Below are 72089 nucleotides of genomic sequence, written 5' to 3'. Positions count from 1 at the left end.
CTCTCACCACTTCTACCCGACATAGTACTGAAAGTTCTAGTCAGAGCAATTAAGCAATAAGAATAAGTAAAAGGCATCTAAATCAGAAGGGTGAAGTAAAATAATCCCTGTTTGTAGATGACATGATCTTAAATGTAGAAAACCCTAAAGATTCCACACAAAAAAACTGTTAGAAATAATAAACTATTTCAGCAAAGTTGTTGGATACAAAATCAACATGCAAAAATATGTTGCATTTTTATACACTAACAAACAATCCATAAATGAAACTAAGAAAACAATTCCATTTACAATAGCATCAAAAATAATAAAATACTTAAGAATAAACCTAACCATGGAGTTGAAAGACTTACACACTGAAAACTACAAAACAGTGGTGAAAGAAATTTTAAAAGGCAAAAATAAATGGAAAGACAGCCATATTCATGGATTGTAAGACTTAATATTGTTAAGATGTCCACATTACCCACAGCAATCTACAGATTCAATGCAATTTTTATCAAAATCCCCATAGCAATTTTGTAGAAAAGGAATCGAAGAAGTTCATTATGTATTGTAGTTATTAACCTTTTATCAGATGTATGATGTGCAAATATTTTTCCCCTTCCATAGGTAGCATTTTCACCCTGTTTGTGTCCTTTGATGTACAAAAGTTGCTAAGTTTGATGTATTCCCATTTGTCTATTTTTGCAGAAAAAATTATCCTAAAATTCATATGGAATTTCAAGGGATCCCAAATAGCAAAACAATTTTGAAAAAGTACAAAGTTGGAGGCCTCACACTTCCTGATTTTAAAACATAATACAAGGCCACAGCAATCAAAACAGTGTGTTACTGACATAAAGACAGGCATATAGACAGATGGAATAGAATATAGAGCCTAGAAATAAACCCTCATGTGTATGGTGAAATGATCTTTGACAAGGGTCCCAACGCCACTCAATGGGGACAGGATAGTCTCTTCAACAACTGTATTTGGAAAACTGAGTATCCACATGAAAAAGAATGAAGTTATACACTTATCTACACTATATACAAAAATTAATTAAAAACGGATTAAAGACCTAAGCATAAGACCCCAAACTATAAAACTGCTAGAATAAAACATAGGGGAAATCTTCATGACATTGGATTTGGTGATGATTTATTATATATGACACTAAGAGCAAAACAGTCAAATGGGACTACACCAAACTTAACAACTTTTGTACATTGAAGGACACAATCAAAACAGAGTGAAAAATCAAACTTTAGAATGGGAGAAAATATTTGCAAATCATATGTCTGCTAAGGGGTTAATATCAATAATATATAATTAACTCCTAAAACTCAAAAATGTCAAATAACCCAATTTTAAAAATGAGCAAAGTACCTGAATAGACACTCTTCCAATGATGACATACAAGTGGCCAACAAGCATATAAAAAGTTGCTAAACATTTCTAATTATCAGAGAAATGCAAATCAAAACCATAATGAGATATTACCTCACACTCATTAGGATGGCTACTATTAAAAAAATCAAACAGAAAGTAACAAGTGTTGGTAAGGATGTGAAGAAATCCGGACCATTGTGCATCATTGGTGGGACTGTAAAATGTTACAACCACTATAAAAAACATTATGGAGCTTCCTCAAAAAATTAAAAATAGAATTACTATATGATTTAACAATCTTCTAGGAATATATCCAGAAGAATTGAAAGCAGGGTCTTGAAGAGATATTTTCATACCTGTGTTCATAGCACTATTCACAATAGCCAGGAGGTGCAAGCAGCCCAAATGTCCTTCAACAGATAAATGGATAAGCAAAATGTGGTATATACATTGCTATAGACTGAATGTTTGTGTCCCCACCCTCCAAATTCTTATGCTAAATCCTAACTCCCAATGTGATGGTATTTGGAGGTGGAGGCTTTGGGGGGTGATTAGGTCATGGGTGGAACTCTTATGAATGGGATTAGTGCCCTTATATAAGAGACCCTAAAGAGCTTCATTGCCCTTTCTTTCAAGTGAAGACACAGCGAGAAGATGGCCATCTATGAACCAGGAAGTGGGCCCTCACCAGAGACTAAATCTGCTAGCACCTTGATCTTGGACTTCCTAGCCTCCAGAACTGTGAGAAATAAATATCTGTTGTTTAAGCCACCCAGTTTATGGTACTGTATTTTGTTATAGCAGCTTTAACAGACTAAGACGTACATATAGTGGAATATTATTCAGCCTTAAAAAGGAAGGAAATCTTGTCACATGATACAACATGAATGAACCTTGAAAGCAGCATGCTCAGTGAAATAAGCCAGTAACAAAAACAGACATATTGTAGAAATACACTTACATAAGCTATCTAAACTAATCAAATTTATAGAAATAGAAAGTAGAGTGATGATTAATAGGGGCTTTGGGGAAGAGAAAGGGAAGTTTTTGTTTAACTGGTATAGAGCTTCAGTTTTGCAAAATGAAAAAGTTCTGGAGATCTTTTGCACAGCAATGTGAAAATACTTAACACTGTTAAACTGTACACTTGAAAATGGTTAAGATGGAAATTGTTACTTATGTGTTTTTACTATAATTTTTTTAAAAAACCTTTAAAAAGTCAAGGGCTCTGAGATCTGACTGACTGAAAGTGGATATTGGCTTCAGTATTTTCACGAGCTGAGAGATCTAGGACAAGTCTGTTCTAGCTATGTTTCAGTACTTCCAATTATAAAAAAGAGGATAACACAGTATCTCCTACACAAGGTTGCTGTTAGGATCTAATGAGATAAACTATGTAAAAGCACTTACCACAGTGCTTACTAGATAGTAAGTGCTTAGTATTTTTAGCAATGATTGCTATCTAAGGACACCTTTAAGCTACAGTTCTAGAGTAAAGTTGTTTATGTGATGAGGGAAACAATGCCTGAACTCTGATGACCAACATACTCTTCTCTTTTCTCACAGACCTTAAAGGGTCAGAGAAGCAGCACCATGAATGTGTACAGACAGGTCGTTTCTAATAACTCTGCCTATCTCCTTTAAAGCAGCCAGCTACACCTCTGGTTGACCAAAATGTTGTCTATTTAGCCCACTAAATTTACCAGAGAAAGAATAAAAGGTGTTAGGAGCATACCCCTAACTTCTAGAAGGATCTCAATGCTCCCTCTTCTAACACCACAAAGAGTAGCACTCCTGGGCGTCAGAGGAGGCAGAGTAGTATGATGTGGAGCTTAGAGCAAGTTTAGATTGACAGAACTTTGGTACTCTTTCTTATCTATGAAATCTTAGGCAAGGATTTCACCCAGCTATGCCTCAGTTTCCTCAGTTGTCAAATTGGGGATACAAATGTGTAAAATCCTCACTGGATTGTTGTGTGGATCAAATGAGATAACCTATACGAATTTATCTAACATAATGCCTGGCACAGAGTAAGGATTTAATAAAATGTAGCTGTTAATGTTAGCAAGGGGATCCTTGAGCCACAGTTCCAGACAGTAGAGCTTTTGATGTTATGCAGTTGGAACGATTAAACTTCCATGTCCTTGGAACAAGCATACTGTATCCTCTCTCCATTACTTTCAATTAGGGAAAGTATTCTCTTTCCCCAAGTTAGAGGGTTCTCTGATCTTTGATTTTAGAGACCTTGGGTCTAGCACAGAGAGGCCAAAGAAGCTGCTCAGCATATATTTATCATTATAAGCCTTAGATCTGCATGAAGCCTTAGGAGGATGGTATCCTCAGGTAATTTACATCTCTGCCCCTTCTATCACTTTCCCTCACTATTGTCCTATAACAGCCTGCTTTTTTGTGATTACAGCTTTTTGGTGTATAATTCACATACCATTCAATTCACTCATTTAAAATGGTTTTCACTATAAACACAGAGCTGTGACACTGACACCTTCACCATTATCTAGTCTTGGAATATTTCATCATTCCTAAAAGAAACAATGCATATTGAGTAATCACTCCTCCATCCCCTCCCCCCAGCCCCTAGCAAACAATAATCTTCTTTCTGTCTCTATAAATTTGCCTATTCTGGACATTTCATATAAATGAAATCATATTATATATGATCTTTTGTGTCTGGCTTATTTCATTTAGCATAATGTTTTCAGGGTTCATCCATGTGTCAGAATTTCATTCCTTTTATAGGTGATTAATATTCCATTGATGGCTATACCACAATTTGCTTATCTATTCATCAACTGGTGGATAGTTGGGTTGTTTAAACCTTTTGGCAACTATGAAAAGTGCTGCTGTGAATATTCATGCACAATTTTTTAATACTTGTTTTTATTTTTTTGGGGGGGCATATAGGTAGGAGTAGAATTGCTGGATTATATGGTGACTATGTGTTTAACTTTTCTGAGGAATTGCCAAGCTCTTTTCCACGGCAGCTGCATGATTTTACATTCACACCAGCTTATTGACCATTTACATATTTTCTTTGGAGAAATATTTACTCAAGTCCTTTGCCCATTTTAAATCTTTTCGTTGTTGAGTTGTAAGTGTTCTTTATATATTCTGGATACTAGGCCCTTACCAGATATATGATTTGTAAACATTTCCCTCCATTCCATGGATTGTCTTCTCACTTTCTTTTTCTTTCTTTCTTTTTTTTTTTGGCAGCACTGCATGGCTTGTGGGATCTTAGTTCCCTGGCCAGATATCAAACCCAGGCCCCCTGCAGTGGAAGCACAGAGTCCTAACCACTGCACAGCCAGGGAATTCCCTCTTCTCACTAACTTGATAGTATCCTTTGATGCACAAAAGTTTTTAATTCTGATGAAGTCCAGTTTATTTCTTCCTTTGTTGCTTGTGTTTTTGGTGTCATATCTAAGACACAGTGCATAATCCAAGGTCAAGAAGGTTTATGTTTAAGTATTCTTCTATGAATTTTATGTTCTTTGCTCTTATATTTAGATATTTAATCCATTTTGGGTTCATTTTTGTTTATGGTGTGAAGTGAAGTAGGGGTTCAACTTCTCTCTTTTGCATATGGACATCCAGTTGTCCTTAACCTGCTTTCAATTCCTTAAACACTCCGAGCATTTTTATGACTTAAAGCCTCTTAATTTTCTGTGTCCTCTGCCTCTACTTTCCCTCTGGGGAAGATTTTTACCTTGGCTCTTTGCATGCCTGGCTCCTTTTGATCTTTCATGTCTTGTCAAATACCAGCTCGGAGCCTCTCCCAACTACTTCATCTAAACTAAAGTTGCCCTTATTCCCACCCCAACACCCTATCTTATGACCAAATTTTATTTTTGCTTTAGACCTTATCATTCTACTTCATTAATTGTTCACTTTTTAAAAAATTTCTTCCTCACTAGAATGTGAGCTTGGTGAGAGCAAGGGCCTTCTCTGTCTGATACAATTTATCACTGTATTTACAGTGCCTGATACATAACAAATGGTCAACAGTTCATTGTAGAATGAACAGAATGGTTCCATCAGTAGTATAATACTGACAACAATGTCCTCCAAGTCATTTTGGAACTTAATAAATGATCTGTTCCCACTGTGGATGAGGCTGGTTTTTAATTTTCTAAAATCTTTCCCTAGGTAGGAAAATTAAGTTCTGGGAAGGATATAAGTGACTCCCCAAGATCAAACAGAGAGTCTTTGATTTGTGGAGTGATTCCCACAGCATTAATTTAGCTTGTGGTATCCCACAAGAGTAGAGGAGAAAAGCACAGGAGACTGTTCAAGGTCAAATCCAAGGTGCTTGAACCTGCTTTCAGCCTCCCTGCCATTCCTCGAAATTTCTCTAAACTCAAGAAAGAAAACCAGGTGGTACCAGAGTTGATGGCTCTTTGCCAAGCCCAGCAAGCATCAGCTACTGAGTGGCCCCTTAAAACTCATTAAAAATGAAAGAGACTTGTTAAACAAGCTGGAAATACTGTCGCATTTTAGTGAGACTGGCTTCTCACAGCTCATCCCTGGTTACCTCCAGACAATGGTTGGTCGATAAAGCACTTAACACTGAAGGATTTTTAACCACTGTCCGCCTCAACCTCCATATCCCCACGTCCTTCCTGAGCCAGTTCTTCCTGAGCCAGCTCTTGTTCTTGAGAGGTTGTGGTGTGTGGGAAACAGGATGGTAAGGGAAGGACTGAGCAATTTGTGTCTCCTTCATAGGTCCTTGTCTCTTTACCCATCCTTTAAATGTGGGGATAACCTTTATCAGGGTTATTCATGTCCTTGGCCATAATGTTTGACAAACACCTTGGTCTTGTAATCTACTCTTAGGGCTTGTGTCTTCCACACTTGAACTCTCGGTCCAGAACTTCCCTCTGAGCTCCAGACTCATATAACTATTTACTATGTACTAGGATGTTCCAGAGATGCTTCTAACCTCATAGCGAAGCTGAACTCAATTATTCCCTGCTCTTCACTGCCCATCACCAAAGAGAAGGGGTGTAGGGAGGTCACACTGCAATTTGCCTTTATTCTTATTTTAATAAAGGATATCTGCATGTACCCGGTTTCTCAAAGCAGAAATGTAGGGTTCATGCCATATTTCTTCCTTTCCCTCATACCCTTTTTGGCCCCTCCCCTCTTTTCCCATGCAACCTGTCTTCTGTCTCCAAGTGTTTTCCTGAATATGTCATCTAAGAGCTCTGTGGCTTTGGGGAAATCGTTTAACTTTTCTAAGCCCTAGTTTTCTGCCCTGAAAATGGAGGTAATGTCTACTTCATAAGGCTGTTGTGAGGATCAACTTTACTATTCAAATTTAAGGGTCAGTTACTAAGTAAAAGGCAAGTCCTGCTTGCAAATATTAGGCAATGTTTGCTCCAAATGCCCAGCAAATATCCATGACGACAGCCTTGTGGGCAGTTCTTCTAGATAGAAGTCATTTTAGAATCACAGATGTGCCTATGATGTCCCCAGAAAGCAGAATTACATCCCAGGAAGAGAATGAACAAAGTTTTTTTGGCTGCCAATTGTATTTTACCCACAGCTGACAAGAAAACATGGTATATACTGCAGGTCACTAGGCAAATGCTCAGATATGCCCTAGGGTGGTTTTACCCCAGTACCCAAATACTTACCCAGAGAATAAAGCCGAGGTTCATAGAGAAGGGCCTTTCTTATTGTGTGGTCCTTCCTTCCTGCAGCTGTTGCTTCATGGGATTTTGTGGGCAAGTAGTCTGGCTCGTAGCACTGTCTCCACTGGCCAGCCACTAGCCCTATCAGATTACCCCTGTGGAAAAGGCTGTTGTGTATTTCCTGAGCTCTACATCTCATTTCCTGAGCATTTTTTGGTTATCCTGTAACCCTCAGTTTTCCTTCAGCCTCTAAGCCAGCACTGAACTGGCAGGAGGTACACTCATCCTTTCAGCTCTTTTAATGTCCTTCTGCAGTGTGATTGCTCAGGTGTTTTGGAGCAGCCTGGCTGGCTACACCATTCAGCAAAGCCAGGAAAGTGTAGTAATGCTGTGATAACCAATTGGATGCCCAGAAACAAATCTTTGTGAGTGAGGTCCCCAAACTGACAAAACTCTGTGACTTGCTTCAGGAATCAGAGGCAAGGATAACAAGGATTTCTTGGTTCTGGAATGCTGCTTCTTGTTTCACTGAAACTCATAACCCAGTTAGATTATCCTTTGGAAAATGAATCAGGGTGGTTTAGAAAATCAGTTATGCTACCAGAGGCCACTCTCCCACATGGTTTGGCCAACTGTGAAGATAGGGGTCTTAGTGCTAGGAAGGCTTCAAAAGACACTGATGGCTTTGTGGTAAGAAAGGTGAGGTGGAGAAGGACAGAGGAAATACTGTTGAGAGACTTGGGAGGAGACTGTTTGTTCTTTCAGCGGTGTGGACCATCATTTAGGACACTGCCCTAGGAATAGAATTCTAGTCAAACTTTGATTAACTGGAGCATGAGAGAGTGGACCTTCTGTTCCTAGGCAAATCAATCTCATAATTAGTCAGCACTGGGGTACCTTGAATGCAGGGGCCAAAAGGGAAATGAGAAGTGAAGTTTGGCTGTTGTAAATGCAAGATGATCTCTGAGAGAAGATGAAAGCTTTGAGGAAGACCTGGGGCCTGGAAATGCTAATATTACAAATTTTTATACTTTAAAAGAAGACAGTTTTCAAATATAAATCAGATAATCCTTTAAACCACGCAGTGTCTTCCCATTGCTCTGAGCTGGGCAGATCAGAAAGGCGGGTCAAGGGTCAAAGACTGGTGAGGATAATGACTTAGACTAGGTCAAGGCAGCTTAAGTGATAAAGTAGTAAATCTCAGGCCTAAGTAATAAACCTCAGTTTACTACTAACAAATCTGTGAACAAGAGTACGTCAGAAACCCTGAGATAAAAATAGGAGATGATGGTCACTGTTCCCTTGTAGCTGCTCCTGTTTTCATAGAAGTACGTATGAAGTTGTGTGGTCTTAGCCATGGTACTTAAAAGGAAATCCTATAAATCCCTGCATGATCTGCCCTCTGCTTACCTCTCCAGCCTTACCTGGTACCACTCCTGCTTGGCTCACCATGTTCCAGCCCCACTGGCCTTTCTGTTCCTTAACATGCCAAGATCCTCCCCTCCTCAGAGCCTTTGAATTTACAATCTTCACCCAACTTCTTCCAGCTCTTCTCTTGCTTCTCATCCTTCAGCGTTTAAGCTCCAAGCCTCACCAGAGAAGCTTTCCCTAATGCCTCTATTTAAGGTAGGTCTCCCTCAACCTCATTACTCTATCAATATCACTCTTTTTTAAATTACTCAGTATTCATCACTGTCCATTATTATCATGTTTGTTTGTTTGTTTAATCTTTTGCATCTCTTTGAGTAGAATGTAAAAGTCATAAGGGATCCTGTCTATCTTCTTAACTCTTGTGTTTCCAGCACCTAACACAGAGCCTGGCACATGTTAGCAATTAATAAGTAATTGTTGGCAGGTTGCCCTTCTCCAAGAGGGAAACAATCAGCATGGGTGATGGATCCTCCCCACCTAATATATAGGACTTTTGAAAATAAAAGTAAGACTCAAAAGAATTTCATTTAATATGTTGACAAATTTTCTCCATATTTTTTCTTTTTGAAAGTTAATTTCAATATAAATATGCTTACAGAAAGATGCTCATAGTGGTTAATATAATGCAATTTAGTTTAATTTACACTGTACAATTTGGACTAAAAATATGGTACATTTTTAAGTTTTTTTTAAAAAAGGGATTGCGACCTTTTTTTTTTAATCTATTATAAATATAATAAAGATACTATCTCAAAAGTTGTTAAAGCAGGCAGCAAGGTCTATGAACAATTTATCTTTGGTTTACTTCTTAATTATACACACATTGCGCTCTAAAGGCTGTAAGTTGGGGCAGCAAAATATTTTTGAAATGTTTCAGTGCCAGCTAATATAGTGTATAGAGAGTGGGGAGAAGTCTGTGTGCAACACATAAACAACTATGATAGCTATAGTATTTTGGTTAGTATTGTTTATAGCTTATAAATCTACACAAACCAAGACTGAAGTAATTCCTTGAATCTGAGTTCCAGTAGTGTGCTGGAATTGGATTGTACCAGCTCACGAGAGTAGACTGTGTGTATGTCTTCCCAACTCCACTTTCATTGACTTCAAGTTGGTAGCTTGAAATTGGCCATGGTGGGAGTATTTACAACACAGCAATCAGCAAATGCCACCAATCAGGGCTCTCTTGCTCCCCTTCCATGTGAAGCCAGTTATTAAATATTTACCTGCACACCACATCACAACACTAATAAGGTCATCCTCTGAGCTGAATAAGGACATTCACCAAAAGAGTTGTCAGTTCCAAGTTTTATACAAAAAAGAAATATATAAGTTTCATCTCTAGGTTTTCAGTCTAGAACTGAAACTATAGTGTAAGCAAGGTGTACCTTCCGTATTCAACCTGCATGGGTGACAGGTCATGGAGTCTATGTGGTTTTAAATTTGTAAGCACATAGTGCAAATTCTCCAAAGTTCAAGGGCAATGGGACTCCTCTGGAAATAAATGGTCCCTTCCTGTAAGACTAGAACAAAACATAGAGCCATATTAATAAGAAAGTTTTTTAAAAAAAAAAAAACAAGTAGCCCCCAAAGAAGAAGCAGCTCTGACAAAAGAGGAATAAATAAATTAAGTTATATGCTAATAAGTATGAGGTTTGTTTTTGGGGTAATGAGAATGTTCTGGAATTAGATAGTGGTGATGGAGTGTACAACTTTGTGAATATATTAAGAAAACCATATTCTATACTTTAAAAGGGTGAACCTCATGGTATGTGACTTATATCTCAATAAAATGGTCAGTTAAAAAAACTTAAGGCATATTGGAGAACCACATAAACACAGGTTCAAAGGATAGCCAGTTAACAGAGAAATACATTTTCACAAGCTTACCGAATATTTGGCTTATACTGATCTCTAGTGCGTTGTTAACTTCACAGATTCTAAAGGACTGGCAAGGGTTGACTGGCACCTTAACAAAGCTGAAAGCAAGCAGCACTTCTCTTTATTTCACTTTCCCTTCCTCCTTTTTCAATGCCTTTCTCATAACAATTAACTTAATGTCTCTACTATAATCTATCGGTGTGGGTCTAAACCAGTGGTCAGCATTTTTTTTTTTTTGTAAATAGCTAAAGAGTAAATATTTTAGGCTTTGTGGAGCATAAGATCTTTGTCACAACTATTCAACTTTGCAGTTGTAGCATGAAAACGGCCATAGATGATACATAAATGAATAAGTTGTGGCTCTGTGCCAATAAAACTATAAAAACAGGCAGCCTATTGGATTTGGTGCATAACACAGGCTCTGGCTTGCTGACCCCTTGTCTAGACTGCAAAATGTCGTGGGAGTGTTGATTTTGTTTGGGAAATTCTATTGTATAGAGCAGTGTTTTGCAAACTTGGAATGGGGGATGGGAATATGTATCGGAATCACCTATCACCATATCTTGTCTTTGCAGGATCTCTTATTCCATACTGATCAAAGACAGAATGTAGGTATTCCTTGGGTCCCTGACCAATGCCCATTTTAGCATTATTAAAATATTATATGTCATCCTATCCCCTAAATAAATAACAGGAAGTGTTCCCTTCTCAGTCCTTCCCATATGATCTTCTGGAAGCAGGGCTGAAAAGCATTTTTAGATGAAAATATATCAAGAGCCACAAGATACCAGCAATTTTTTTTCTGAGACCACTATCAACTGTTAAATTAACAACAGAAAGCAAAACTTTACCCAATAAATTTGATCATTATTTAGCATACATTTAAGTTTCCATAGTATTTACTTAAGGAAACTGGAGGCACAGGGAAAAGAAGATAAAAAGAGGTAAGTAAAAATGAGCTCTTAGAGTTGCAAATAGGGATCAGTTACCCAAATGTCAGGTGTAGCCACTAAGCAAAAGGCAATATTTATCAGTGCATAGAGTGGAATCACTATCTTTCTGATGTCAAAGTTTTCATCCATGTCTCACACACAGTTATAATGTGTCTGTTAATACTGACTTATTTTTAATGGGAGAGGGTCTAGCATTTCTTTTTATATAGCCCTATATCTGAAGCCGTCGTTCTTAAGGGGACACGATCAGGGAGATTATAAAACTTATCTCGGGAGCTTATATTGCTGAAAGTCTGACATTCCACCTATGGGGTCATCTCTTCCTCCCCCAGAAACTGACATAGTAAGCCATTATTACAGATGGGAATGTGGTTTATCAGTGTGTTGGGGCAGAAAAAAATGGTTAGAAACTACTGATGGAAAGTGGCAAGATAGACAAAAGCAGGCATAGAAGAATATAAGGCTTTATCACTGATAAAAGAGAGAATGCCCGCAGGAAAAACTTCAGCAACTACATTAAATTATCAGGGTACAACGAATGTGCTAAACTGCTGGTTCATTTACTCTCATATTTTGAATTGTTACCACAAAATGCTAGATAACAAACCAGATAACCTTCATTGCGTTCTGAGAAGGCAAGTGGACCATTATGGAAGCAAAGATGTTTTGGATCAGTCTAGTATGCTCTATTAAGTTAAGCCAGCTACCATTCCTTCTTCTAACTCATTTTGTTCAGCAAAGTTCCCTGTTCACAAGGCAACTCAGAGGCGAAATGAGACATATATGCAAAAAACTAATACAAGGTAGAAGGTAATAAGTTTACCAAAATAAATATGGAGGGCCAGGGACATTACAGGTGGGAGAGATGACATCAGGTTGGAGCAGAGTGTTAGGCAAAGCTCCATTAATCTCCAGTCTTCTCAGCTCTTTTCTCAAACACAAAAACAGTTATTGGTGCTTTGGGATAAGTTAGACACTGACTTTTGGTAGTACTGTTACTTTTTAAAAGGTATTATTAAGCTTTTTCAATGTGTGATTTTAAGTTTCTGAAATGTAAACTTGTCATATCCTTGAGCCATAGGTTGCTCTGTGGGAGCACCTTCCCTATCACATAGTGGAAATCAGTTTGGGAAAAAGAGGTTATTCTGTCTTACTCCCTTCAGGCATGTGTCTTCTGAGTCGTTTCCAGCCACATTAGGTGCTACCTAATATACATGGTGAGATTATTTAGGGCTTTGGAAGTTAGGGAGAACCTAATATACCTAATATACATGGTGAGATTATTTAGGGCTTTGGAAGTTAGGGAGAACCTAATATACCTAATATACATGGTGAGATTATTTAGGGCTTTGGAAGTTAGGGAGAACCTAATATACCTAATATACATGGTGAGATTATTTAGGGCTTTGGAAGTTAGGGAGAACCTAATATACCTAATATACATGGTGAGATTATTTAGGGCTTTGGAAGTTAGGGAGAACCTAATATACCTAATATACATGGTGAGATTATTTAGGGCTTTGGAAGTTAGGGAGAACCTAATATACCTAATATACATGGTGAGATTATTTAGGGCTTTGGAAGTTAGGGAGAACCTAATATACCTCATATACATGGTGAGATTATTTAGGGCTTTGGAAGTTAGGGAGAACCTCTATTCCTCAGCAGGCATTTGGGTAACAGGTGAGGAAGTGAGATAGATACGCAGTTCAAGTGTGGGCAGGCACACACACACACACACTCACACACTCACACACAGCTGACTTGGCAGCTGTGAGGATGGAGGTGGGGGACTCAGTGCCCACTAAGCTACTTCAAGTGCCTGCATGTCTGAGGCTGACTTTGAAGCCTCCAGCGTGTTTGGAGTTAATTCCCATTAGGTTGGACTCCGCCCCTCTCTCCCAAAGGTAAAGCAAGATTTTCAGGCTTCATTGCAAAGAGCAGCTGGGATTCCCATCCCCTTCTGACAAGCTGGAAGGAGAAGTTGTTTCTCAGATCTGAGTCCGAAGAGAGGAAACAAGTCAATCAGCCTTCGTGGTCAGAAGGTAAATTTGCAACTTGGGCCAAATGCAATTGAAACAGCTGGATAAGAAACTGTTTGCTCTCCCCTTGCTCAACCCCCCCTTCTCCCCTTCCTTTCTCAGGCTTCCTGTCCTTTCATCTCACAGCTCAGAGAATCTGTTTTCTTCTCAAAGGCAGCCTGGTGCATTTTTACTTCCTCAAGTCTGTTGTTTGCACAGAGGCTAAGAGGAATCAGGGCTGAATTCCTATTTCATATTGACATGGTATGAAGACCTAAGGGTTAAATGCTAGTTGGTTTCCCCAGGATAGTTGGTAATTTGAGTAGAGGAAGTCCATGTCTCTGGGAGTGGAGGGAAGGATTTTGTTCTGACCTGTCTATTGAAATAAAAGTGGATTGGGTTTGCTGATATGCTGGGTTGATCTCTTAGACTTGCCTAAATTGGGGTTACGGTACTGAGATGGGGTGCTGGGGTTAAACTGAAATGCAGATGTTAAAGTGAGTTGGGCTGGAAATAAAAGATTGCATTCGCTCAGTAAATATTTGAGTTCCTACTGTGTGCCAAAGCATGATGATTTCCAGAAAAACCTGAAATAGTTTAACTATAAATCCATTCTTGAAAGGAACACTGGGCCAGATAATTCTATTTTGTGGTGGGAAACAGAAAACAGAAAGAAGTCTAGGGATGAGGAGAAATCACTGAAAGACTGGTTAGCAGAGAAAGGGGAGAGGAATGATATTCTACTTCTTGGGTGACTTTGAGTCTTCTCTATTACTTATGGGAGAATGGAGTCTTCTCTGATAGGTGGGGGAATGAACACCTATCCTGGTATTAGGTATACATAGCACAGATGTTACTTCACTTGAACTTTATGTTCCATCATCTCCATTTTATAGATGAAACTAAAACTCAGAGGTTTTCATTGATCCTTTCAAGTTCATATAACCTGTAAGGGGCAGACCTTAGGACCCTATCCCAGATCTGGATTCTAAAATCTGGACTCTTGTCTATTAAAAGAGTATTTCTCAATCATTAATTTCCATCAGAATCAATTGAGGATTTTTGAAAAATGCAAATCCCATAAAATTTAATTCAGTGAATCCTAAAAGGATGTCATAGTCTGCATTTTGGACAAGCATTGAAGGTGATTCTGATGCAGAGGGGTTAGGGACCCCATTTTGAAAAACACCCTTCATATGCCAGGCTGCCTCTCATGTCTGCTGAAGTGAGAGGAGAAGCATTCAGCCCACCTTCTTCCTACACTGGCCAGATTCACTGAATGGGGGAGGTTGGCTATGGTGGCATTTTGTTCACTATTGAGGCCATGGGTAGAGGGACTACGGGGCAACAATAGCAGGCCTGGGGCTATGAACCTAAGGGTGTGAGGAAATACTTTACCAGTTAGTCCATTGTTGATAGGACTTAACAGTGTCTTGCCAGAGCAGGCTGGTTGGAGTAGTGAGATAGGACTCCTAGCCAATCAATTGATCACTAAAGGTGGTGGCATCGTTCCAGCCAGAATAAGAACTGGGGTGAAGGTCTGTAATTGATATGCCACTTTCCAAAGCAGAAGACAGACAGAGAACTCAGTAAGCAGTAGTTTTTTTTTTTTTTTTACAAAGAAGGGAGAAGCTCATATGAAATTTAGGGAAATCATTCCAATTCCCACCTTTCTAACCTCAGACCCGGGAGAAAGGGAATAGCCCAGGACTTGACATGGAGGTTCTTTTTATGGGCTCTCTCTGTCTCTGCCTGGCCAACTTGATTATTTCGAATTAGCCTTCTAGGTTGTTGATGACTTGGTTGGGCCTCTCTCTGCACTCACTCCCTGGCTTCCTGCCTTCTAGTGCCTTACCTGCTTGTGAACATCTTCACCTCAGGATGGGGCAATGCAAATAAATAAATAAACAAACCCCACACAGCTAGTTTTGCTAGTCTTTCTACCCCAGACTAAAAGAGGATGGAAGGAGGGAGAAGGCTTAGAAAGACAATCAGCAAGCAAGAAAGCTGAGGATTTGAAAGACAAGACTTAGACTGAAAGCAAGGTCTTCTTAAGCATAGAGTAGAATGGTGGGCGCCGGGGGCTGGAGGGAGGGGGAATGAGGATTTGTTTCTCAATAGGTTTACATTTCAATTACGCTAGATGAATAGCTTCTAGAGATCTTCTGCACAACTTTGTACCTATAGTTAACACTATGCACTTCAAAATTCATTATGAGGATAGATCTCATGTTAAGTGTTCTTAGCACACACGCAAACCCACAAAACACTACAAGGAACTTTTGTAAGTTTATGAATATATTTAGTACCTTGACTGTGGTGATGGTGTTACAGATGTAGGCATATGTCCAAACTCAGAGAGATGTATACATTGAATATGTACAAGTTTTCATATATCAATTATACCTCAATAAAGCTTACAAAAAGTGAGGTCTTCTTCAAGTCACCGGGATGCAAATGGGAAACAAAGTTCTGGGAGTAGATAAATCATGAGATGATTTCAGGCACAGGAGAACCTGGAGACACTCCCATTGTGGAGATGTACAGAGGAGGAGAAACTTCTGGGGAACTCAGGTGGCAGAAAATAAAGAGAGAAATGTTTGGGAAGTGGTCGTAGATTCTTTTTGAGGCTACGTCTGAAGGAGAAAGATCTAGAATGGTCAGGTTGCTTATATATCCAATTTGATACAATGGCAAGCCATTTCTCTGGAGTAGGACTCTATTTACCCACTGGAACCATATGCCTGTGCATATTGCTTATTTCCTAAAGTCTCAACACTAAGCATGATGTATCTGTAAAAGGGTTGGCAGGTAGGCTATGCGCACAGTCTAGGGGCGTGAGGAGAAAGTCCGTTCATATTCCTTTGCCAACACCAGTGCCAACAAAGCTGCTCCTCACAAAGCAGTCCAAAACTGGTAGTGTTGCAGTCACATTTTCCTCAGCAGATGCAAGTCAGAGACTCCCTTTCTGACCACTTCATATTCTGGTCATTAACTCGTTGGCTTCTTTGCCTGGACGCTGTTAGCCAAGATAGCACTGTCCTTAACCCAGAAGTTGTACGACAAGCTTGAGTGAGAACAAAAGGATTTGAGTCTTTTTCTGTGGGGACTGGGGTGGAGGTAAGGTATTGGAAGAATTTGGGTTGTTTTTCTCCACCAAGAAAAATATAAGAGCAATGTTTCCAGTTTCACTGATACTAAGTAAGTGCCCACATATGAGTAGGTACACATGGGAGAGAAAAGGTGAGAACAAATGATTACAGGCTTGGCAATGAGACACCACAGGGAGAGGTGGAGTGCTCATTTGGGGAGAAAAAGTCTAAAGGTAAGCTACCAGCAATCTGAATTCATCTGTGTTGATGAAGGGCTCTGGTCTGGAGGACAGTGGCCAAGCTGTTCTCCATTCCCTCTGAGGCCCCGACCAAAGGAATTGGCCTTAAGTTGCACCAGAAAACGGTTTAAAATGAGACATAACAAATGATTTATTGACAGTGAGAGTTGTCAAGCTACTGAGAAAAATTGTAGAGTTCTCTTCTCTAGAGTTCTTTGAAAGCAATATAGATAACTGTTTGACACGTATGGCTTAGGTGGGTTTCCTGCATCTTACAGGTTGAAATGACCTCTATCCATGAGTCTGTGTTAGAATGACCACTGTATCTTTACCACTAGTCTTTAGTAAGAACAACAAATTTAGAACAGACCTCATACTTCCACCCTGGTCGTTATAACTTTCTAGCCACACTCACTGCATCTCATACAACTGCTCTCAGAAACAGGCATGTGACCGATTTAGGAGATAGAGCAACTAAGGGTGAGGGACCATGTAACCAAAGAGAGGGGGTCAATAGCAATCCTATCAATACCTGGTTACTGGACCACTTAGCAGGAGCACCAGGGTGAGTTCTTGGTTTCTGAAATCCAGTGTGGCTCTGTGGCTAAGCATTCCAGGACAGGGAAACAAAGCGATTGCTACATGAAATACGCAAGAGGAATAAAGATAGAGTGAAGTATAGCACTGTGTGTGACTTTTATTAATGTGAATGTAAAGAGACTTGGAGAGCCCCTGGGAATGAACTTGGATTGCTTTGGAGGGCTGTCTTGAAGGGAGGTTACTCCATTGCAGGTGGTGCAGTAACTCAAAGCATTTGCTTGAATGCACTTCCCTGTCCTGTACATGTGAACATGTAGCAATGTACATGAAGACTCCACATGGCCTATTGCCTCCTTATCTGGCCACAGGAGAAGCTGGGCTGGGGCTTATTTTGCGAACAGAAAATATTGAGCAACTGGACCCCTGACCTCTCTTTCTTGACTACATGAAGTCAAGCCTATGATTCAGAAAGGTTTACCTTCAAAATATAAAGATTTCATCTCTCCATTATTTAATTCCATGGTCACTTTTAACTTTATATCGTATAGGTCCTGGAGAGAAAACATGAGAAAATGATCTGTGGCAGTGATTCTCAACCTGCTGTCCATGGATAGTGCTGACTCACCACCCTTCTAGTCCTAAACAGAATGACTAACCCATCCAAGTTTGGGACTTTCCTAGTTTCATCCTTGACAGCCCCACATCCTTCAGTCCCAAGTGAACTAGCATGGTTGGACATCCTCATTCTAAATGAAAACAGGACAATGAGTTTTTCCTGAAGTTGAAAGTATTTAAATTCTGAAGGCCAATGAGTTTTTCTTAAGCTACACCTATTTTGTTTAAAAGGAATTTTGTAATTCTGCCTTCCTACCTCTTGGCTTCAAAATGCCATTTTTTAAAAATGAAATTATGGTAACAGTGGTTGGCAGTCTTGTAGTTTTTTAAACATCCTGCTTTGTCACAGATGATGATAACCTTATGTCAGAAGCCCTCCTCCTATTTTAGTGTAGTGTAGGTACCACTCACTGATATGGTCCCTTTCTCTGCCTTAAGCTCTCTGCCCTTCTCCTGGCTGTCATACTGGTACTTCTGATCTCAAGGTGATGACATTTGCGGGGGACATATGGGGTTAGTTCTGACTACAAACTTGAAACAGTGAATACCCTGGTCCTGACGGTTACATGCTGCTTAGAGAAAGTGGCCTTCCTCCTACCTTCCCTGTCCTTCCCCTCTAATTCTTTTGCCATCCTTAAACAGTTTTGGCATCATGGGTGGGAAACCACGGAGGCTTTTCATTGAAACAGTTTTGGGGTGATGAGGAAGAATATGGGCGAAAATTGCAGGTGAAGGAGAAGTGGGAAATGATGGCTCTGCCATTGAATCACTGTGTAACCTTGGGCAAGTCACTTAGCTTTCTGACCCTCAATTTGCTCATTTGTAAACTGGGGGTACTATTGATACCTTTCTTAGCAACCTAAAAAGATTGTTGGGCAGAGCACATGAAATAATGGACTTGGAAGGGAATATGATGCTACAGCCAGCAGCTGTTTATCAGCTTGTTTCCTTTCATCCTCTGGCCTGGGCTTCTTCACCAAGAAGTAAGTTCATAAAAGAGGGCTGCTTGCATTTTCCATAATCTTACATGCTCTAATATAGCAAGCAGAGGCATTACCTCATTGCATCCAAGCGTACCTGCTTTCTAACAGCAATTACTCAAAACTGGTTTCACTTCTCCTGTTGGCTTTCAATCCCTCATCACATCTTTCTCTCATTCCCTCCACTCTCAGGCACAAAGCCTCATTCCCTGGGGCCCAGCTCAGGGCACTCTCTTCCCAAGCCCTAACATTCCAAAGTAAGCACCTGCAATTTATGATCTCTGCTCCCTTCCTGCGCAAAACACACAGCACACAATACATATGTATCAGGAGGGGAATTGTGGTGGAGTGAAAAAAGAGCATTATACTAAGAATCAAATAACTGGGCTCTAGTCCGGCCAGTGTACTTCACTAGTTCTTTACCCTTGGGTAAATCATTTCCTCTCTGTATTTCCATCTGTAAAGTGATAGGGCAGGGGGGTGATTAGCACTGTGTAGTACAAAAGTACTGACCTAGGAATCTGAAGATTGGGTTTCATATTCCAGTGTGGCTGCTTGCTAACTTACTCTGTGACTTGGGGAAAATTATTTCCCCCTTTACAAGGCTGTATTCCCCCATATGTAAAACAAGAAGGTTGAATTAGGTGATTCATTAAGATCCCTGCCAGCCTGGAAATTGGATGCTTCTATAAAATGGGTTTCATTAAACAAATATGGATTGCAGTGCCCGCTCTGTGCCAGGTACTGTTTGATGATGGTTATGACAGAGCTCATGGCTGGGCAAGGTCCTTGAGACCCTGAGTACAACTGCTGCTTGCTCCTGACAATGTCCCAAACTGGCAATATAGCCAGTTCCTGTAATGCCCGTGCATTCAGTCCCCCACCCCTGAACCCCTCTCCCACCACCTGTAACTTTAAGCCGTGGTGATGAATCATGGAGAAGTTTCTGAAACAACCCCCACCGTCTGCTTGCTGGAGATGTTCACAGTGCTGTCAGCAAGCTTCAGTGTGGTCTCTGGCTGCCCTCATTGAGAAACAGGCCAGAAAGCAATGGCAGATTAATGGAGTTGGGAGGGAAGTGGTTGATTTTTGACAGAGGGGTCTGTGAAAACCATTTGTGAGCTGGGCTGAGGAGATTAGATCTAAAAAGACTCTCACTGTCTTGAATCTGAGATGACTTGTTCCAAAAGGCACCCTGAAAGGCCCTTACAGCTATAGATCTATGTTCCTGCTGCCAGGCAGGGGGTACCTGATCCATTTCAGAGAGATGAGACGCTTTCTTAACTTTATTCGGCAAAGGACCAGGCAGGTTTTCTTAGTAGACAGCCTAGTGTTAGACAACCCTCACTGGTTGGAAAGGTGCCTCCCATTTTGATTTTGGGAAAAAGTGACTGAACAGTGCTCACTCAGTGATAAGCAAAGGGTATGAGACTAGGCACCCCTTATTTTATTTACCCATTTTAACCTAGCTGATATAGTACTGTGAAAGGCCACATTAATGCTTTCCTGGACATCCTACCAAGGTCAAATGGGCACATCCTCTAACTCCATGATGAGCTCTCCTTCCCTCTTCTCCCTTAGACTAGAGGCAGGCCATGTGAGGTATCTTCCTTCTTTCTTAACTCTCTGAAAACAACTTGGTTCCTGGCCCTCTTGAGATATTGCCTCCTTCCAGGCCTTCAGGTCAAACAAGGCCATTCCACCAGAAGTTGGGGGCTCTCCAGAGAGCCTTGGTTTGATTCAGACTTCCCTTGGAGTGGGCAGAACAGTCACTAATTCCGTTCTACGCTTCTTCCATGGCAGCCTAGAGACCATAGAACTCTGAATCAGGCGGAAGGAAGGGAAGATGGGAAAAGTGCTGGAGAGCAGAATCCCATAGGGACCCAAATGGTCCTTGAGACAATAATCTTATCCAGAAGTAAGGGCCAAGAAGCACATGACTGATCACCTAGACTGGCCAGGCAGATGAAAAGTAGGCCAATGGAGCCTACATGATAAGTTTCTACATTTGGTGCTGTGACCCAACTCATCTCCCCATCCCCGCAGAGAAACCTGGGACCATGAGGAGCAGCCTGACCCTGCTGGGGACCCTCTGGGCCTTTCTGTCCCTTGTTACCGCTGTGGCCAGTTCTACCAGTTACTTCCTGCCTTACTGGCTCTTTGGATCCCAGCTGGGGAAGCCAGTGTCATTCAGCACATTCCGGAGGTGCAACTACCCTGTGAGGGGAGAGGGGCAGAGTCTGATCATGGTGGAAGAGTGTGGGCGCTATGCCAGCTTCAGTGCCATCCCAAGCCTGGCCTGGCAGATGTGCACAGTGGTGACAGGTGCCGGCTGTGCTCTGCTGCTCCTGGTGGCACTGGCTGCTGTCCTAGGCTGCTGCATGGAGGAACTCATCTCCAGAATGATGGGACGTTGCATGGGAGCCGCACAGTTCGTGGGAGGTAAGACGGTGTTGCTGGGATTGGGTAGGTTGGGGAGCTTTGCAGGGGTGTGGGTAGTGGGGATGTTGTCTTACGGGGAAATCCACTCTCAGCTTCTCCCCTTTGTCCATCACTAGGACTATGAATGGGGACTCGTTTGAAACACCTAGTCTGGGACTCCCCGAAGTGCAATCTACATCAGGGTTTTATTCACAGCAAGATTGGCTAGTAGGCAGAGTTGATATCTGGTTTTTTTAGCCCTGATTTTCATCACCTTCTTCTCCCTGCAGAGTGCCCATTGAAGAATACTATCCAGGTCTGCTTTCCTGGGGCAGCAACTTATACTCTAGTATTACTGCTCCAAAATAAACTTGACCTCTAAGATCCCTGATCTCTGGTAGTTATCTCAGAGGACAGTGATCTGATAAACACATACACACAGGTGTTAATTACTAATGCGAGTTTAATGTACAGTCCTCACCAAAAAATACATCTCTAATAGTGAAATGCTAGGTACCAGGCAGACTGCAGGTGACTGCTTATTTGGCAACATCTAAGGCTAGCCCTGTCTAGTAGCCATTAACAGACTATCCAGGTTTCCTATGGCCCTGACTCACCCTACTTAGCTTTTCCCTCATTCAGCCTCCCTCTAAATTTAGTGCAGGAGACCTGGATGCTGGAAGTGTGTGGATGGGCTAGGAAAGAGCAAAATGCAAAACTGGCAGACTGTAGGAAAGCAATGGGAGCAGTTTAATCTGAACAGAGAAGAAAAAGCAAGTTTAGACAGACAGGCAAATGTGTGTGTGAATATGTGAGCTATTTTTTACACCTGGTTGGGGCAGTGGAAAAAAGTGCTGGTAGAACCTATTGCTGAAGTTTGTTGCTGTTGTTCCTAAAGTTTTAGAATCATTATTCATTATCACTGTCATCTCCATTAGCAGCACAGTGTGGGTGCCTGGAGCCAGGAAACTTGGATCCCACTTCTGGCTCTTTCACTAAGTTGCCCTGTGGCTGTAAGCAAATGACAGTGACCTCTCTCTTGTTCACTTCCCTTCTTTCCTTGAATTTGTTCATGGGCAAGATAGCCCAGATCCTAATTTTCTTTCTTCTCTCCAATGACTGCATTCATGTGGCCTTGGGGTGAGATGGTAGTGATGAGCTAAGACAGTGCTTCTCAACAGGGGCTGATTTCTTACATACCTCATCCCCCACCAGGGGACATTTGGTAATGTCTTTGAGATGTTTTTGGTTATCACAAATTGGGGAGGGTGCTACTGACAATCAGTGGATAAAGGTGAGGGATGCTGTTAAGTATCCCACAATGCACAAGAACAAGACAGCTGCACACTCCCCAAAACAAAGAAGTATCTGGTCCCAAATGTCAGTAGCGCCAAGGTTGAGAAACACTGAGCTAAGGTATCATGATTTCCTGGCCTTCTTACGAAAAGCACCAGATTCTCTTTGTTGTGCCAGTTAAGGTGATGTTTTCTGTTTCCCTCTTTCCTTAGACTCATTGTACAAAGTTTTAAGTTTGAATTCACATTCTAACCTCCCTTATCTCTGAATTTTCCCACTCTTTAGCTACTAATGATTTTCTGGCCACATTGGAAAGTCGTTGGATTAATTTCTCTCTTCCGCTTCAAAACCATGGTACAGAACCAGTTATTAAGGCTGGTTTAAGCCTATGACTTTATCCCCCTTTGGGGGCTCCACAGATATTACAAATGAACCTTAAGTAGGCTCACCTTTCACCTGCATTCTTGGGCTTACTATGGCTAGCTCGGTACTTCTATGGGCACATTATTTCAGGAAGTGACACTTAGCTGGCAGGTGAAAGGGGTGCTCCTTGCAACTCGTATTTATAGCCCCAGAGCCCAGTTCAGTGCCTGGCACAGAGCAGGTATTCAGTAATGGTAGAAAGAATGAACGTATGGTTAAGGCAATGTTAGTGTATTTTGGGATAACTTGGTCATGTGAAAGCTGGGTTCGTTCACATCCTTTGCTTTTTTTCCAGGCTTCCATTCAAGGGTATTAGCACCCTGAGTTCTATTCTCTTCTGACTTGAGAGTGATAACTTAGCTTCACTTGCTTTTCTAAGAATTTCCAGCAGAGGGTGAGGAGGGACTAACTGTTAGGAATCAGAACGTCAGTAGCAACAGCCTCTATCTGACCCCAAGCATTAACACTGACTCCTACACCCACCTCGCCTCCTATCTTAGGCTTGAGCGGGACTTTCACAAAACGTTTATGGTTCTCCGTATAATACATTTTGGTTGATCTCACCTTCTAGGTCCAGAAACTCAAAGGAAATTGTTGAAGGGAGATGTGGGTAGGTAATGGAGATTTAGACACTCACGGACTGAGTGGGGGAGAGCTTTAACTGAGCAGCAGATATCGTACAGGGGCAATAGAAACATCAGTATCGTGTTAATCTCATATGATTCTGCTGTTTATATTCCCCATCGACCATTGCTCATAGGAACATAGTCACAGTGTTTACACTTAGATGGGGGTCTTTAAAGTTCAAGAATAAAATGCCATTTGACAGTACTCATGGAAAGAATCAAGATCCAAGGTGTGCTACAAGGGTTATCCCTGGGGATATTGGACAGATTGCTAAATTTCTACAGCTTCCCCACCTGTAATACCAGCCAACTAAGTGTCATTCTCATTTCCTTTTTAGCAACTGGTGCCTGTCAAGGTTGCATCAGATGTGAAGGAATGGTGAAGGCTGCTTGAATGTATCATATTTTCTAGGCACCCCTTGGCATACAATCATTATCCAAGGTTCTTCAGAGATCTTGGTGTCTCACTCCTCAGAGATGGGCTTTGCTTGTGGCAGAAAGCCAAGCCTGAACAGCATTTTGAGCTCCGTGGATAGAAGACATAAGAGAAAGAGCTGTGAGGGTTAAGTTTAAGCTTGTTGTTCAGCGGAGGGAAATTGATTTTGTTGCTCCAGGCCTGGCTGCTTCTCGGCAGCTAGTGCATTAACCAAAATACATCAGGGGGAGGAGCCAATTTTTTTCAGGTCTGGTTTATCTCTGCCAGACCCCAAACCGCTGAAGAGATGGAGGATCCATTAAGAACGACTCCCTCCCCCTGCCTGACGTTTGTTCCCCAGTTTGGCGGCTGCCCACAGAGATGAGCGTTGGGAAGTGGGAGAGACAGGAAGAAATAAAGAGCTGCTGGCCTGAGTCATACTCAGCAAGGTGACCTGATGGGACCCTTGGGTCCCATTTGCTCCACCTGCAGCTGATCCAGCTGGACAAGTGTAGGGTCCAGAGAGCCTTCCACTGGGACCTTCATGCCCTCCTCTAACCGGTGAAGGAAACATCTGGCCAGGAGATTATTTCAACCCTGGGGATGCTGAGGTTTCTAACCAGCTGGCCCCCAGTCCCTGAGAACAAGGTCATTATTTACATTCCCCTGTGTACACATATGCAAGATGCTTGTGAATTATCCTCTACCTTCAGTGAGAGCTAACCAAAGAAGAAATAGGTGAGAAGTAAATATAAGGCACTCTTGGCAAGAACAAGTGTAAGATCTTGGATCAGGTTCCTTGAGGGAGGCCAAGAATCTTTCTAGAGCAGGGAATGTATCAGAATCACATGGAGTGCTTAAAAAATGTGGACCCAACTCTCCAATCCTCTTTTCCATACTGATATACACAGCAACAGGTGGAAGGCTGCATGTTTTGGAAAATCTCTCCAGTGACTCTGATGTGTTCCCTTTCCCCAACCCAAGTGAGAACTACCACTCTGGACTTTTTTTTTTTTTTTTTGGTTAAGCAGATAGAATTCAACACACCCAGACAGGCACTAATGATTTTCTCCATGGAAGGTCCTAATGCTACATGCTTCAAGCTGAATGAAAATTGCCACTGGAGACAGATCACTGAGAACTTGATTCAAGGAAAGAGTGCTGTTTTCTAAAAACCATTATCTTCTCTGGAAACCAAGCATTTCCTGGAAAGTCTTCCAAAGTTTCATCAGGCGTAATTAACTTATCCTTACCATGCTGAACAAGAATTATAAAAGTGGCTTTCTGTTTGGGAAATGGTATTTAAAGAAGTTAACCTACTAACAAAAACTCATGTAGCAAATTTGAAGCAGAGCAGAGACTGTGGTCCAGGGTTTCTGACTCTCAGCCCTGGGCTTTATGCACTGATGTCATTGATTTTTCTTTTTCCGTTTGGAGAAGAAATTCTATCACAGTGTTTTTCAGAGTGGTCCATGAAGCACTTGTATAAGAAATTTCCTGGGGTGCTTGTTAAATGCAGATACCTTAGTGCCTTTCTAAGCCTACCCAATCGGAACTGATGCCTGGCACTCTGCATTTTACACGGCCTCTCATGCTGATTTATTTTTGAAAGTATAGTATGAAATATTTCAGATATGTGCACCATACAGCTTAAGAAATAGACTATTACCAATGTTGTTGAAATCTCCTTCATACCCTGATAGTATTCCCTTGTTCCCACAGCAAAGTTAACTACTGTCTTGGATTTGTTATTTATCATTTCCCAGCATGATTCCAGTACACACTAACATTTGAAAACCTCTGCTCAGTTTTGTTCATAGTGTTGCTTTTTTCTGAAATTCTCTTTTCTTCCATCTCTGCATGTAAATATCGCTCTCTCAAAGGCCAGGTCAAATGCAGCTTCTCCTGATGTACTTTAGAAATCTCTAGCAGAGGCGAACTGTCTTATAACTCTGAGAGAGAATATGCAGTGAAATGAATAGGAGAGTTGAGTGGGAGTGTTCCCTGGGAAGGGAAAGCTGAGATACAGCTGGATGGCGGACATAAATTTTCCACTATGTTTGAGCTGAAGTTGCTACAAGAGCAATAAATTGAACAAGTTAATAACAAATTAACCCATACTAGACTTCTGCTCAGGGTAGTAAATTCAAACTACCAAATAGCCATATTTGGACAGATATTTGAGAGTGGGGTGTGGAGTGTAACAAGATGGCTGCCCACCCAACAGTTGCACTTGTAATGGGAGGTTGTGGTGGACAAAAGGGGGTTGATAACACCCAGTTGAGGAGGCTTTCCCTGCCCGGAGACAAAGACTAGGCATCTACCTAATTGAGAATGTACAGTTGGGAGGGGGTTATACAGCTGTTGCGATATGGGGAAGTAGTAATTCGGGCAGCAGGGGGAGATTGAGGGCAGCTGGGATGTAGCAGCAGGGAGGGTTCTGAGGTCTGTCCGAGATTGTGCGCCCAAAGGTTTGTATTGGCGTTGAGGTTGCCACAAGGGCTGAAGCCGAGCAAAGTGTCTAACTCTAGGCCTCTGTTTGGTCAGAGCAATGAATGAAAACTATCGCAACCGTGTTTCAGGAGGACACTTGGTACGTTTTGTGATAGGGGATTCTTGTGGAAGGAGCAGTTAAGGAAGGGAAGGAAGATGGCAGCCCACTGGTCACCTGCACATGTTCAGTGGGGGAGTAAGGGTGGTACCACACTCTAAAGGGCTTTCCCTTTCTAGAGGCAGGTGCAGTTGGGACAGACTTCTCCAAGGGACATGTGTGTCTGAAGGGGCAGTAAAACCTGTAGTTAGGAATGGCATGTAGAAAAGTAGGAGCCAGGGCTACAGCTCATACATGGCAGGGCTGGGATTTAAACTAGTTTTCTCTGCCACCAGAGCTCCTGCTTTTAATATTTTTAGTGGTGTTTTTCTTAAGTGTTGGTACCAGAACCTGATGCATCAGCATCACTAGGGTGCTTTTGAAAGGCATATTCCTGGGCTACAATTACTGAATCAAATATCTGTGGGTGAAGTTCAAGAATCTACATTTTAAATAAGCCCCCAGTCTTCCAGAAGGTGGCAGAGCCTGTCACTGGAAAATGACTTCTATGTTGCTATTTGAAGCACATCTTCATATCCCAAATTCATTAGAACTGTTGGGGACAAATATAATTGAGGATAAATTATCCTGTGACTTCATTTTAAAATAATACGTCTTCTAGGACATCTGTCTCCATCTATGATCAAATGTAATGAATCTCCTGTCAGTTACAGGTCCAATGTCTCCATGAAGTATGTTTACAACCTACTGTGCTCACCTGTCTAAAAGGCAGGAGGGAGGATAGGGGATGGGAGGTGTGGTAGGGCAGGTTGGGCAGAGCACGGAGCCACATGCACTGGGGCAAAACACACACCTGGGCAGAGATTCCTGGTCTCTGGCCTGGTGCCTGTGAAAAATTGCAAGATAACAACTCCAAGCAGGCAGCTTTTAAATCAAGCCCTGTCTTCAGTGGGGCTGAAAAAGGTGAAAGGTTCCTCCTGCCATGTCAGGAAAGGCACTTAGCCAGCATAAGCTCCTGCTTGAGAAGTCAGAGCTCATGCCCGTCCCAGGGATCTGAATGTGGAGGTTGGAATATAGAACTGCTGTTCTTTTATAAACTTGTGTTCTTTTCTTCCTAGTCTGTGTGGGAAAGCTCACTTTTTATTAACTCTTCTCTCAAAGGGTACACACTGAAAGCAGGAAAAGGCTGAGGTTTTGTTTCCAATTTTGTCCTTAACCCATTGTACATACTCTGGGCTTACATACTCTGGCTCATACCTCCTCATATCATATGATTTCAGTTTATCTGTGGTGAGAAAAAATAGGAGTGTTGTTCCATTGCCACTGGATAAATTCCAGAGCCCAGAAAAGTCTTTTGAGTGACCAGTTTCATTTCCTTTAAGACTATCAGACGGATAAGAGTGTCTTCTAATTTTAAGCATTCCACTGAAGGGAATTTCTAACCTTAATTGGTCATTCTTTTAGTTTCTAAACCCTCTCTCACCGTCAGAAAGTTCTCTCTGTTTTCCTATTTAAACTTTTCTTGATTTTTCTTTAGGTCCCTGTCTTTTTCTCTGGCCTCACTGAGTATTGAGAACAGCTGGTTGCCATGTTGCTGACAAGCTTAGTGAGTACTTTGAGATCTTCCAAAAGGCTGCAGCTGAAGGCAAAGTGGGCTTATTAGCTTCTCAGAGTGTATATGGAGTCTTCCTCGGTGAGGAAAGAGAAACGAAGGTGAGGCTGGCAGTCCCGGGAGCAGCTTGCTTTTCACTGTCTGGAACCTTTCTGGAACCTCTAAATATGCCACCCAGTCATCATTAATCAAATACCTGCTTTGTGGAGGCTCTGTGTTATGTGTTAGGTTCTGCATCCACACTCATGGCGGGTGGCCATCCTATGAACTTTGGTGTAGTAGTCAAGTATAACGTTCTTGTAGTTAGGCTCTCTTGGCTGTAAGCAGCAGAGACTTGCTTGAGTTCTCCAATGAAAAGGGGACTTATTGTAACGTAAGAAGAATGGAACTGGAAAGCCATTGGGAAGGACTAGATTCTCTAGCTCTTTCAGGAGCAGTATGGAGTTTTCCCTCATGATGTATCTGCTTCCTGCCACTGCATTCTCTTCTTTTACCAATCAGTTTCCTCAGCTTACCCAGAATTGATGTCTATTCATAACTTTGGACTGAACTTGGCTTTAGCTTGACACACACTTGATTTTACCTCGTGGTGTTTTTTCCTAACTTCTGCTCCATCTGCTAAGTAGCTCAGCTTCTCTATGTTTCTTTTCTTTTTAAAAAATATTTATTATTTATTTGGTTGCACTGGGTCTTAGTTGCAGCAGGCTGACTCCTTAGTTGCAGCAGGCAGGCTCCTTAGTTGCAGCTCACGGGCTCCTTAGTTGTGGCGTGCCGACTCTTAGTTGCGGCATGCATGTGGGATATAGTTCCCTGATCAGGGATCGAACCTGAGCCCCCTGCATTGGGAGTGTGGAGTCTTAACCACTGCGCCACCAGGGAAGTCCAGCATCTGTGTTTCTTGATTAAAATTATTTCAAGAAACAAAAATCTGGCCCAGCTATTCTCTTCAGAGCATGATATGATGTCATCCATTACTGGCCAACCAATGAATTTGGTTGCTTTTGTGTCAGATGCCAATGCTTAGTTCAATCCATGGTCGCCAAAGGCATGGGAGAGGTGGTCATAGGTTATAAAATGTAAACCTAGGCAGTAAACAAGAGCTGCGGATGAGGCAGTTGTCCTTAAAAACAGTGTCAGCAAGCAGACCCAGATTTGTACCTCTGGTCAGAAGAGTAAGGTTATCACTAAGATCACATAGATTTTCCCTGTAGTAACCAAATGACCTAAACAAAATGGAGGTGAAGGCAAGGGGCACAGTGGAAGGTTTTGGAAGCCAAAGAAAGTAGGAATGCTTAGCATGAAGCTGGAATGGTTTCTCAGAAGAAGGAAGTGTTTCTGGAAGAGGGAGTCTGGTGCCCTGCTCACCGGGAGAAGCCTAGATAACGTGGATGCTTTCTGTAGATCCCAGTCTGGCAGCTGAATTCAAGCTACAGAAATCATGACCTAGCTTCGACTAGTAAGGACTGACTTGACTCTTAGAAAAGGCTGAATTGTAGGAAAGAGTAGCAGCCCCTACCTTTTTATTCTTTGTACATGAGACCAAGATAGAAGAGGAGTCTGGCTGGAGAGGCCAATTCAGCTTTGTAAGTCATTGGCAGAAACATTTCGGCTGTGAAAAGCATACTGGCCTGTCTCAATCCCCAATACTGTCCTTTCTTTGTGAGTTGTCCCCTCTACTATCTACTGCAACTCACCACCTATGGCACAGCAAAGAAATCCTGTTGAGTTGGTAGTGTCATAGACATTTAGGGTAAAAGGGGAAAGGTAAGCTCTGAGTGGAGGAGGGAGAATTTGAGCTGAGCTAATCCAGAGGGAATGTTGGGATGATAGAAGACCTGTTATATTTTTTCTACCTGTGTGTATCCTTTTTTTTTTTTTTTCCCAGGACTGCTGATAAGCTCAGGCTGTGCATTATACCCCTTAGGATGGAATAGCCCGGAGATAATGCAAACATGTGGGAATGTCTCCAATCAATTTCAGTTAGGTAAGGTGGCCTGTGCAGGATGGCGGTGATGGCTCAGTGGGAATCTGTTTTTCAAAGCGCCCTTGGAGGGGCCTGTGCTTGCTCGTGGTGCTTGCCTGAGTCTCTCACTATCTTAGCTTGTGGGAAGTGGTGGCTTGGTCAGACTTACGTGGCCTTGCTAATTTACAAGGGTTGAACGTAAATTCTACTTCTTTAACTATGTCTCTCTACACCCTTTATGTAATTTTACCCAGAGTCCTGCGACCGATTTGGGACAACCCTACCTATAGAGGGATTCCAAATGCTTGGAGACTGCTAATCCGTCATCCTCTGAATAAATCCTATTCCCTGTTGTATATCCTTCTAGGCACTATTTTCCAAATACAAATCAATAGTATCTCTTCTCGCTCTCCACTGAGGTTATAACAAGAGGTAATTTGTTTTACATCACGCATTAGGAACCTAGGTTAAACAATGGGAACTGTTACTGGCATTTTTACATTGTTACTAGCATGTTAAGACAAGAGGTGTTAAATATTAAAATGGGTAACAGAAGTAGCTCTGGGCTCTTCTATGGTTACCAACTTCACTGAGAATGGCTTAAGTTCATTATTGTGAATTGGGAATAGATTGGACTCTCCCTGGAAGATTTCAAAATACTTGTCCAACCTACCATGATGGAAGAGAATAGGAGGAGAAATGTCTAGGATTCCTTGAGCATTCTCAGTTGTAGGAGAGGATTTTGGAAGAATGAGGCCACCCATTCCCTATAGCTTATGCTCCAATACTTCCCTTTTTTCTCTGTGGCCTTAGATTGTTTTTTGAGTCTCACCCGACTCATTTTTGGAGGAAGGAGCTGTCTACTGTACAAACATAACATAACGGAAGGGCTATATAGAAGACATGACAAATGTAGACCCCGGCATGTTCAGTGTTCCTGGCTCAGGGCAGGGCTGACTGGTAAATATAATAATTCTGCCATAGGTGAAGGAATGAATAAATACTTGGGGGCAGGTGCTGGGTTGTTAGTCCTATAATTCTACTTTTCTAAAATAACAGCTTTATTGATATATAATTCACATGCCATAAAATTTGTCCTTTTAAAGTGTACAATTAGTGGGTTTGAGTATATTCACAAGGTTGTGCAATCATCACCACTATCCAATTCCAGAATGTTTTCATCACCCCAAAATGAAACCCCTTACCCGTTAGCAGCCACTCCTCATTCCTCCCTGTACCCAGCCCCCAGCAACCACCATCAATTTAGATTTGCCTGTTCTGGACATTTCAGATAAATGCAATCATATTATAATATGTGGCTTTTTGTGTCTGCCTCCTTTTACTTAGCATGATGTTTTCAAAGTTCATCCATGTTGTAGCTTGTATCAGTACTTCTGCCTTTCATGGCTGAATAATTCTCCATTTTATAGATATAACATATTTTATCCACTCATCAGTTGATGGATACTTGGGTTTTTCTACTTTGGGGATATTATGAATAATACTGCTATAAGAATTTGTGTACACATTTTTGTATGAAAATATATTTTTATTTCTCTTAGGTATGTATCTAGGTAGGCGTGGAGTTGCTGGGACAAATGGTGACTCTATATTTAAGACTTCTGAGGACCCTCCAGGCTGTTTTCCAAAGTGAAAACATCACTTTGGAAACTGCATCATTTTACATTTCCATCAGCAATGTATAAGGGTTCCAATTTTCCAACATCTTCAACAATACTTATTTTACACTTATTAAATTATAGCCATCCTAATGTGTGTGAAATGATATCTCATTGTGATTTTAATTTGTGTTTCCCTGATGATAGATTTTGTTGAGCATCTTTTCATTTACTTATTGGCCATTTCTATATATTCTTTGAAGAAATATCTATTCAAATCTTTTGCTGATTTTTAACTGGGTTATTGCCCCTTTTTTGTTGAGTTGTAAGAGTTCTTAATGTATTCTGGACACTAGACCCCTTTCAGTTATATGATTTGCAAGTACTTTTTCTCATTCTTTGGGTTGTATTTTCACTTTCTTGATGACATCCTTTGAAATACAAAATGATTTAGTTTTGATGAAATCCACTTTTATCTAATTTTTCTCTTGTTGCTTGTGCTTTTGGTATCAGATCTAGGAATACAGTATTGCCAAATTTAAGTCATGAAGACTGTTTTGGCTACTCTGGGTCCCTTGCATTTCCATGTGGATTTTAGGTTCAGCTTGTCAATTTCTGCAAAAAATCAGCTGGGATTTTGATAGAGATTGGATCAGTTTGGAGTGTATTGCCTCTTTAGCAATATTAAGCTTTCCAACCAATGAACACAAGATGACGTTCCAGTGAGTTAGGTTATCTTTAACCTCGTTTGATGATATTTTGTAGTTTTCATTATATAAGCCTTGTAATTTGTTGGGTGACATATATCCCTAAGTATTTTATTGTTTTGATTATATTGTAAATGGAATTGCTTTCTTAATTTTATTTTTGGATCACTCATTGTTAGTGTATAGAAATACAAATAATTTTTCTGTATTGACCTTATATCCTGCAACCTTGCTGAACTCCTTTACTAATTCTAATGAACTTTTAGTAGATTACTTAGGATTTATTATATACAAGATCACATGATCTGAGAAGAGAGATAGTTTTACGTCTTCCTTTCCAATCTTTTCCTTGTGTAATTGCCCCGGCTAGAACCTCTAGGACAATGTTGAATAGAACTCATCAGAGTTCTATTCAACATCCTTGTCTTATCCCTGATCTTAGGGGTAAAGCATCCAGTTTTTCACCACTAAGTAAGAAGTTGGCTAGGCTATTTTCATAGATGGCTTTTATTAGGTTTGAGAAAGTTCCTTTCTATCTATTCCTAGTGTAAGCGTATTCATCATGAAAAGGTGCTGGATTTTGTCAAATGCTTTTTCTACACCTACTGAGATGATCATATGTATTTTATTGATTTTCATATGTTAAGCCAACCTTGAATTTTTGGGATAAATCACAGTTGGTCATGGTGTATAATCCATTTTATATGTTGCTGGATTCGGTTTGCCATATTTTGTTGAAGATTTTTGCATCTATATTTATTAGGAATATTAGTCTATAGATTTCTTTCTTGTGATGTGTTGGTTGGATTTTGGTATGAGGATAATATTTTTCTAATAAAATGAGTTGCTACTTTGACTAATGTAAAATGCCAGAGTGAAAAACTGGAGATGTCATTTGCATGTAGTCGTTTGGCAGTTTTCTGCACCAATCACCACCTCCAAGGACCTAGTTCCCAAATGGGCAATTTTGTGTTTGGCTGCCTCTGTCCCAAGTTGATGGGCTTCAATCGTGTTTACCACAGGATCATTACTTTTCTCTTCCTTCATTTACTCAGGTTTTTTTTTTTTCCCCCTTTGGTTACCGTTTCCCTCTCCACTGCATTCTTCTCCTTTATTTACCCTTCTCTCCTACACCATATATTTGCCTAAGGGCTCTAGCTCCCCTCTCCTTAGTGCACTGGACACTGTGTTGTTCTGTGAATCTGTAGAGGCGAAGGAATTGAAGAACGCTGCTTGAGTGAAGCCCTCCTAGTTCCTTTTTTGAATCACTGTCACATCCTTCCAACTCCCTGTGTCTCTTATTCCTCTGAAGCCCACATTTGCTGCCCGTATTCTCCAATTGCATGCCTGTATATTAGCACCTTTCTGGTTAGTACTGAAAAAAATGAGATAACCTGTGCCATTCCTGACCCATTTCTAGTCAGCTGCCCAAACATACATGACAATGACAACTCTATTAACAGTTGTTCCCTTGCAATATAGAGGTGCTAGGAGCAGCAGTAAAACTTGTAGTAGAATTAAAAAGAAATCTTTTATGATGTGATGGGAATGCCAAGCTTGTGAATACCAAGATTTGGGAATGCAAATGCTAGAAGTACAGCCTTTCTCCTTAGACCTTTCTTTAATACCCTGGAGATTCTGGCAGTGTGGAAGCATCCTCACACGCCTTAGATATTAAGAGGATAGATGAATGAAATAGGAGAAAAGTACCTAGTGTCCAGTGTATAGGCCTTTGTTCCCTTTTCCTTGAGAGGCAGCATGGTATACTGAAAGATCATAGAGTTTGGAGTCAAAGATCTCTGTTGGTATCCAGGCTCTGTCATCTTTGTAGTTGTATGGGGTGAAGTCACTTGACATCTATGTCTCAGTTTCCTTCTCTGTAAAATGGGGGATACTAATAATACCCACATCAGTGTTGCTGTTATGGTGAAATAAGAAAAAGTATATTGAAGTAGCTAACACAGTGTTTGACTTAAAATAGATGATGGGCTTCCTTAATAGACAGCAGAGTAGAATGTGCTGGGGGGTAGACTGTCAAATGATGGCATTACTTTAATTCTGCTGTAGGGTCTGTACCCTCCTATGTGCTCTGTATTTTGGGAAGGGAGAGACACAGAGCCAAGAAAAACATGGACCCTACCTGAGGAACAAAGCTTCTTACCCTGAGTGGCTTGAGAGAGATGAAGGGGATAGGGAGGACAATAGAAGCAGGCATTGCCAGTCAGGGAAGTTGATTCTTAGAGTAAGTAGATTTCTCACTCTGATACTTTGAATGGCCTCCTGCAGCCTCCAGTATGAAAGGGTTACACTCATGTCTTCAACTCCTCTTTCCCTAGGTTTCCCAGTCAAGTTATCCTAAACCATCCACAGTTATGATTATTAGTCCTAGCCTGAATTATCAAAGATATGACTTGTATTAAGACAGCAATCTTGATATCTGTGTTGCATTAGAGATAGCCACAAATGCTTTGATACTCTTCCCATATAGAGGCCAAGTCAATCTCTACCCTCTATCCTCCGAATCTGGGCTGGCCTACCTACAACTGCTTTAATCAATACAGTATGGCAGAAGTAACATCAAGTTTATTCTAGGCCTAACCTCTAAAGAACCTGTAGTTTCCATGTTGGTTTCTTGGAGCTCTGAGCCATCATATAAAAAAATCTGACTACTCTGCTGGAGACCACATGGAAAGTCCTGGAGATACTTGGAGACAGAGAGGCCCAGTTGAGTCCAAACTTCCAGCCAAGGCACCAGACATGTGAGTGAAGCAGTCCTGGACCCTCCACACTAGCCATATGAATACCACTGAATGACCCTTGTTGATGCCAGTTGCACTAGAAGTATTGCTCAGCTGAGCCCTGACCAAATTGTGACTGACAGATTTATGAAATATAATAAAATGATTGTTGTTTTAATCTGCTATGTTATGGGAGTGGTTTGTTATACAATAATAGACAACCAGCAAAATGCCAATTCATATACATACAAATTTAAGATTATTATTTTTAATCAAAAGTAGTTTATGTATGTGACAAAATAAAATAGTACATAAAGGTTGAACATGCAAAGTCAGTCTTTTTCCTGACACCAATACCATTCCCCAAAGAGACCATTACATTCCTTTTGTATCTCTCCAGAATTTTTCATAAATGTAAAAATTTGTGTTTCTATGCATATCTTTATTTTGTCCAACCAAAATCATATTATGTACCTATCTAACTATCTAGCCATCCATACTGTTCTGCACTTTGCATTTTCCACTAACCAATATCTCTTGAAGAGCTATTAACATTTATAGATCTCCAGCCTATGTTTTAGACACACCCTAATTTTTCCATTGTAGGAATAGCATAAATTCCACGAGGGCAGGGATATTTGTCTGTGAGATTAAGTAACTTGCCTAAGGTCACTCAGCTGTTAGAGTGGCAGAGCTGGGATTCAAATTCTAGAAACCTGGTCTAGGTAATACCATCCAATAGAAGTTTCTGCAATGATGGAAATATTCTGTGTCTTGCTGTCCAATGTGTTAGCCACAAGCCACGTGTTGTTGGTGAGCGGTTGAAATGTTAGGTTTGTGGGACTGAATTTTTAATTTAATTTTATTAATCTAAATTTTAATAAATATTAATGTATTTAATTTTATGAATGTAATTTATTTTATTTTATTAATTTAAATGTCATAGTCACAATGTGACCAGTGGCTACCATTTTGGACAGGAGGGCTTGAGAGTCTGTGCTCTTAGCCGCTATGCTCCTCTGTAGAGAAGAAAGAGCCTATTGAGGAGACTCAGAAGAAGTAGCCAGAGAGATGTAAAGAAAATGAAGAGTGTGGTGTCACAAAAGCCAAGAGAAAGAGAGTATGTCAAAAAAAAAAAAAGGGGGCATGGTCAATTGTGTTTAATGCTGCTGCAAGTTGCTAGATGAGGATAGAGAAATGGCCATTGGAGTCAGCCAGATGAAGGGACCCAGAGGAGCAGTTTTGGACTTACAGATATTAGAGGTATTGTGAGATGAGGAAATGAATGCAGTACGTGCTGACAATTCTTTCAAACAGTTTTGCTATGAAAGAGAGCAGAGAAACTGTGTAGTAACTGAAGTAGAATGTGGGATGAAGAGAGGCTTTTACTAAGATGACCAAATAGTTGAATGATGATGGTAATGATCCTATAGTGGAGAGAGATTGATGCAGAATAGCAAGGTCCTTGACAAAGTGAAGGTGCAATGAGCAGGACCTGTGAACAGAGATTTCAGTTGTTTTCAACTGATTTCCTATACACATATTTCAGCTTTGCTGTGATTTTCAAAATTCTCTTAGATCTATAAAACTGTTAGGGCATTCCTTCATATCCAAAGGCCTATAAGCATCGGACACACAAATGAGCCCCACTGAGAATTTAGAGAAGCTAAATACTTCTAATGGCACATAGCTGTTTTCAAGCAAGCTTATAAAAACCATTGCGTTATCAGGAGCACATAATTCTAAGGTAAGGTCTCTACCTTATCAATGGATCACATTAGCAACATGTTCTCATGAATATGATCTAATCTGATCCTTGAAAGTGCACACATAGCAGATGGTAGTATGCCCATTTTATAATGAGGAAACCCTGAAATATGGAGAGGTACAGCGATTTGTGTAAGGTCACACAGCAAGTTAAAGGCAGAACTGCAAGTAGAGCCTTATCTCCTAATTCACTGTCCTGTGTGTGCTACAATGACTTTTTTCCTCTCTATTGGTGAGGGTGTATCTTGAGTCATTTGAGAATTTTTTTCCTTAAGATATGCTTTAGCTCTATTGTTTTCAGAAACAAATGTCTGAAACATCATGGAAAGTACCCAGTATTGCATCCTGTCTCCCCCCACCCTCACCACCTGTGCTCAGCCTGAGTTCCCTGTCAATCTTTTAGTATAATCAGAGTACAAATAAATAAGGCAGTGGCTGGACGTGATGGGATTCTCATAGAGTTCCTCAGTGGAATGGATATGTGTGGGAAATTTTAAAGTGCCTCTAGATTTGACTTGCACTAATAAAGGCACCTAAATTGCCCAGCAAAACTTGATCATAGAAGAAAGATATACAGATGTGTAGAAAAGTTTTGTGTTCCACGTTCTAAGATCATATGCAGTCTACCTAGGGCCTCTCTCTGGTCTTCTGGGATATCTACTCATTATGTGTGTCTTATCTCAGTCTCTCTTCCTGAGAGAAGGAGACTGTGTGTGTTTCTTTGGGGGACTGTCAGATAAACGATCTGAAGGGGGTGGGGAAGATACAGATCTCAAAACAAAAACTTACAGTTGCAAAAGGAATCTCAAACCCCTTGCCCTCCAAAAGTTTGAACTCTTTATTTCCAATGCCTCTCCTGTTTCTAGGATCTCGTCTCCTGTCTCTCAGTCCATCTTCCAGGTCCCCTGCCATCCCAGTCCTCCCCCAGTGCCTGCTCTACATCCCCCCTCAGAAATTCACTTACCTGGCTCTCACCCACAAGAGTCATCAGTTAAGTTTAGGTAATTGACTCTCTTTCTTCTTTTTCTTCATTTAAAGAAGAAATTAACTTGTATGGAACCACAAAAGGCCCCAAATAACCAAAGTAATCTTGAGAACGAAGAACAAAGCCAGAGGCATCACACTTCCTGATTTCAAACCATATTACAAAGTTATAGTAGTCAAAACAGTATAGTATTGGGCTTAAAAACAGACACATAGATCAGTGGAAGAGAATACAGAGCTCAGAAATAAACCCACACAAATATGGTCAATTAATCTATGACAAAGGAAACAAGAATATACAATGGGAAAATGATAGTCTCTTCAATAAATGGTATTGGGGAAACTTGACGGCCACATGCAAAAGAATGAAACTGGACCACTATCTTACACCATACACAAAAATTAAAATAGATTAAAGACTTTAACATAAAACCTGAAACCATAAAACTCCTAGCAGAAAACATAGGCGGTAAGCTCCCTGACATGAATCTTGGCAATGATTTTTTTGGATTTTACACCAAAAACAAAGGCAACATAAGCAAAAATAAACAAGTGGAACTACGTCAAACTAAACAGCTTTTGCATAGCAAAGGAAACCATCAACAAAATGAAAAGGCAACCTACCAAATGGAAGAAAATATATGCAAATCATATATCTGATAAGGTGCTAATATCCAAAATGTATACAGAAGTCATATAAATCCATAGCAAAAAATCAAACAATCTGATTTAAAAATGGTGAGAGGATCCAAATAGACATTTTTCCAAAAAAAAGCATACAGATGACAGATGTCCAACAGGTACATGAAAAGGTGCTCAACATCACTAAGTATCAAAGAAATGCAAATGAAAATCATAGTGAGGTATCACCTCACACCTGTCAGAGTGGCTATCATCAAAAAGACTACAAACAATAAATGCTGGAGAGGGTGTGGAGAAAAGGGAACCCTCTTGCACTGTTGGTGGGAATGTAAATTGATACAGCCACTATGGAGAACAATATGGAGGTTCCTTAAAAAACTAAAAATAGAACTACCATACGACCCAGCAATCCCACTACTGGGCATATACCCTAAGAAAACCATAATTCAAAAATAGTCATGTACCAAAATGTTCATTGCAGCTCTATTTACAAGAGCCAGGACATGGAAGCAACCTAAGTGTCCATCAACAGATGAATGGATAAAGAAGATGTGGCACATATATACAATGGAATGTTACTCAGCCATAAAAAGAAACAAAATTGAGTTATTTGTAGTGAGGTGGATGGACCTAGAGTCTGTCATACAGAGTGAAGTAAGTCAGAAAGAGAAAAACAAATACCGTATGCTAACACATATATATGGAATCTAAAAAAAAAAAAAAAAAAGGTCATGAAGAACCTAGTGGCAAGACGGGAATAAAGACACAGACCTACTAGAGAATGGACTTGAGGATACAGGGAGGGGGAAGGGTAAGCTGTGACAAAGTGAGAGAGTGGCATGGACATATATACACTACCAAATGTAAAATAGATAGCTAGTGGGAAGCAGCCGCATAGCACAGGGAGATCAGCTCGGTGCTTTGTGACCACCTAGAGAGGTGGGATAGGGAGGGTGGGAGGGAGGGAGATGCAAGAGGGAAGAGATATGGGGACATATGTATATGTATAACTGATTCACTTTGTTATAAAGCAGAAACTAACACACCATTGTAAAGCAATTATACTCCAATAAAGATGTTTTAAAATATATATATATGTAAGGAATAAGAAGTATTGGCAAGGATGTGGAGAAAAGGGAACACTTGTGTACTGCTGGGGGGAATGTAAATTGGTGCAGCCACTATGGAAAACAGTATGGAGGTTCCTCAAAAAATTAAAAATAGAACTACCAGATGATCTAGCAATTCCACTTCTGGGTATTTATCCAAAGAAAACAAAAGCACTAACTCGAAAAGATATATGCACCCCTATATTCATTGCAGAATTATTTGCAGTAGCCAAGACATGGATACAACCTACATGTCCATTGATGAATGAATGGATAAAGAAACTGTGGATATATAGACAATGGAACATTATTCATCCTCAGAAAACAAGGAAATCTTGCCATTTGCAACAACATGGATGGACCTTGAGGGCATTATGCTAAGTGAAATAAGTCAGATAGACAAAGACAAATACTGTATGATCTGAAAAAAACAACCAACAACAAAAGAAAAAAACAAACAAACACACAGATACAGAGAATAGGTTGGTGGTTGCCAGAGGCAGAGAGTGGGGATTAAGTGAAATGGGTAAAAGGAGTCAAAAGGCACAAACTTCTGGTTATAAAATATATAAGTACTGGGGATGTAATGTACAACATGGTGACTATAGTTAATAATACTGTATTATGTATTTGAAAGTTGCTAAAAGAGTAGATCTTAAAAGTTCTCATTGTAAGAAAAGAATGTATAACTATGTGTGGTGATGGATATTAACTAGACTTATTGTCATGATCATTTCACAATATATGCATATAGTGAATCATTACATATTGTACACCTGAAATTAATATAATGTCATATGTCAATTATACCTCATTAAAAATAAGAAATTAACAATCAAATATTTTAAAGAGAAAAAATAAACAATAATCATGAACTTGAAGTGAAACCTACAATGGGAGGGACCTTGTAGATCAATCAGTGGTCTCATTTATAGCTACTGAGACCCAATAAGCACAGTGACTATCTCAATTCCCCACTAGGGACTTGGGGCTAGCTCACTGACTCTCACACACACTGAGATGTTGCTCAATGGCAATCCAATATCTGTTTGTTGAACGAATCACCTATTCAGTAAGAAGGGGAAAGTCAGACAAAGGCTCCCAGCAAGAGCCAAGTGCCAACTTTCCCACACTTTAATTTGATTAAGCAAATGAAAGATTTAAGCTGAGAAAGTTGTTTTGATGGTTGTTAATTGAACTCTAGACATCAAATAAAGATTTCATGGACTTGATCCCACACAAATGAATCTATCTCGGTTCAACATTAAATTGATGCATTTAACTCCACGTTCTAGTTACTTCACCAAGCCTTTAATTGGCCTCACCAAGAATGGGAGCCAGGGAAGAACCCATGGGAGGATTGCCTAGTGGTAAGAGTGGGCTTTATCATAGCTACACCCTTAGTTCTGTGACCTTGGACAAGTTTTTCAGCATTTGGGAGCTTATTGCTACTTCCTGGGGTTGTTGTGTGGATCAAATGACATCACACATGCAAAACACCTAGTACAGGTTTTGGTATATAGTAACCAGTCAACATTTGTTGTCTGGTATCATCATCATTATAATGATACCGGTTGTTGAAATGAAAAGGTCCCCAGTACTTTAGTTTTCAGAAAAAAGCAAGGAGCCACTTGTACATAGCATGATGAATAACAACACAGGCTAATAGTAGAAAGACCTGGGTTCAAATGTGAGCCCAGCCACTTACTATTTGTGCATCTTTGGGCACACTACTCAACCTCTCTGCATTTCCATTAATGGGGTGGATAAAAATATTTTTCTCCCTAAGGTTATTGAGAAGATTAAGTGAAGTAAAACACACCTAAAAATATTTAGCACACTAGGTTGCACTAAATGTAACCTGTTGTTAGTAGGTAATCAGCCCAGTTCTCAAAAGCCTCTTTGGAGAGGATGCCCCAGGCTTGACTTCTGGGAGGGAGGGAGGGAGGGACCCACTCAACTTGACAAAGGCCCACAACAGAGGCTACCTAAAGGCCTTGTGTATGTGCCCTGTGTTTCCTCTCTCAGAGGCCCATTTCCTTTTTTCTCCCATCATTTCCTTTCATTCTTGCCAGTTCAAAGCCTTTTATGGTGACTCGGGGTTTGGCCTTTATGGGTTCAGTTTACAGGCGTTTCCTGTTACCTTTCCTCTCTGTCAGTTTCCTTCTTTATGGACAACGTTTTCTTGTGCTCACCAGGGCATAATAAAACAGCTTAATACATTCTCATGTCCACAGAGGGGCAGCAGAGTGTGGTAGAAACAGCCCTCGCCTGGGTATCAGAACAGCTGGGTTTTAATTTTCCTAAGCTTGCTTGGGCATGTCACTTTCCCACTCTGAGCCTTGGTTTCCCTGTTTTTACATAGAGAGCATTGGACTAGACTGATGAACAACTAGAGGCCACAGATACCTACCTAACTCCCTGTCGTGACCTACCTACCTTTGTGGTGAGGCCCTTGATCTAATTTCATATTTATTTTGTTCTTCAAAACCAGAAGGATAGTGAAGAAATAAACCAGTCTTCTTAAGGCAACCCTCCTAGAGGAGAGGAGCCTTTTAGTATCACTCACCCATGGGGTGGGGCTAGGGATTGGCCAAAGGGATTGCCAGAAGCAACTCATTCATTGGGCAACATCAGCTAGAATGCCCTGGGCAGCCAATCCTTCTGGAAAACTTATGGCTCAGGTGTTGCTTAAGGTTTTGCAGTTGCCCTCCTAGCCTACACAGAGAGAAGTCTCCACCCAGAGGAGAAGCTGGGCTAAGCTGGAGGAGGGAATCAGTGGGTGAGGGAGCAACTTAATTCAACTGCAGATCCCTGGTGCCTGGCACACTTTTGGCACTCTCTAAATGTTGCACTGAGTGGAATGAACAAATTGTAGGGTGGCTCTGTTGCCATCTTACTGTGTGACCATAGCCAAGTCATTTCAGTTCTTTAGTTTTTGTGTGTTTTAATTGAAATACATTTGGTATATAACATTGTATAAATATAAGCTGTACAACATGTTAGTTTGATACATTTATATATTGTAATATGATTGCCATTGTAGTGATCATTAGCACCTATATTACATTACGTAATTATAATTTCTTTGTAGTGGTTGGAATAATTATGTTCTAGTCTCTTAGCAAGTTTGGTGATTATCATACAATATTGTTTTCTATATTTACTGTACTGTGCATTAGATCTCTAGGGCTTATCTAGTACTTGTTGCAATGTTTGTATCCTTAAACATCTATTCTCTCACCCCCCAGCCCCTGATAACCACCATTTTATTCTCTGCTTTTTACGAGTTTGGCTTTTTTAGGTTCTACATACAGGTTTCAGCTCTTTAGACCTATTTCCCCATGACTAAAGTGAGGATGATTTTATCTACCTTCAGAGATTGTTTTGGCCATGAAATGACAAAGTTTACATGAACGTGCTTGATGAAAACAATGCCCAACAGGTGTAAGGGGTAAAAAATGAGAAAGCTGATCTACCATTAACTTCCTCCTCCCTATCATTTCAGTAGCTAAAATTCAGTGCTAGTTTTCTCACTGACCATCTTCTGTTAAAAATAGAGAAGAACTTAAAGTAATGAGACTCTATACATCACATGGAATGCTAAGCTATTTTCATTTTGAATAGAAAATAATGGTGCTTATAAACATTTCAGTCTTTCCTGAAATTCCCCATATGAGAGGAGGGTGCATACCCCTGGAGTAGTGGATCCCTAAGGTGACTTCCAGCTTGGTGACTCCAGAGGGAGACAAGACTCTAAAAAGGCCTCAAGGGCAGGTCCTCAGCTTTACTTGGCCTTATTTCCCCACCCAGTGTCCCGCAGAGGGTCTAGTGGGCTCACTGACTGAAACAGTGAAGGCAGAATTGTGAACCAGTTGTCTATACATCAGACCACCACGCGATGGCAGTAAAGTCAGGCGGATTCATTCTGTTCTGTTTCTTTCTCGGTCCTGCCTGGTCCTCAGGTCAAAGAACGTGATTCACGCTTAATTTCCTTGCTTCCATTTCCTCCACACAATTTCCTTCTATAAACTTCAGCATCAGCTTTCTTTGTTCCCCTCACCTTTAGTGAGTGAGTGTCTTTCCCTGTCTATTCTGGGATGATACTATCTCCTAAGCCTCTATTTTAAAATCAGAAATCATTTTTTAATTGGAGGTGTTAATACTGCAGCAACCATTTCACAGGGCTCTTGTGAGGATAAAATGAAATGATATATACCTAAAACATTTAGTACAGGGTCTGTACTCAATAAATGTTAACAATAACTGCTATTATAATTACTGTTATTATTTTTATAGTTTAGACTGACCCAGAAGGTTCTTTTTTTAAGTAGAGCGAAATGGGTTTCAAAGTCAGGAACCAGAAAGAAAAGCAGGGACAACTCCTGCACATCCTAGGAGCAATTCTCTGGCTAAGTTAATGTTACAGGGGTGAAAATATATGTCTCTGTGTTGTTTCATATGACTTTTTCAAACCATCTTCACCAAGCCCCATCCAGGTGAATTGAGAAGAATTGCATCAGACGTATCTTTCAAGCACTGCATCGAGCTCGGTAGGTTCCAATAAATGTTGATTCCCTTCTACTTTTCATCTAAAAGCTAGACCAGTTTGGGCTCATGATACGGTCTGATTCAGGTGGTTCCCCCACTGTGCTCTGCATCAAAATCATTTGGGCCCTCTCCTCAGAGATAGTGATTCTGTAGATACAGAGTAGGGCCTAGGAATCCAAACTGTAAAGCTCTCCCCAGACATTTTTGGGAACTGGTGGACTCGTTGCAAAGTGTTTAGCTGAGAGAAAAAGGAGCTGAGAAGTACTGATCATTCTAGGTGCCATGCTAAGTGCTTTATATGTGTCATCTCATTGGATCTTCACAGCTACCCTGAGAGGTAGGTGGTGTCACTTCTATTTTACCCATGGGGGACCTGAAACTCGGAAAGGTTAAATGACTTGCCTAGAGGTTTAGGCTATAAATGACAGGGCATGGTTTCAAACGCAGTTCCTTGTAACCCTCATCCCAGGCCCTTCTCCCTGTACCACATGACTTACCGAGCACACATGTGCCTGGCCCTGTCTCTACCCTCTGACTAAGTGGGAACCTTGGTCAAACACTTCATCTGGCTGCTCATTTGCTTCCTAATAACAATATTTCTGTCTCTGGCTGGGAGTTGATAAATGAATAAAATAAATGAAAAAGGACTAAATGAAATAATGGATGGAAAAATTACCTTGTAAAATGGTAAAGTGCTATACACATACTGTATTATTTGTGGCATTGGTTATTGCTCAGGGAACTTGGGTCCCAGGAAAGTCTCTATGGTCTAAATACATCTGTTGACCAATGGAGCATGGATAGAAACAGCTGATGTTCAATGCTGACGTTGCTGATACAGGGTAAAGTCAATGGCTGGAATGAGGGTGCATTCATTCCTGAGTTCTGAGGTAGGTTAGCTTGCCAGGTCTGGCCTTTCAACACTCGTAAGTTTTTGAATAGTATGTCAAAAATAGATAACAGTCACTCAATAAGCATATTCTGGACACTTACTATATACAAGATGCTAAATGGATGACTGTACATAATTCATAGAATTCAAGAATACAGTCTTCAAAGAGCTTGCAGTTTATTTGAGGAGACATGACATATATATACATATACATACGTATATATATATATGTGTATATATATATATAAAACAATGGACATCTAACAAATACAACCATAATAATGTCAATCCCAAACCATAATGATGTCAGTCATCAGAAGGAATAAATACTGCTAGCAAAGGCATACAATGAGAACTCTATAATCTGTCTTCTTTCCCTTAGTATCAGTTATCTGGATAACAGAAAACAGTTCCTGACTCTCTCTCTCTCTCTGTTCCTCAAGTTACTGCACACTGCTGCCTTGCTCTGTGGCCTGAGTGGCATTTCAAAAGTGCAAATCTGATGTCATTCTCATTTTTTAGCAATGGTTCCCCATTGCCTTCAGGATAAACTCCAGACTCCTTAGCATGGTCTATGGGGACCCTGGCCATCATTTCCAACACCACTCAAGCTTCTCTTGCCCAGTCACCCTGAAAATACCATGTTCCTTCAAACTTTTGCAACCTTACATGTGTTCTTCCCTTGTTAGAAATACCCTTCTCCCCTTCCTCACCTACCTAACGTTTTACTTTTTCTTGAAAACTCCCTGCTCCCTTGAAACTGGATTTGATGCCCCTCATCTGTATCCTTATATCACTCTATGCTATAACACTTGTCACACTAATACTCTGTTTAGTTGTTCCACGTCTGTCTCTGGTGCCCTTGCACTCATCTGGTTTGTTGATCTTACATATCTGAGAACAACATGTTTAAAGTACTTAACACAGTGCCTGGCACATAGATGCATTTGACCAATATTGGCTATTTCTATTCCAGTTACAGACTTAATTAGCTGAGAAAGTTCAAGTGGATGCAAGAAGAGGTCTATCGAGCAGACGTTAGAGAAGAAGGGCCAGTTTTTTAGAGGTCAAGTATCCTAGAGAGCTCATGCTGAGTCAAAGGGGTCCAATACTTGATTAGATTTTTTTTTTTAAACCTGTCTCTTTGGGGAGAGTACGTCTTAGTCTGTTTGGGCTCCTAGGAGAGACACCAAAGACTGGGTAGCTTATAAACAACAGAATGTTTTTCTCACAGTTCTGGATGCTGGGCAGTCCAAGATCAACGTGTCAGCAGATTCAGTGTCTGGTGAGGAAATGCTTCCTGATTTCATACAGGGCCATCTTCTCTCTGTGTCTTCACATGGCAGAAGGGGGCAAGGGAGCTCTCTGAGGTCTCTTTTATAAGGGAACTAATCCCATTCATTAAGGCTCTGCCCTCATGACCTAATCACCTCCCAAAGGCTCCACCTCCAAATACTATCACACTGGGCATTAGCATTTAACATATGAATTGGGGGGAACACGGACTTTTAGTCTATGGCAGTTCCCAAAGCTCTTCTGAGAAGCTGCTCCAAGTGAAGTTGATGGGCAGTATGAAGGACAACACAGAGTGACACGGAGGTTTTTTTCAGGGGCAAGTAGGAGTCAATCTTGGGAAAGACCCAGTAGCATAATTTAAATTGGCCTGAGACATAACTCCTCCCCCTCACCCCCAGTGGAATAAAAAGATGAGCAGAGTGGCTAAACCTCAGGCTAGTTATGCAAGAAATGATATAAGTAGGAAAGGCAGGCTGGCAAAGTATGAAGATAAGTCAGAAACAAATGCTCAGTAGTGGTGAGGAAGATTTCAGTAAAAGAATTCAATTTGTTTAGCAGAAGTTTGTGTAAGAGAGAGAACAAAATCAACCAAATCAGGGCATCTCTGTCACCATGAGGATTTGACACTTTACTGAGTGCTACCCTGACTTTCTAGCAAGTGCCCTGGTGTGCCCTTACCCTTTAGAACATTGGGTTTGACCAAGACAGAGTTGGCAACTCACGATGTCCTACCTCCCTAGCAGACCTGACTGAGCCAGCCAAATAGTGGCTACTAACAATAATATGGTTACCTGAACTACTGAAGTTTTCAGAGGTTTTTTGTTTGTTTGTTTGTTTGGTTTGTGGTTTGTTTGTTTGTTCCCTTCTTCTCTGACAAGGGAGCCTGATAGGCTCCTGGAATCTTCAGTAGGTTCTGGGCCTCCAATCCGGGCTCTTCCTGACACTCATATCCAGCCTAGAGAGAGAGAAGAGAGCCCATTCTCATGGCTTTGGCTATCTTTTTACTGGGGTTTGTGGCGGGTGTGGAGGGAAGGGTATTTGGCAATTACCTTTGAATTCATTGGCTTTGCTTTATCATTAACAATTATCCATCTGTACTGAATCTAGCAGAGAAAGTTCTCTGCTCATTTAGCTTGGCCTTGGCTGCATTGAAAATGTTTTTGTGCTGCTACCTATGTAGACCTTAAAGTCAGCAGGATTTCTCGGAACAGCTGGGACCACCAGCCTCTTCCAAAACCCTGCTGTCTGCTTAGCACTAAATTCAGGTCCCTGTGGCAAAAAATATGTTGAATAAGCAAACAGCAACCTGCCCTCTTCCTCACCACGCCCCCCCGCACCAACCATGCACACCAAACAGCAAGGGGTGGGGGGTTGGAGCTCTGGTTTCATAAGCTTAGATGGTGCCACAGTAATGGGAAGAGGTCTGTTGAAGAGCTCAATCTCTTCAATCTCTTCACTCCTCAGTGTGCCTCGTGTTCTCGAGTGTTCTAATCTTCTAATATTCTCTCAACAAACTCCCCCTGCCTTTATTCTCGTCCTCTTCCGCCTACTGCATTGACCCTCCTTTAGTCTCTTTCTCTCCTTTGATCTCTCTCTAGTCCTTCCCCTCTTGATCTACTCTGTAGAATTCCAAAGGAACCTTAGGTGTCTCTCTGTAGCTGAGTATCTTGCCCTCAGGGCCAGTGCAGGCAGCCTGATTTGATATGATGAAGGCTGTGAAGGCCCCCCAAGTGGCTCCCAGACAGACATCTGGCATATCTCATATCTATCCTGTCCCTCCGCTCTGGGTGCTGAGGTTGAGGGCAATATGCTGGTTCCCGCTGCAGGTCCTCCTCTGTCCATGTAGTCACTCCTTCCTTTATCTTGCCTATCTAAGGCTAGAGTAGTGTCTCTCAAATTCCCTGATTATTGGAGTATATCAGATGAAAAAAACAGATGCTAGTATGGTTCTCTCTGCATTCTACCTCAACCACCTCCCAACATCCTGACTCCATGAGTTCCTAGACTTTGTATCTCATCTTTGTATAGGAATTCAGTCTTCTCTCTACACCCTTGAGCTGTTTACCTTCTTAAAACAGCTTTATTCCTTCTTGCCCTTCCCTAAGGCTTGCCTCTATCAACCTCTCCCCTACCACACTAATATCTGGGGCTTCTTACCACTGATCCCAAGTCACAAGTAAGCCTTTTTCTGGAGTATTAGCTCTCAGAACTTGACTTTTGGCAACTCTTGCATCAAATCAAAACTTTATGTATCTGAAAATTCCATTACATTTCATCTAGCCATAGTCAGTTTTCAAGGTGTTAGTGGTTGTTATTATTCTTTCTATATCCCTGCTTCTCTGTCTCCTCCTCCAACCTTTCAGGAGCCTAGAATTCCATCAGATGATTCTCTAAAATGGAAGACTTGAGAAACCCCAAAGACAGACTTACTTCACTCTTTTTTTTAATTAAGACTTTAATAAAACAGTTTAAGGTTCACAGCAAAATTGAGGGGAAAGTACAGAGATTTCCCATATGCCCCCTGCTCCCACATAAGCACAATCTCCCACATTATCGACATCCCCCACCAGAATGGTACAACTGATGAAGCTACACTGACACCTCATAATCACTCAAAGTCCATAGTTTACATTATGGCTCATCCTTGGTGTTGTACATTCTATAGGTTTGGGCAAATGTATAATGACATGCATCCATCATTACAGTATTTATCATACAGAGTATTTTCAGTGCTCTAAAAATCCTCTGTGCTCTGCCTATTCATTCCTCCCTACATACCTCCAACCACTGATCCTTTCACTCTCTCCATAGTTTTTCCTTTTCCAGAATGTCATATAGTTGGAGTTGTACAGTATGTAGTCTTTTGGGAATGGCTTCTTTCACTTAGTCATATGCATTTAAGGTTCCCCCATGTCTTTTCATGGCTTGAGAGCTCATTTCAGCACTGAACAATATTCCATTGTCTGGATGTACCACTGTTTATGTATCCATTTACCTAATGAAGGACATCTTGGTTGCTTCCAAGTTTTGGCAATGATGGATAAAGTTGCTGTAAACATCTGTGTGCAGGTTTTTGTGTGGGCATAAGTTTTCAACTCATTTGGGTAAATGCCAAGTAGCATGATTGCTGGATCATATGGTATGAATATGTTTAGTTTTGTAAGAAACAGTCAAGCTCTCTTCCAAAATGGGCGCACTCTCTTTTTATGCCTTTCCCCTCTTCCTCCAAGGAGGACTCTTTTCTTTGGATTACTTCTCTGGCATTTATGGCTTCTGAGCTAGAACTATGACCATGCCTCCTGCAGAGAAATATTCTCTGTTGGACTCATTCTTACTCTAATTCCCAACTCTGCCACGCACACCAATGTTGGACCCCACAAAAAGCATTGGCTTGTGGCTAACCCTTCCCACTAATGAACCATTGACAGCTGGCCAGACACCAAGTCCCTGAAGAGCATAGGACTGGGGCTCTAGGGAGGGGGTCAGTTTAAGTAGCAGACAGTGATAATTTGTTCTCTAAACAGCAGAGATATAATAACATAACTTAATGCTAAATCAAAGGAAATAGAGTCAAACTCCAAGCCAATTTGATTTGCAACTTGGAATAAAAGCAACGTGTCTTGATTTAAATGTCAGGCCCACTGCTGAGTGATGATTTAATAACTTTTATGAGGGATCTTGTCACAGCAAATTCAACACTGGAATAGAATGACTCACAGATAGGGTGTTAGAAATGATACAGAAGAGCACAAAAAGGAACAGGCTTATCTCAGGGCTTATCCAAAAGCTTTGCATAAAGCTAATCTGCAGTTAGGACCTTTTCTCTCCCCCTATCCTGCCACCCAGTCTTTCTCTTCACAGATACCTATGCACGTATGTAGACACAGTCCCCAGGTGTGATGTCAGCTCACTGAAGTATTTTCTGGGGACACAGGTCCTTGAACAATTCTAGCATGGAATTGCATTCAGTGCATTCTATCTAAAAGGCAAGGCAGCAGTGAGTCTGGCTATTTCTGAAGAGGATCTCAAAAACTCATCTGGTCCTATTGCTCTATCTTTACACAGGTACTTAATTATTTTCTCTCATTTTAAGGGCAAGAGAGCTGAGATCCAGTAGGGTTAAGAGATTTCTTCAAAGAAAGAAATGTCATATATCTCTTGACTCCCAGGGAATTTGTAGTTTCTTCTCAATACCTTGTGAGATCTCTCTCCTTGACCTTCTCCAGCTTCCCTGGGCTAGCACTCTAGAATGCTCAAGGCTGACCAGGCCCCGCTTTCAGCCAGCTTCCCTGGTCAGTAAGGAAACATGCACAGCTGTTCTTGAGGGAGAAGGATCCATTCTGCTCTGGTAACCTTTCAGTCACCAAGATTCGTTTTGGAGGTAATTCAAAGTATAAACATGTGGTGTTTGCCTAAATGATGGTTGATAAACCTTGAAAATATTAACATTTTTGGCCAGATCATTTTTTGTTGTGGGAGGCTGCTTTGTGTATTGTTGGATGTGTCAACAGCATCCCTGGCCTCTGGTTAACTGGTCCCTGCCTGTAGCATAAAACTACCTCCAATCCCTTTTACACAGAGCTTTTAGGTTAATCTTCCCAAACTGTACCTCCAACTCAGTGGTTCTTAATGGAAAGCAATCCACTCCCCACCCCGACCCCGCATCTCCACCCCCAGGGACATCTGTTTGGAAATGTCTGTCAATATTTTTGGTTTCCACAGTTCATTGGTGGAGGGATAATTTGCAGACATCTAGTAGGTGGAGGTCAGGGTGTTACAATGCACAAAACAACACTCCCCACCCACCCCCCATTACAACAAAGAATTTTTTGGCCTAAAATGTCAATAGTGCCAAGGTTGAGAAGCCTTGCTGTATCACATCATTCTCTGATCAGAAACTTTCCATTGTTCTCCACTCCTTGTGGGAAAGATGACAGATTTCATGGTCCTTCCTGGTCTAGATTCAGCTTATTATTTGCCATCTACAGCTTCTTTTCTGAAACATGTGATCTGCTTTCTCGCTTATATAACTTTGCTCACACCAACCTCTCCCCCTGCACAGAATGCCCACGTCCCACTATTAAAGTCTGGTTGAAATGCTATCTCCTCTATAAAGCCCTATCTGAGCCTGAATCCTCCAAGCTACAAATAATTCTTTCCCTGGATGTTACTGGACTATATTACTCATATGTCGCTTAAAGCATTTATCACATTCATAGTAGAATGGAAAATTTGAATTAAAAGGTGCCTTTAGAAACCTCTCCAGTAAAATTCCCTTCACTTTAAGAAAAGGAACTTGAGACCAAGAAAGGTGAAGTGATTAGTTGAAGGTATCATACTGTCTCATAAAACTTGGACCATAGTAATTTGTATCCTTGACTCCACTCTCCTGGCATGGTTGAAACGGATGACCATGGACTTAGTCTTGGCATTCAAATCTCAACTCTGACATTTTTAAGTTGGTAAAGTAATTTACCTTTCTGAGATTCGGTTTCCTCAGCTCTGAATGGAAATAATCATGGCTGTTGTGAGAATCAAATGAGATGGTGTATTCAAAATGTATGGCACATAGTAGGTACTTGATAAATATTTGTCAGATGAATAGAAGGATCAACTATACTTCAAGGAATAGAATTTAGGGATTGGTGATGGTCCATGAGACTTCACTAAAAGGTGATTGGAGGTAAAGTGTGGTAGTTCATTGCCACTACTCCCTACATTTGCCTCCTTCCATAGAAAACACGAGTTCCTCTGTCGGCCATCAGACCAGTGTCCAAGCTTTCTGTGGAGTACGTGAGTAATGACAGCAGCTCTCAACTTGGAAATGTAGTTCTTCAAAGCTTTGCTTTTTTTCCCCTTTTCCAATGCTAGTCATGTAACATCTCTGTTCCCTCAAGCAGATAACAGGTAGGGTTGTAGGGAGAGGACTGGATAGAAGATATATTTCCTCTATTTCTCTTTGGTTTCTTGTGTGGCAGCAGCCTTGGGCTTAGATGCTGTTCAGTGGCCTAATAGGCATCTCTGTGAGAGGAAACTCTGCACTTGGGGTGGCAAAGGGGGCACTTTGGTGTTGGTTCCCAGCCCAGTGACACCTGGTTCTGACTTGACTTCAATAAGGTTTATTAAGGCCTTTCTAGCTAGCTCTTCACTCTGGGCTGCCCACTGTGTCAGCTTTCTTCCTGCTTAGGGCTTTGGAGTAATGGCACGCTATGCATTTATTCCTTTCATTTACAGAAACGAGTCTTTCCCTGGTCCCAGGGTGCATGTACCTAATAGAAAAAGCCCTGCTACTCCAGTGGGGGGATGAACTGACAGGCAACTGAAGAAACAGAATGAGGCTTCTGATGCCTCTCTAGACTAGATTGGGAGCATGCCAGAGAGGAGGAAGCTTCCCAACAGTGGGCCCACCCCAAGAGCTGGCTCCTGTCTACTCTGCTATGTGAGCACAGGAGAATTTTGTTGGAGGGGTAGGAGAGAAGCTCAGGTGAGTCTATTGCAAATTGATTTAGGAGCTCCCTCTTTAGAGTTTACAGGTTAAGTGTCCTGTAAGAGGAAAATGGCTTTTGGGAGTATGAGGAAAACAGTAGAGGGCAGAGAACCAGATTGAAAGTAAAGATACTTGGTCTGGATCCCTGCCTCTAACCTCTGCTTCTGAGAGGGTTCCTAGGGCTTTTGACTGAGCCTCACATTCTTGTCTGGGAAGTGGGTGCAATACAGCCTGTAGCCTTCCTTCCAAGGATGGTAAAAGTTGAAGGTTTGCCCATCTCTAGCATTTTCACTCTGTGAAACACAAAGCATTATATAAAACCTCCTACTTTTACTGAGTGAGTGAGTCAGTGTCTAAAAGGAGGTATGACAAGGTTGGAGGGGGGATCCAGATCTATTGGCTGCTTGCTTCAACATCTTATTTTTCAGTTTACTCTTCCCAGAGTTCCACTATTATTATACACGTGGAGGTTACTTTGTAGATAGTTGGATTCCTTTCTTTAAGAAGGCTTCTCTTTCAGATTTACCCCCTCTCTCTGAAGGTTTCATTGTTTCAGTAGCTACTGTTGTTGCTCTCACCATGAGTTTGGGTGGGGCTATGGGACTTCAGGAAATCATATGACTGCCTAAGTCTATTGGTAAAGTACCATCTCCTCTGAAGAACTAAGATTTGACACTTGCCATGGGAGAGCATAAGGAATTCATTAATTCATTCAAGTACAGAAGGAAAGGTACACTGTACTAATGAGGGTTTTTGTTTTTTTTTAAACATCTTTATTGAAGTATAATTGCTTTACAATGGTGTGCTAGCTTCTGCTTTACAACAAAGTGAATCAGTTACACATATACATATGTTGCCATATCTCTTCCCTCTTGCATCTCCCTCCCTCCCACCCTCCCTATCCCACCCCTCTAGGTGGTCACAAAGCACCGAGCTGATCTCCCTGTGCTATGCGGCTGCTTCCCACTAGTTATCTATTTTACATTTGGTAGTGTATATATGTCCATGACACTCTCTCACCCTGTCACATCTCACCCCTCCCCCTCCCCATATCCTCAAGTCCATTCTCTAGTAGGTCTGTGTCTTTATTCCCATCTTGCCACTAGGTTCTTCATGACCTCTTTTTTTTTTTTTTTTCCCTTAGATTCCATATATATGTGTTAGCATACTGTATTTGTTTTTCTCTTTCTGACTTACTTCACTCTGTATGACAGACTCTAACTCCATCCACCTCATTACAAACACCTCCATTTCATTTCTTTTTATGGCTGAGTAATATTCCATTGTATATATGTGCCACATCTTCTTTATCCATTCATCCGATGATGGACACCTAGGTTGCTTCCATGTCCTGGCTATTGTAAACAGAGCTGCAATGAATATTTTGGTACATGACTCTTTCTGAATTATGGTTTTCTCAGGGTATATGCCCAGTAGTGGGATTGCTGGGTCATATGGTAGTTCTATTTTTAGTTTTTTAAGGAACCTCCATACTGTTCTCCATAGTGGCTGTATCAATTTACATTCCCACCAACAGTGCAAGAGTGTTCCCTTTTCTCCACACCCTCTCCAGCATTTATTGTTTCTAGATTTTTTGATGATGGCCATTCTGACCGGTGTGAGATGATACCTCATTGTAGTTTTGATTTGCATTTCTCTAATGATTAAAGATGTTGAGCATTCTTTCATGTGTCTGTTGGCAATCTGTATCTCTTCTTTGGAGAAATGTCTATTTAGGTCTTCTGCCCATTTTTGGATTGGGTTGTTTGTTTTTTTGTTATTGAGCTGCATGAGCTGCTTGTAAATCTTGGAGATTAATCCTTTGTCCGTTGCTTCATTTGCAAATATTTTCTCCCATTCTGAGGGTTGTCTTTTCGTCTTGTTTATGGTTTCCTTTGCTGTGCAAAAGCTTTTAAGTTTCATTAGGTCCCATTTGTTTATTTGTGTTTTTATTTCCATTTCTCTAGGACCTGGGTCAAAAAGGATCTTGCTGTGACTTATGTCATACAGTGTTCTGCCTATGTTTTCCTCTAAGAGTTTGATAGTGTCTGGCCTTACACTTAGGTCTTTAATCCATTTTGAGTTTATTTTTGTGTATGGTGTTAGGGAGTGTTCTAATTTCATACTTTTACATGTACCTGTCCAATTTTCCCAGCACCACTTATTGAAGAGGCTGTCTTTTCTCCACTGTATATGCTTGCCTCCTTTATCAAAGATAAGGTGACCATATGTGCGTGGGCTTATCTCTGGGCTTTCTATCCTGTTCCATTGATCTATATTTCTGTTTTTGTGCCAGTACCAAACTGTCTTGATTACTGTAGCTTTGTAATATAGTCTGAAGTCAGGGAGCCTGATTCCTCCAGCTCCATTTTTCGTTCTCAAGATTGCTTTGGCTATTCGGGGTCTTTTGTGTTTCCATACAAATTGTGAAATTTTTTGTTCTAGTTCTGTGAAAAATGCCAGTGGTAGTTTGATAGGGATTGCATTGAATCTGTAGATTGCTTTGGGTAGCAGAGTCATTTTCACAATGTTTATTCTTCCAATCCAAGAACATGGTATATCTCTCCATCTATTTGTATCATCTTTAATTTCTTTCATCAGCGTCCTATAATTTTCTGCATACAGGTCTTTTGTCTCCTTAGGTAGGTTTATTCCTAGGTATTTTATTCTTTTTGTTGCAATGGTAAACGGGAGTGTTTTCTTAATTTCACTTTCAGATTTTTCATCATTAGTATACAGGAATGCAAGAGATTTCTGTGCATTAATTTTGTATCCTGCTACTTTACCAAATTCATTGATTAGCTCTAGTAGTTTTCTGGTAGCATCTTTTGGATTCTCTATGTATAGTATCATGTCATCTGCAAACAGTGACAGCTTTACTTCTTCTTTTCCGATTTGGATTCCTTTTATTTCTTTTTCGTCTCTGATTGCTGTGGCTAACACTTCCAAAACTATGTTGAATAATAGTGGTGAGAGTGGGCAACCTTGTCTTGTTCCTGATCTTAGTGGAAATGGTTTCAGTTTTTCACCATTGAGGACAATGTTGGCTGTGGGTTTGTCATATACGGCCTTTATTATGTTGAGGAAAGTTCCCTCTATGCCTACTTTCTGCAGGACTTTTATCATAAATGGGTGTTGAATTTTGTCGAAGGCTTTCTCTGCATCTATTGAGATGATCATATGGTTTTTCTCCTTCAATTTGTTAATATGATGTATCACGTTGATTGATTTGCATATATTGAAGAATCCTTGCATTCCTGGAATAAACCCCACTTGATCATGGTGTATGATCCTTTTAATGTGCTGTTGGATTCTGTTTGCTAGTATTTTGTTCAGGATTTTTGCATCTATGTTCATCAGTGATATTGGCCTGTAGTTTTCTTTCTTTGTGACATCTTTGCCTGGTTTTGGTATCAGGGTGATGGTGGCCTCGTAGAATGAGTTGGGGAGTGTTCCTCCCTCTGCAATATTTTGGAAGAGTTTGAGAAGGATAGGTGTTAGCTCTTCTCTAAATGTTTGATAGAATTCGCCTGTGAAGCCATCTGGTCCTGGGCTTTTGTGTGTTGGAAGATTTTTAATCACAGTTTCAATTTCAGTGCTTGTGATTGGTCTGTTCATATTTTCTATTTCTTCCTGGTTCAGTCTCAGCAGGTTGTGCATTTCTAAGAATCTGTCCATTTCTTCCAGGTTGTCCATTTTATTAGCATAGAGTTGCTTGTAGTAATCTCTTATGATCGTTTGTATTTCTGCAGTGTCAGTGGTTACTTCTCCTTTTTCATTTCTAATTCTATTAATTTGAGTCTTCTCCTTTTTTCTCTTGATGAGTCTGGCTAATGGTTTATCAATTTTGTTTATCTTCTCAAAGAACCAGCTTTTAGTTTCATTGATTTTTGCTATTGTTTCCTTCATTTCTTTTTCATTTATTTCTGATCTGATCTTTATGATTTCTTTCCTTCTGCTAGCTTTGGGGTTTTTTTGTTCTTCTTTCTCTAATTGCTTTAGGTGCAAGGTTAGGTTGTTTATTCGAGATGTTTCCTGTTTCTTGATGTAGGCTTGTATTGCTATAAACTTCCCTCTTAGAACTGCTTTTGCTGCATCCCATAGGTTTTGGATCGTCGTGTCTCCATTGTCATTTGTGTCTAGGTATTTTTTGATTTCCCCTTTGATTTCTTCAGTGATCACTTCGTTATTAAGTAGTGTATTGTGTAGCCTCCATGTGTTTGTATTTTTTACAGATCTTTTCCTGTAATTGATATCTAGTCTCATAGCGTTGTGGTCGGAAAAGATACTTGATACGATTTCAATTTTTTTAAATTTACCAAGGCTTGATTTGTGACCCAAGATATGATCTATCCTGGAGAATGTTCCATGAGCACTTGAGAAAAATGTGTATTCTGTTGTTTTTGGGTGGAATGTCCTATAAATATCAATTAAGTCCATCTTGTTTAATGTATCATTTAAAGCTTGTGTTTCCTTATTTATTTTCATTTTGGATGATCTGTCCATTGGTGAAAGTGGGGTGTTAAAGTCCCCTACTATGATTGTGTTACTGTCGATTTCCCCTTTTATGGCTGTTAGTATTTGCCTTATGTATTGAGGTGCTCCTATGTTGGGTGCATAAATATTTACAATTGTTATACCTTCCTCTTGGATCGATCCCTTGATCATTATATAGTGTCCGTCTTTGTCTCTTGTAATTGTCTTTATTTTAAAGTCTATTTTGTCTGATATGAGAATTGCTACTCCAGCTTTCTTTTGATTTCCATTTGCATGGAATATCTTTTTCCATCCCCTCACTTTCAGTCTGTATGTGTCTCTAGGTCTGAAGTGGGTCTCTTGTAGACAGCATATATATGGGTCTTGTTTTTGTATCCATTCAGCCAGTCTGTGTCTTTTGGTGGGAGCATTTAATCCATTTACATTTAAGGTAATTATCGATATGTATGTTCCTATTCCCATTTTCTTAAATGTTTTGGGTTTGTTATTGTAGGTGTTTTCCTTCTCTTGTGTTTCTTGCCTAGAGAAGTTCCTTTAGCATTTGTTGTAAAGCTGGTTTGGTGGTGCTGAACTCTCTCAGCTTTTGCTTGTCTGTAAAGGTTTTAATTTCTCCATCAAATCTGAATGAGATCCTTGCTGGGTAGAGTAATCTTGGTTGTAGGTTTTTCTCCTTCATCACTTTAAGTATATCCTGCCACTCCCTTCTGGCTTGCAGCGTTTCTGCTGAAAGATCAGCTGTTAACCTTATGGGGATGCCCTTGTGTGTTATCTGTTGTTTTTCCCTTGCTGCTTTTAATATGTTTTCTTTATATTTAATTTTTGATAGTTTGATTAGTATGTGTCTTGGTGTGTTTCTCCTTGGATTTATCCTGTATGGGACTCTCTGTGCTTCCAGGACTTGATTAACTATTTCCTTTCCCATATTAGGGAAGTTTTCAACTATAATCTCTTCAAATATTTTCTCAGTCCCTTTCTTTTTCTCTTCTTCTTCTGGGACCCCTATAATTCGAATGTTGGTGCGTTTAATGTTGTCCCAGAGGTCTCTGAGACTGTCCTCAGTTCTTTTCATTCTTTTTTCTTTATTCTGGTCTGCAGTAGTTATTTCCACCATTTTATCTTCCAGGTCACTTATCCGTTCTTCTGCCTCAGTTATTCTGCTATTGATCCCATCTAGAGTATTTTTAATTTCATTTATTGTGCTTGCCATCGTTTCTTGGTTCCTCTTTAGTTCTTCTACATCCTTGTTAAATGTTTCTTGCATTTTGTCTATTCTATTTCCAAGACTTTGGATCATCCTTACTATCATTATTCTGAATTCTTTTTCAGGTAGACTACCTATTTCCTCTTCATTTGTTAGGTCTGGTGTGTTTTGACCCTGCTCCTTCATCTGCTGTGTGTTTTTCTGTCTTCTCATTTTGCTTATCTTACTGTGTTTGGGGTCTCCTTTTCACAGGCTGCAGGTTCGTAGTTCCCATTGTTTTTGGTATCTGTCCCCAGTGGCTAAGGTTGGTTCAGTGGGTTGTGTAGGTTTCCTGGTGGAGGGAACTAGTGCCTGTGTTCTGGTGGATGAGGCTGGATGCTGTCTTTCTGGTGGGTTCGTCCACGTCTGGTGGTGTGTTTTGGGGTGTCTGTGGCCTTATTATGATTTTAGGCAGCCTCTCTGTTAATGGATGGGGCTGTGTTCCTCTCTTGCTAGTTGTTTGGCATAGGGTGTCCAGCACTGTAGCTTGCTGGTCGTTGAGTGAAGCTGGGTCTTGATGTTGAGATGGAGATCTGTGATAGCTTTTCGCCGTTTAGTATTACGTGGAGCTGGGAGGTCTCTTGTGGACCAGTGTCCTGAAGTTGGCTCTCCCACCTCAGAGGCACAGCCCTGATGCCTGGCTGGAGCACCAAGAGCCTTTCATCCACATGGCTCAGAATAAAAGGGAGAAAAAATGGAAAGAAAGAAAAAAAGAGGATAAAATAAAATAAAATAAAACAATTATAATAAAAAATAAGAAAAAAAATTATTAAGAGTAAATTTATTAAGAAAAAAAATTTTTTTTTAATTTTTAAAAATAGATTTATTAATTTTTTATACTAAAAATAAGAAAAAAATTATTTAGAAAAAATTTATTAAGAAAAAAAATTTTTTAATTTTTTAAAATAAAAAATGTGAAAAAACTTATTAAAAATTTTTTTAAAAATAGAAAATAAGGAAAAAATTATTAAGAAAACATTTATTAGGGAAAGAAAAAATTTTTTAAGCCAAAAAAAAAAAAAAAAAACAAAACAAAACAAAACGGACGGACCTAACCCTAGGACTAACGGTGAGAGCAAAGCTATACAGACAAAATCTCACCCAGAAGCATACACATCTACACTCACAAAAAAAAGGAAAAGGGGAAAAGTTAATATATCCTGCTCCCAAAGTCCATCTCCTAAATTTGGGATGATTCGTTGTCTATTCAGGTATTCAACAGATGCAGGCACATCAAGTTGTTTGTGGAGCTTTAATCCGCTGCTTCTGAGGCTGCTGGGAGAGATTTCCCTTTCTCTTCTTTGTTCGTACAGCTCCCGGGGTTCAGCTTTGGATTTGGACCCGCCTCTGCATGTAGGTCCCCTGAGGGCGTCTGTTCCCCGCCCAGACAGAACGGGGTTAAAGGAGCAGCTGATTCGGGGGCTCTGGCTCAGTCAGGCCGGGGGGAGGGAGCGGTACGGAGGAGGCGGGGCGAGCCTGCGGCGCCAGAAGCCGGCGTGACGTTGCAGCAGCCTGAGGCGCGCCGTGCGCTCTCCCGGGGAAGTTGTCCCCGGATTACGGGAGCCTGGCCGTGGCGGGCTGCACAGGCTCCCGGGAGGGGCGGTGTGGAGAATGACCTGTGCTCGCCCACAGGCTGTTTGGTGGCGGCAGCAGCAGCCTTAGCGTCTCATGCCCGTCTCTGGGGTCCGCGCTGATAGCCGCGGCTCGCGCCCGTCTCTGGAGTTCGTTTAAGTGGCGCTCTGAATCCCCTCTCCTTGCACGCCGCGAAACAAAGAGGCAAGAAAAAGTCTCCTGCCTCTTCGGCAGCTGCAGACTTTTTCTCGTGCACCCTCCCGGCTAGTTGTGGTGCGCTAGACCCTTCAGGCTGTGTTCACGCAGCCAACCCCAGTCCTCTCCCTGGGATCCGACCGAAGCCCGCACCTCAGCTCCCAGCCCCCACCCGCCCCGGCGGGTGAGCAGACAAGCCTCTCGGGCTGGAGAGTGCTGCTCGGCGCCGAGCCTCTGTGCGGGAATCTCTCCGTTTTTCCCTCTGCGTCCCTGTTGCTGTGGGATCCGCGCTGATAGCCGCGGCTCGCGCCCGTCTCTGGAGCTCGTTTAGGCGGCGCTCTGAATCCCCTCTCCTTGCGCGCCGCGAAACAAAGATGCAAGAAAAATTCTCTTGCCTCTTTGGCAGCCGCAGTCTTTTTCCCGGACTCCCTCCCGGCTAGCACCGAAGCCTGAGCCCCAGCTCCCAGGCCCCGCCCGCCCCGGCGGCTGAGCAGACAAGCCTCTCGGGCTGGTGAGTGCTGGTCGGCACCACTCCTCTGTGCGGGAATCTCCGCTTTGCCCTCCGCACCAATGTGGCTGCGCTCTCCTCCGTGGCTCCGAAGCTTCCCCCCTCTGCTACCCGCAGTCTCTGCCCACGAAGGGGCTTCCTAGTGTGTGGAAACCTTTCCTCCTTCACAGCTCCCTCCCACTGGTGCAGGTCCCGTCCCTATTCTTATGTCTCTGTTATTTCTTTTTTCTTTTGCCCTACCCAAGTACGTGGGGATTTTCTTGCCTTTTGGGAGGTCTGACGTCTTCTGCCAGCGTTCAGTGGGTGTTCTGTAGGAGCAGTTCCACGTGTAGATGTATTTCTCATGTATCTGTGGGGAGGAAGGTGATCTCCGCGTCTTACTCTTCCGCCATCTTGCCCCTCCCTCCTAATGAGGGTTTTTGATGGAATTTGACTTAGGGATGTCAGGCAAGGCTTCACTAAGGAATTAATGATCGAGTTGAGCTCTGAAGAATGGTTGAACATTCACTAGGCAAAGAGAGTGGTGGGAAGTGTATGTGTACATGTGTACATGCACTAAGCATTTTAGGCAAAGGGAACAGAATGTGCATAGGCCTTATAGCACATTCCAGAAACAAATAGAATAGCTGATTTTGTAATTTTAATTCAAAATTTAAGTCATAAGTTTGGGTGTTAAGGGTTAAAAATGCAAGTGTATCCATCTTTGAAGTATTGTTAGGCTAAATCATACTGAGCACCCAGTGTTGACAGAGCATGGGAGCATTATCAAGAAAGAAACAAATACATTCACTCTGTTGAGCCAACAATCTGGAAGGGGGTAAAGAGTAGGTGAAAAATACATGATATAAAAATCTTCCTTCCAACATTTTGCCTAACAAGTACACCTACATAAGGGGTATATAGATGAATTCCTGGAGGGCTACTTGGTTGAGGTGACTCGAGCCCATTGGGGTTAGTCAGGGAAGACTTCCTGGAGGTGCTGAGTCCTGAAGAGTATTCTGAGGAAGATGTGAATTGGTGAATAAGAGGAAAGAAGCGGTTCATGGCAGGAGAGACAGCATGAGTGATGACCTGGTGGTAGAAAGATTATTCCTGAGGTAGGAAATTTGGGATAAATTAGCCTGGCCCTAATGGAAAAGCAAAGCAGCCTGACTTGGGGGCATCTTAGACTCTTTATATAACATGGCAACCAGACATTTAAAAGAAGGAAAATTAAGGTTCACTGGGAACCATGTGAAGAGAAATAATTGGTTACTGAAAAGTAAATTGTCGTGAGGGGAGATCAATCAAGATGGTGGAGTGAGAGGACATGAGGCTCACCTCCCCCCATACAAACATCAAAAATGCATCCATATGTGGAAAAATTCTCACCGAAAATCATCTGGAAACTGGCAGAAGGACTCGTGCACAACCAAGTCTGTACGAAAGATACACATGTAATTGGGTAGGAAGGGAAGAAAAGTGATTGGGTCAGGACCTACGTCCCTGGGAAGGGACTCAGAGGAAAAGGGAGAATGCAAAGATGGAGACCCAACTTGAGGATTGACCGGTGAGAGCCACAGATTGTGTGCCTCAGTCCCGGGGTCCTATGCATAGGAGAAAAGTCACCTTGGCTGGTTGGAAAACCAAAGGGACTAACAGGAGGGCTAGTAGGAAGCCTGGACTCTGCTCTTGAGGAGCATGTGCTTGTGTATGCACGCTTGCTTGCCCCCTAAGCAGGGCAGAGAGAGGTCTGCTCTGGTGGCTGCTGAGTTTCCCACAACTGCTCCGCTGCTTCCCAGCCCAAGCCAAGAAAACACTCCAGCCCCACTCACTCCACATCATAGTGCAGCACTGGATCTGGGGCAGCCACAAGCGAGGAGAAGACTCGACCATGGGATACAGAGGTGATCAGGTCTCAGGGCAGAACCTCGGTGGAACAGCAGTGGCTATCATTGGCGCTTACTCAAGCAGTACATCAGAAGCAGCCTAGACCTCTGATGGTGGCCATTCCACTATAGCTCATCCCCCAGTATACGCTGAGAGTTCACATGGGCCCTGCCTGCCTTGTGGTGTGGCTCCACAACAGGGTATGGGTGGCAGCTATGAGGGACAAAGGGGACTTGCACCTGAGGCTGTGTCTGAGCAGAGAGAGGAAACAATTGCAGGCGCCTGTAGAGGCAGCGCATCGGAGACAGCTTGGATCTCTGTCTGTGGCTGACTTGTGCAGAGAGCCTGCACAGGGCCCCTTTGCTTCAGCACTCCCCATCTCTGGGGCAAGGGTCCTAGTTTGGGGAGAGGGGAAAACACACACATAAAGGCAACAGAGCCAGCTTGGGCTCAAACTTCAGAGCTTCTGCTCCAGCAACATGGGATCAGATCCCACCCTTGATAGGGTGGTGACAGCCACTGAACAGAGCAGAAGTCCCACCTCACACCGGCTCCAGCTGTAGCCCCCCCATCTCCAGCCCAAACACATGGAGATGAAGCAACATGCTACTAAAAAACAATGGGTTGGGACTTCCCTGGTGGTCCAGTGGTTAAGACGCTGAACTCCCAATGGAGGGGGCACAGGTTTGATCCGTGGTCAGGGAACTAAGATCCCGCATGCCACACAGCTCAGAAAAAAAAAAAAAGAAAAAAATGGGTCAATGAAGAAATCAAAGAGTAAATCAGAAAATACCTTGAGACAAATGAAAATGGAAACACAACACTCCCAAATCTATGAGATGCAGCAACAGCAGTTCTAAGAGGGAAGTTTATAGCAACAAAGGCCTTCCTCAAGAAAAAAGAAAAATCTCAATTAAACAACCTAACCTACCACCTAAAGGAAATAGAAAAAGAACAAACAAACAAAAAAAGCCCAAAGTCAGCAGAGGAAGGAAATAATAAAGATCAGAGAGGAAATAATTAAATAAAGATTAAAAAATAGAAGAGATCAATGAAACCAATATCTATTTTTTGAAAAGGTAAACAAAACTGATAAAATTTGTTCACCAAGAAGAAAAGAGAGAAGGCCCAGGTAAACAAAATAAGAAATGAAAGAGGAGAAATAACAACCGATACCACAGAGATACAAAAAATAATGAGAATATTATGAATAGTTATATGCCAACAAATTAGACAGCCTAGAAGAAAGAAAATTTCTAGAAACATACAACCTGCCAATACTGAATCAAGAAAAAACAGATAATTTGAACAGACTGATCACTAGTAGTCAAATTGAATTTGTAATTTAAAAACTTCCTGCAAACAAAAGTCCAGGACTTGTTGGCTTCACATGGGAATTCTACTGTATCAAACATATAAAGAAAAGATGATACCTATCCTTCTCAAACTATTCAAAAAATTGAAGAGGAGGGAACACTCCCAGATTCGTTCTATGAGGCCACCATTACCCTGATACCAAAAGCAAACAAAGATACTACAAAAAAAAGAAAATTACAGGCCAATATCTTTGATGAACATAGATGCAAAAATCCTCAACAAAATATCAGCAAACCAAATTCAACAATATATAAAAAGTATCATACACCATGATCAAGTGGGATTTATTCCAGGGATGCAAGAACGCTTCAATATTCGCAAATCAATCAATGTGATACATGAATTAATAAAAGAAAGGATAAATACCACATGATCATCTCAAAAGATGCAGCAAAAACATTTGACAAAATTCAATATCCATTCATGATAAAAATTCTCATCAAAGTGGGTATAGAGCGAACGTATCTCAGTATAATAAAGATCATTTACAGCAAACCCACAACTAACATCATACTCAACAGTGAAAAGCTGAAATCCTTTCCTTTAAATTCAGGAACAAGCCAAGGATGCCCACTCTTGTCGCTTCTATTTAACATAGTATTGGAAGTCCTAGCCACAGCAATCAGACAAGAAAAAGAAATTAATTAAAAGCATCCAAATTGGAACAAAGAAGTAAAACTGTCACTACTTACAGATGACATGATACAACGTAGAGATAACCCTAAAGTCTCCACCAGAAAACGATTAGAATAAGTGAATTCTATAAAGTTGCAGGATATGAGATTAATATACAGAAATCTGTTGCTTTTCTATACATTGTTAATGAACTATCAGAAAAAGAAAGTAAAAAAAAATCAGTTTTAAAATTGCATTAAAAAGAATAAAATACTTAGGAATAGACTTAACCAAAGAGGTAAAAGACCTATACTCTGAAAGCTATAAAACATTGATGAAGGAAACTGAAGATGAAACAAAGAAATGGAAACCTATTTCATGCTCTTGAATTAGAAGAATTAATATTGCTAAAATGGCCATACCACAGAAAGAAAGAAATCTACAGATTTAATGCAATCCCTATTAAAATACCCATGATATTTTTCACTGAGCTAGAACACATAATCCTAAAATTCATATGGAACTACAAAAGACTCCAAATTGCCAAAGCAATCTTGAGAAAAAAGAACAAACCTGGAGGTATAACCCTCCCAGATTTCAGACTATACTAAAAAGCTACAATAATCAAACAGCATGGTACTGGCACAAAAACAGACACATAGATCAATGGAAGAGAATAGAGTGCCCAGAAATAAACCCACACACTATGGTCAATTAATTCATGACAAAAGAGGCAAGAATATACAACAGTCTCTTTAGTAAGTGGTGCTGGGCTCTATTTACAATAGCCAGGACATGGAAGCAACCTAAGTGTCCATCGACAGATGAATGGATAAAGAAGATGTGGCACATATATACAATGGAATATTACTCAGCCATAAAAAGAAACAAAATTGAGTTATTTGTAGTGAGGTGGATGGACCTAGAGTCTGTCATACAGAGTGAAGTAAGTCAGAAAGAGAAAAACAAATACCGTATGCTAACACATGTATATGGAATCTAAGGAAAAAAAAAAAGGTCATGAAGAACCTAGGGGCAAGACGGGAATAAAGACGCAGACCTACTAGAGAATGGACTTGAGGATACAGGGAGGGGGAATGGTAAGCTGGGACAAAGTGAGAGAGTGGCATGGACATATATACACTACCAAATGTAAAATAGATAGCTAGTGGGAAGCAGCCACATAGCACAGGGAGATCAGCTCGGTGCTTTGTGACCACCTAGAGGGGTGGGATAGGGAGGGTGGGAGGGAGGGAGACGCAAGAGGGAAGAGATATGGGGATATATGTATATGTATAACTGATTCACTTTGTTTTGAAGCAGAAACTAACACACCATTGTAAAACAATTATACTCCGATAAAGATGTTAAAAAAAAAAAAGAACTAATCTACCCAGTAACTTATAGCAAATGTCTTGTGATCCTGTTTTGAGAATAAAGAGATGTAAACTGTTAAAAAAAAAAAAAACTGGTGCTGGGAAAACTGGACTGCTACATGTAAAACAATAAGATTTCCTCATACCATATACAAAAATAAACTCAAAATGGATTAAAGATCTAAATGTAAGATCTGAAACCATAAAATTCCTAGGAGAGAACATAGGCAGAACACTCTTTGACATAAATTGTAGCAATGTCTTTTTTGTATCTGTCTCCCAAGGCAAAAGAAATAAAAGCAAAAATAAGCAAATGGGACCTAATTAAACTTAAAAGCTTTTGCACAGCAAAGGAAACTATCAACAAAATAAAAAGACAACCTATGAAATGGAGGAAAATATTTGCAAATGATATGACCTACAAGTGGTTAATATCCAAAATATACAAATAGCTCATATAACTTAATATCATAAAAAGAAACGACCCAGTCAAAATTGTACAGAAGATCTGAATAGACATTTTCCCAAAGAAGACATACAGATGGCCAACAGGCACATGAAAATATACTCAATATTGCTAATTATCAGAGAAATTCAAGTCAAACAAACAATGAGACATCACCTCACACCTGTCAGAATGGCTATCATCAAAAAGTCTACAAATAACAAATGTTGGTGAGGATATAGAGAAAAGGGAACACGTGTACTCTGTTGGTGGGAATATAAATTGCTTTAGACATTATGGAAAACAGTTTGGAGAGTCCTCAAAAAACTACTATATGACCCAGCAATTCCACTCCTGGGTATATATCAGGAAAAAACAAAAACACTAGTTCAAAAAGATACGTGCACCCCAATGTTCATAGCAGCACTATTTACAATAGACAACATATGGAAGAAACCCAAATGTCCATCAACAGATAAATGGATAAAGAAGATGTGGTATATATATACATACATACATACATATACATACAGTGGAATATTACTCCATCATAAAAAAGAATGAAATTCTGCCATTTGCAGATACATGGATGGACCTAGAGAATATTATGCTTAGTGGTTTGTCAGACAGAGAAAGACAAATACTGTATGGTATCACTTATATGTGGAATCTAAAAAAATAATACAAATGAACGTACATGGCAAAACAGAAACAGACTCACAGATATGGAATACCAACTCTGTTACCAGTGGGGAGAGGAAAGGGGGGAGAGACAAGACAGGGGTATGGGATTAAGAGCTACACACTACTGTGTGTAAAGTAGAGAAGCAACAAGGATATATTCCATAGCACAGGGGATTATAGCCATTATCTTATAATAACTTTTAATGGAGTATAATCTGTAAAAATACTGAGTCACTATGTTGTACACCTGAAACTAATATAATCTTGTAAATTAACTATACTTTAATAAAAAAAAGTAAATTGTCATGAAGATCAGTCTTGACATCCCCACCTGACTGACTATAGGCAGGACTCACTTTCTGCAAGACAGTGAGGTAGGTGAAAGTCACTGCCCACCTTTTTTTCTCAGAATTCCTCTGCAATTTTGTATCACTGGACATCTACTCCAATTTCTGGAGTCCTATTTGCTTAAGCACTTGATTTTAGCGGTTATTTATTATTCTGATCCCTTGTAATATAATAGCTCTCTTTCTTTGGGCATTGACCTTTTCTGACGGATCTCTGAAAAAACTCAAACACTTCAAAGGAAAGAATCTACCTCTGGTAGAATGAATGATAAGTTGTGGGGTGGATATTTTTGAGCAGGTGACCTTTCCCATTATCCTTCAAACTGAAACTACCCCTTAGAAGCTTGGCCTTGATTCCAATGCATATTTCCTCCCTGGATGTTGAAAAATTAGGTTAGGATAGAGACACGTGGTCCGGAGCAAGGGATTTGATTTTGCCTGCAAATTTCCTGATGATAAAGGATATAGTTCTTTGAAAACAGTCCATGAACTGTAATATATCAGTGTGGTTAAAACTGTGGAGCTTCAGAGTCAAGATGAGCCAGGGTTTATATCCCGACTCTACCACTTTCTGTGTGATTTTTCACAATTAACTTAACCTGTGCCTTGGTTGCCTCATCTTGTATAAAACAGGGATAATAAGAGTAGCTAACTCATATAGTTACTATAATGATCAGTGAAATATATGTCTAAAGAGCTTAGCATAGTTCTTGACACTTGATCAAGTTGTTCTTGTCATCACTGTCATTAGCATCACCACCACTGCCACCACCAACACCACCCCCAGGTTCCTACTGTAACAGAATAAAATTTTATAACCTCTTGCTAAAGCTAATACCAGCCATCAGCAAGGGAGGAAAGAGTAAGCCCAGTCACATTCACTGGTTCCTACTCTCACTTTAACCCTAACATCTCAAAGAGAATGTATGAGAAGACACTCTAACCCTCATGTCTCTGTCCCTGTTTCCACAGGTACCTGTCGGCTTGGCTGGGCGTATTACTGTGCTGGAGGTGGCGCAGCTGCAGCCATGTTGATCTGCACCTGGCTCTCTTGCTTTGCTGGAAGACACCCCAAGCCTGTCATGTTGGTGGAGAGCATCATGAGGAACACCAATTCTTATGCCATGGAGCTTGACCACTGCCTCAAACCTTGAGCTTTAGCAGAAGATTGGAGAGGGTGGGAAAGAGGAGGGAAGGGAGCCTTGAAAAGAGGTACTAAGACTAGGCCAGTTCCTACCCACTTGCCAGTAGTGTAACCCAGTGTTTGCATGCTTTTTAACTCCCCAGTCATTCATTTTTGGTTTCCCTTAAACAAGTGGGTCAGTGGCTATTTACAAAATTCATCAAGAACAATAATTCTCAGACTTCCCTGGCGGTCCAGTGGTTAAGACTTCGTGCTTCCAATGCAGGGGGCGCAGGTTCGATGCCTGGTCGGGGAACTAAGATCCTACGGTGTGGCCAAAAAAAAGAACAATAATTCTCTCAAATGTTTACCTAGCTGGTGAGTGCCCACTAGCCCCCAACTCCCAAAGTACTCCTTCATACAAAATAATAAGAAAGATCCTCAGTTGAAAGGTAACTGCACAGTCAAGCAGCTCTTCAGAGTTCTACAGCTCCTATCACTTACCCCAAAACTTAAAGTTTGGGTAAAAACACTTGTGCATGAAGGGGCCATGAGATGGACAGGGATGGCTCCTACCACTCCATTCCTTTGGTCATCCCTGATACTTATTGCCATCTCCAAACATCTGTGGAGTACCACTGCCCAAATTTTTGTGACTTTCTCAGGACTATACCTTGACTCGTCCTCTTTTTTTCCTGTTTTTCTTCCTTGCCGGTTGTGAGCAAGCTTATGGGGAGGGTGACTCCCAATGGGGAAAACACTAATCAAGGATGCTTGCATATAGTCTAAGACCCCTTCCTCATTATGCTTTAGAATATTCATAAAAGTTCATTTTGTGTTCTGGCTGGGTGACTGGCATCAAAATAGTGGCAAGTATTCCCTAGTCCCTTATAGATACAGAAATGGTGTTCATCAAATGTTCTGAGCAGAGACTAGCATTTGTTGTGTGCTCAATAAACACAAATTCAGAATGATGATGACAAGGATGTTTCTGCTGGTTCCTTATTGAAATTCCTATTAGAGTTCATTTTTATTGACAAGGAAATCCACAGTGGCCTTTTGCCCCTATAGTCATTCCTAGCATGATACACATTTCTCCACTTGTTTCAAAGACTGCTCATCAAGTGCTTTCCCTTCCATCTGGGGTGAATTAGACATAAAAGAACAGAGTCCTGATGTCACCTAAGGCTGATGTATTTTTAGGCTTGGCCTCCATCCCATCTGTGCTCAAGGCTGATGGATGGTGTAGAAGAACTTGGTGTCTCTCAGGGACAGAATTTGTCTCCCCCACTCCTCCCTAATTAATTCAGGCTAGCTCTATTGTTCCATAACTATAGCTTTAGGGACTAGGGAGGGCCTATGACTCAAAAGGCCAGCTCATCTCTTTCTATTCTTAATCACTCCAGAGTGGTTTCAGTACAGCCCGGTACAGCCCTACCTGGAAGGAGAGAAATGGCAAAAAATGTTCTCATTAGTTATATGCCATCCCAAGAAGGGTCAGGGTCCATATATCGGCCTTATGCAGGTAAGTGAATTCAAGCATACACTCCATTCATGAGCTCATTCATTCATTTAATCACTCATTCAGGACACACTTTTTGAATATCCTACTGTATGTCACATTCTATGCTAAGTACTGGGGGAAAAAAAGATACAGTTTCTCACCCTAAAAGTGATAGGGTATTGACAGACATGTAGATAAATAATTGCCAAACAGTGTGTTAAATGCTACCAGGTGAAGGGCTGGGGGCTAAAGGATCACATAGAGGGGCTATTAAACCAACTTGGGGTGAAGGGGTTCATGGGAAAGATTTCTAGAAAAGATGATGCCTAAGATGAGTCTGAGAGATGAATAGGGGGAGTTAGTCAGCAAAGGCTAAGTGTGTACCATACAAGGGAACGTGGAAAGCAGGGCATGGAGACATGAGAAAACATGGCCCCATCACAAGAATGATGAACAGAGGTGTGAAAGGGGAGGAGGCAGAAGCTGAAGCTGAAAAGGGAAATACCAATGGGATCTTCTACACTAGGATAAGGAGTTTGGATTTTATCCTAAAGGAGGGCCATTGAAAGGGAAATGATGTGAACGTATTTGTGTTTTTCAAAGATCAGTTTGACTAATGTGAGGAGAATGGAAGAAAATAGGGAGAGACTATAGATATTTCAATAATCTAGGTGTAAGAAAATCAAGTCCTGAACTAAGATAGTGACTGCGGAGCTGGAGCAAATGGATGAATTTGAAAGAAGATATTTAGAATATTTTGTTACATACCAGAATTAAAATATCTTATTAATAATTTTATACTGAGTAAATGTTGAATTGATAATATTTTGGTTATATTGGGTTAAATAGAGCATATTAACATTTCAAAAAGATATCTAGGAAGTAGATCCCATGGCACTTGATGTCTAATGGATATGGTAGGTGAGGACAAGTAAAAATTTTGCTATGATCACTCTGAGATGTGGGCTATCACCGAGATGGGGAATACCATAGGAATAACAGATAGTAAGGAACTGATGATCGGATTCATGTCAAGTATTATCTTCCCCATGGAACTGGATTAAGTGTTTAAGGTAAAGCAAGTTGAACATAGCTCACTGGGAGGAAAGCAATGTAATTAGGTTTGCAGCATCCCCTCTCCCCAAGACAGATGACTAAGAACAGGTAAAACAAAAATGGAACTGGCTCAAACTTCATTTTTATTGTGTAGGCACAATAATGCAACCGTAATTTAGGAGAGCTCGATGTATGGAGAATATGTCAGGTGTTTGAGGAAATGCAGATCAGTCTCTTTCGAAAAGGCAGTCGGATCAGGTGATCTTTCTTCTCAGGCTAGGGAACCTTCTGGAATTCTGCGGGATAGGATTTGTGAAAGTGATATAAGTGTTTAAGTCAGGGTATTGGCAGGAAAGAGATGGTATACTCAAGGAGTTTACCTACCTGAGCTTAATGAAGGGGCTATTTATGGTGGTGTGGGTAAAATTCAGGGAATCTACAGTGATGGTGAGGCATACAGAGGCGATGCATGGCGGGGAGCTGTTTTCACCCCAAAGACTGAAGGGACAAGGGGAAGTAACTGTGTTATTGGAACCCAGCAAGAACTGTAGCCATGCAAGAGGAGCTGCCTGATAGGAGCTGTGTCTTTAGGTAGCACAGTGTGAACTCCGCCCAAATGTAACACAGCTAGGAGGCAGACAGGGGCACAAAATCTTTATCTCCCTCTCTTCCCGCTCTCTGATCTCCTCCCAATGCCCACCATTAGCCAGACCCAGTCAGATGCCAGCTGGCAAAAAAGGCTGTTGCTACAGTCCGTTGAGGTCAGCCTCCTTTGGCACAGAGCATGGAGGAGAAGGGCAG

General features: G+C 41.0%; 1 protein-coding gene across 1 annotated transcript; it reads left to right on the top strand.

The window, feature by feature from the left end:
* Positions 1-20772: 20772 nt before the first annotated feature.
* On the top strand, positions 20773-68759 carry LHFPL1 (LHFPL tetraspan subfamily member 1). Its single transcript, XM_061179089.1, has 3 exons — positions 20773-21223; positions 30011-30109; positions 68578-68759. The coding sequence occupies exons 1-3, from the start codon at positions 20773-20775 to the stop codon at positions 68757-68759; spliced, it is 732 nt and encodes a 243-aa protein (XP_061035072.1).
* The last annotated feature ends 3330 nt before the right edge of the window (positions 68760-72089 follow it).

Source organism: Eubalaena glacialis, chromosome X (genome assembly GCF_028564815.1).
Source record: "Eubalaena glacialis isolate mEubGla1 chromosome X, mEubGla1.1.hap2.+ XY, whole genome shotgun sequence".
NCBI classification, from domain to species: Eukaryota; Metazoa; Chordata; class Mammalia; order Artiodactyla; family Balaenidae; genus Eubalaena; species Eubalaena glacialis.
The sequence above is the reverse complement of the archived record's forward strand: the minus strand, read 5'-3'. Positions and strand labels throughout refer to the sequence as shown.

What these genes read in the sequence shown, in the direction of transcription:
- LHFPL1 (XM_061179089.1), top strand. Translation starts at nt 20,773, where the DNA reads ATGATAAGTTTCTACATTTGGTGCTGTGACCCAACTCATCTCCCCATC. An exon ending in AGCCGCACAGTTCGTGGGAG is followed by an intron (nt 21,224 to 30,010) that starts GTAAGACGGTGT and finishes TTTTTTTCCCAG; the next exon opens with GACTGCTGATAAGCTCAGGC. An exon ending in CTCCAATCAATTTCAGTTAG is followed by an intron (nt 30,110 to 68,577) that starts GTAAGGTGGCCT and finishes CTGTTTCCACAG; the next exon opens with GTACCTGTCGGCTTGGCTGG.